Source organism: Schistocerca piceifrons, chromosome 7, assembly GCF_021461385.2.
Source record: "Schistocerca piceifrons isolate TAMUIC-IGC-003096 chromosome 7, iqSchPice1.1, whole genome shotgun sequence".
Classification (NCBI taxonomy): domain Eukaryota; kingdom Metazoa; phylum Arthropoda; class Insecta; order Orthoptera; family Acrididae; genus Schistocerca; species Schistocerca piceifrons.
The window spans coordinates 35,122,596-35,194,684 of record NC_060144.1 but is presented as its reverse complement, the minus strand read 5'-3'; positions in this window follow the sequence as shown (position 1 = coordinate 35,194,684).

Sequence of the window (72,089 nt, the reverse complement as noted above, 5' to 3'; positions counted from 1 at the left end):
TACTTAAAAACGGCTGAAGGCCTTTGATTTAAAAAAACACAATTACAATCATACAAATTCCAACCATCGGTTATGAGCCATTAAAAACACACAATTAAACGCCAACGAGAAAGGCAGTATTGGCAACGGCGCTCAGAAGTTTCCAGGGGGCTCGGTCTGCCCTTGAAACCTTTACGTTCGCTTTGGTGAGACAAGAAGTCGGCCCAACTATACTCGATCCGCCGGCAACACAATCAAGGGACAGTCAGGGAACCACCGACAAGACGACTTGCTTACCACAGACCACTATACGAGAATTCCAAAGCCAAAACGTTACAGACATAGCCGCCCACAGCCAAAAATACATTAAGCTGTCACAAACTACACACCATGTGGGACAGCGACAACAGGTGAGGAAAGGACACTGCCTGAATTTACGTCAGCGACCAGGGCAGGTAACCGGAACACTAACGGCCACAAGGCAGAAAATTCCGCTGGTGCACTTGAATTTCAAATCGACAAATATAGTTAATTCCACCACACGGCGGCTAAATCTTCACCAACTCGAACACCCGCTATTGTTCCCAACAGCGAACCACCAACGAAGGGGACAACTTTAACAGACGTGGCTTCGGTAATTAAATCACCACTCAACTTTCATGTCCTGGATTGGTGAGACACGAACCTCGTAGCACTCTGAACAGCCCCCACACGCTCCGACACTGCATAGAGTCCGCCAGCGGCCCGGCCGACTGTGCCGCGCGGAGACCTGCTTGCTGATCCACTCCAACCGACCGACTGACTGCTAGTACGCCGACAACATTTAAAACAAGTTGTCAGTGGAAATGACACCAACTACACACACAGTTTGACAAACACTTGCATGAAGACTTGAACGACACTCAGCAGTGGCTGTGCAATCACAAAGACAAATCGGAAGTCGACACACACACACACACACACACACACACACACACAGAGTCAACCCATAAGCGATCGGCGAGCCAATCCACGTCGTCCAGTAGGACGAGCGACCGACGATCCACGAAGACCGTCCCCGGCTCAAGTGATATGTGGCGGCAACAGTCGGGCGAGCCATGGACATCCAGGCCTAACTGCTGCTCACTGAACAAGTGCGGCGTTCCAACTCCACGGCTGGCAGGTCCGAGCTGCCCCCCTGGCACGTTCCAACTGATTCCACGATAGACGACAACCGGGAAGTAATAGCAGTGCAGCAAAGACAACACGCGAGGGCTATATCGATAGGCGCTGCTGCTGCCGCTGACGGGCAGACAAAGCGGCAACTCAGTGACAACAGAAACTGAAACTAACATAACGAGGTGGCAACACGAAAAAAACAGGATGTAAAGTAAGAGATGGCACGAGCGCCAGCCACTCACGACTTACCTTGCTCCGACACTACGCTGATTGTTAATGACACTAATGCCTATTTTACAGAATTATTTATATTATGTGGTAGTAACTCATTTTCCGCAGGATGTTCGTCGGATAATAAACATAGTTATTTTCCCAACACGACTATTATTTTGCGTTTTTTATACTTGTATCCTTTCTTTCAATGTTAAGTTAGTTATCTGGAGCTATTGTTCATTTAGTTCCATTAAAAATGAATAAAAAAGAAAATAAATAATATAAGAAATATATCCTTATATATTTTTGGACAATGAACATATAGGATTAATGTCTGCATTGCAATAACACTATTGTTTTTATGAGTTATTTCTCATAGGGGACTTGTGTCTTGCACTATGTGAGCAAACTGTTATATACTGTTATCTGTTATATACTCTAGTGAATGTATTACACTAGAATGTATATATTACTGTATAGGATAGGAAGACGACACTACTGAGGAGTAGATACTGGTAGCCTAGATAAAAAACTAAAAACTATGAAATTAACGGCTGTTGGAATACTATTTTCACAAACTATACTCTCAAGTGAATTCTCCTTGGCTGTTAACGATTCCTAAAAGCAGATGAATCCACTAAGGTCATCGGCAGATGATTCGGAAGACGGGTGGAAAGTACCGCATTGGTATCTGTTATTCTAATGGACGAATCTCGAAAGCATGGGAAGAATTCCGCAATAATATAGCAACACTCGAACCTTCAGGTGCGTTCTTTTTTAGGATAGCAGTGTTGTGTGTTAGAGAATAAAAAGTAGAGAAAAAGGAAAGTATCTGGATTGAGCATTCGAATGTGGAACATAAGGATAAAGAACAGATGAGGTAAACTTGTAAACGTGTTGAGAGACATGAAGGGTACATCATTAATATCGTAGGATGAAGTGAAATACTGTTGGAAGAAGGAGGAGAATTTGAGCATGGAGACTATAAAGTAATTTTCAAAGGAAGAGAGTTAAAAGCAAATGTGGTTGGATCAATATACAAGAAATACCTGTATAAGTACCTTACGAAAGCTGTGCCATTATATGAAAGAATTATAGTATTGAAAAAAGAGAAGGACTCTGTGGAAATTTTGATCACTCAAGTTTACGCGCCTCCATCTGATGCAAAGGAAGAGGCCATAAAAAATATTGGAACAAATAGCGCAAATATATAAAGAAAATGTGATTGACAAGTAAAAAGTATAATTCTTGGAGACTAGGACAGTAGAGTAGGGAAAAATAAGAAGGATGTAGTTTGGGAATTTGGACTTTGCAAGAGAAACAGGGGTGAAAAACTAACAACCTCCGGTGGTCACTTTCAACTCTGAATTAAAACAGTTGATTTAAGAATCTTAATCGGGGGTTTTACAGCTGGAAAGCTTCTGGTGATAGTAGAAGATACCAGATAGATTTTGTTGTAACCAACCAAAGACTCAAAAACAGTATCAAAATGGGGAAAACACTCTGCAGGACAGATGCTGTTCAGGTGATAGCTTGCTAGTGGCAGAAATACGAAGAAGGCTGATGCGTATTAAAAGAAGACGATGAGAAAATGGACTGTGGTGCGTTGAAGCTTGGAGAATTTGAGTCCCACACTCAAACCATCGAAGAAAAACAGTAGAAAGTATTAGTGTACCAGAAGAACATAAAAGTATTAAAGATACGATTCTGGAAGCCTTAACAAGAGGTGGGAGAAGTAGAGAAAGAGAAGAATAGGGAAGAATGGATAATGTCAAGTATGTTAGTTAAAACGGATGAATGTAGGAAAATGGGGAAATGATCACACTATGGAAGGAAAAAAAAAAACAGTATTTAATTTGTATACAGAAAACCGAATAACGAACTAAGAAAATTAACTAAGCACCCTTGTGTCCTCGTCGCCGATGGTATGTTAAATCTCAGTCGTCCTTCTTTATATTAAACACCAGAGTACTGAGCCACAGTGTACTTATCCAGCTACCCATAACACACGAAAGGCGAGAGCGGACGAGCTGTTTATACGTGTCCGCTAATTAATGTTTGTATTAACACAGGCAGTAGTACCAATAGGTTAGTTGCAGACCGTGAGTTCTATTGCTTGACTGGATATACCATTATCGTAAGCGATCGTTATGGTAATAGTGAATGATGAGTACGTTGCAAGCCAGTCCGCTAGATGTTACAGATGGCTGACAGTTACGGATTGCGGCGGTTACCGCCCTCACATAAAGCCGAGGCGAAATTATAGAGCCGCTTGGCTCGAGAATTTCAAGTGGGTGGCGATGCGTGAGGGACGGAAACGCAGTGGCAATCAGTATGCGGCAAGAATAAATACTTACCAAATGAAGTCTGCTTGTTCACTTCCGACAGTTACAGTGCACACTCCCGTACAACTGCGTGCCACTACTGTGCAAGTGAAAACTTTAAACAAACGAAAGTACAGGGTGGTGCACGAAATGTGTTACCATTTTGTTTTTGAATATAAACCTTATTGTCAATACAATCTGAAAGGAACATATACTGCAATGAAGAGCCGTCCATGGAGATTTGTTCTAACTCAGCACATGTTCAATATGTCCACCATTTCGTATCCTAACTTCCTTCAAACGAACACTGAAGTTAGTGATTACCCTTCGGCACATGTCTTCTGTAATTTCACTGCAAGCTTGAAGAATGTCTTCCGAGCTCCATTAAATCACGTGGACGTATCGGGCAAATTTTTTCCTTTAGGTACCCCCAAAGAAAAAAGTCACATGGATTGAGGTCTGGACTATTGGGGGGCCAATCATGTCCGTCATTGAAGCGAGCTGGAAACCTGAGTGAAATGATCTGCATGTCGAAATGCTCGTGTAAAAACCCCAACACAGTGTTTTTGCAGTATGTGGACTTGCTCCATCTTGCATGAACCACTGCGTGTTGAAGGGCAAGGCACTAGCAAGAAGCTGTGGAATGAAGCTATTACAAAGCATGCTCAAATAACGCTCGCTATTCACAGTTTCTTCAAAGAAAAATGGTCCAATAAGTCCGTGACTGGAAATTGCTGCCCACGCAACCTCGGAGCATAATGTTGTCGTTCATGAAGCACTTGTGGGTTTTCAGTGGCCCAAAAGCTTACATTTTGTTTGTTAACCACACCGTCTAAATGAAAATACGCCTCGTCTGAAAAACGAAACATTGTTGAGAATTTCTTCCCTATCCTCCACCCACTGAGCAAAAAGTAGTCTCTGCTGCTTGTGTTCTTCAGTGAGCTTCTGTGCACATGTCATCCTGTATGGGTACACATGGAGATCACTTTTAAGAATGCGTTGAACGGAGCGTCTGGATATTCCCAGTTACACTGCTGCCTTTCTACACGATTTCCCGGGACTGTACAGCAGCTCGTACCGCTTCAATATTCTCCGGCGAACAAACAGGCTTAGGCCGAGCTCGCTTCGCTTCCAATACTGTTCCTTCCTGTACAAATTTATCGTACAACCTATGGATGGTCTTCTTGCAAGGGACCCATCGTGTCGAAAACGCCTCTGAGTCGCAACAAGGCTTTTCGTTTCACGAAAAAGTAACACAATTGCCGATCGTTGCTGTGTCGTCAGTCTTACTAGTCTCCAAGCGGCAGTATCGTGAATTAAAAGTCATTTCGTAACTCATTTGTTTTTCCAAGCTCTGCTGGTACTGTTGTAGAGATCCCAGCGGGATATCTAATGTTCGTCGTAAATTGTGAAAGGAACAATTGGTAACACATTTCGTGCGCCACTCTGTATGAGCCCCACCTGCCACCCGGGTCTCCTGCTTATTGCGAGCACCAGCACTAACGTTTACGGCTTTCTAAGTACGCCGCCATAATTGAGCCAAACATTCAGTGTCACTTATGCTTGCTTCTTATTCCCTGGCGCATACAATATCATCAACTAGATTGTTACCAATTTCGAGCTACATTTAATTGCTTGTATTACACTCTAAGACCTCAGTAAGGCTTTCGACACTATTTCCCATGAGATCTTATTTTCTAAGTTAAAACTATACGGAATAAAGGGCTCACAGTTATCGCTAATAGGATCGTATCTTGATAACAGACAACAAATGGTCATAATTGAGAACCAACTACCAGTCATACTCAAAATTGAAACCGGAGTTATTCAAGGATCAGTAATTGGCCCATTTCTCTTTCTAGTGTATATCAATGACCTCCCACATAACTTGCCAGACAAATCAATTCTATATGCTGACGACATCACCTTAATAACATCAGACGGAAATCTGGAAACATTACAGGACAAAAATGCAGACATGGTAGATAACTCCACCAAATGGTTGCAAAGCAATAAATTGGTCTTAAATGGCAATAAAACAGAGACAATATATTTTCATTTGAGGAAGTTGAAACCAGAAGGGACGGTAAACACATCTGTCAAAATGCTAGGAATTTATTTAGACCCGAACTGGGGCGAACAACGCAACAACTATGCAAGAAACTGTCCAGAGTAATTTCTTTATTGCGCAAACTTGGGACTTGTGTTAGTAAGAGCCAAATGTTAGAGGCATACTATGCCTCATCAAAGAAAACCAGAGTAACTTCACAGTAAGGGGGGAGGTACATTCACACGACACAAGAAATAAACATTACATTGACACGCCCCAGGTAAGGCTAAAGAAAAGTAGTCAATCAGAGGACAGAAATGGCAACTGCCATAACTACGTGAGGATTAAGCTATTCAACATAACTTGCCAGACAAGTCAATTCTATATGCTGACGACATCACCTTAATAACATCAGACGCAAATCTGGAAACATTACAGGACAAAAATGCAGACATGGTAGATAACTCCACCAAATGGTTGCAAAGCAATAAACTGTTCTTAAATGGGAATAAAACAGAGACAATATATTTTCATTTGAGGAAGTTGAAACCAGAGGAGGCGGTAAACACATCTGTCAAAATGCTAGGAATTTATTTAGACCCGAACTGGGGCGAACAGCGCAACAACTATGCTAGAAACTGTCCAGAGTAATTTCTTTATTGCGCAAACTTAGGACTTGTGTTAGTAAGAGCCAAATGTTAGAGGCATACTATGCCTCATCAAAGAAAACCAGAGTAACTTCACAGTAAGGGGGGAGGTACAGTCACACGACACAAGAAATAAACATTACGTTGACATGCCCCAGGTAAGGCTAAAGAAAATTAGTCAATCAGAGGACAGAAATGGCAACTGCCATAACTACATGGGGATTAAGCTATTCAACAAACTGCCTATAACACTGAGGGAAATGCCAGTACAGCAACTAGGGAAGAAACTAAAAAATCGGTTGATTCTGAATACAACGTACAACATTCTGCAATTCGAAGAAAACGACAATAAAATTTGATTTGATTTGATTTGATTTGTTAAGGTTGAACGGATTTGATGGGGGGGGGGGCATCTATCAACTGAAACTCACTGAAATGAAATGAGTGGAATAACACGGATGAAAAGGATCTCCGATGTTCTGACTAATGCACTGAAATAGGTAAGACAATGAATGAATGATGATTGTAGCATGTAGTGAAAATATAGGCGGTATCATATTCTGTGACAAATTTGACCCAAGGAGATGTATAACTGTAAATACTTTTCTTTTGTGTATATTTTTTAAAAACTAATTGGTATCTTTAAAATAAACCTGTATGTATGTATTGTATTGTGTTTTGGTACCTTTCCTTGTATTTTTGCCACTGTCTATTACAACACTAAGTTGTTTAACGACAATAAAATTTGATTTGATTTGTTGAGGTTGAACGGATTTGATGGGGGGGGGGGGGGGCATCTATCAACTGAAACTCACTGAAATGAAATGAATGGAATAACACGGATGAAAAGGATCTCCGATGTTCTGACTAATGCACTGAAATAGGTAAGACAATTGAAGTATAATTTTGTCTGCCAACTCTTGCGACACCTCCACACGACATTATTGCTGAGAACACGTGGGCAGGTCGTAACCACGAGACATCTCATGCTGGCGTTGCAGGTGGGGATGCACACAGCAGAAGCGTTGTGTCCACTCACCTTGGGCCTTCTTCACTGCGTCTCCTACGCAGACCATATCGCATGGTTCAAGTCCTTTGGTGACATTCATCTCGACAGGAATGAGGATCACTACGGTACTGGAAATGAATAAACGGGTAATTTTTAAGAATGCGGTAATTTGTTTTATTAATTGCCATTGTGTAATATGTACCACACTTTACCAAAAGCTCTATAAACTAATGACACACAATTAAAAACGAATAAAACACATTTTTGCATTCTGATGTCTTTGCTTGTTCGTTATCACCATCGTGTCTGATTACCGATTGACTTATGTTATTACTACTCTGATGTCGTGCTATGCACGTCTTTCACCGCACATCGCCGCCATGAGACTGACTCCAACCGTAAGTGTCAGGCCGTTTAGGAATCTCTGTGCTCAGAGGACAGAAATGGCAACGCTGCCTTACAGGGGCGTGGTATGGACACAAACAAATACAAGCGAAATTGTTAACAAGGTAGGCAATGCTTTTATGAAACGTCCCCTTAGAAAAATTATACATGACTGTCCTTAAACTGACACACAATAGTTTTAGCGCAACGCAATCTGACTTTCAATAATCCCTACAAAAGAATGGCCCTGACTAACATTAACCTATAGCTTTCACAAATCACTTACCTCACAAAAATCTTCATTACTCGAACTACTGCAATACAGCGAGCGCCATATATTTCTTACCTCATTATTTATTTTCCATTATCTTACCTCATCATCTATTTCCAAGAAAATCCTACCTAAACCTGTTGTCCCTAAACCCTACTTTTTTGTTTCATATCCTCTTTCAAAATTCTTTTTTGGCTAAACCATTTTCTTATAGCTTCTCAATGCATTTCTTCCAAGTCATCACAACTCGTTCTCTTATATGGCCTACCCCATCTTAAGCTAACTTAAATCTACTGAGCTCAGATGCTAAACTAAGGGATGAGGCACTGCAGCAGCACAGAACAATTAATACAAACAGCAATAAAAAAAATGCAAATTGGCAAAGCTAGTAGCAGTAAATGTAATAACTTATATCTAAACATTAAACAGCTCAAGCAGAAAAAATATTACAGTAAAAATGGCCACATTTAATACCTATGTCACATCTTAACACTAGAGTGATGCATCACAAAAACTTACTCTGCAAGAAAGTTACCAAGTCATTAAAAAAATTATTTATGCAATTCCTGTGAAGGGAAATGTCTATTTGTGCTCTCTTTTCTAAGAAAGTACATCACAAACGTATTCTTTACTGGGTCTGTAGACAGAAAATAGTGATATTAGTACATCTATTAAATTTTATAATAACCAATGCTGCAGTGCAGCTAGAAACTAGATATTAAAGAAAATGAGCAAATATGTACAAAGGAAGGCATGAAACATCATTCATTAGCCATATGGCATTTCATAAGGTAGTAAAAAAATCTCTCAACTAGAAACACAGTAGTCATAATCAGGTGCATAGACATAAAATTATTTCTCGTCATTTCATTAGACATTTCAGTAAATATCATAAATTAAGAGCTCCACAGTGTTATCATATGTTTTCAAGTTTGAGCGTGTCGTATTTGCGATGCTTTCTACAAAGGAATGTCAATAGCGAGGATAATGGTCCCTTTTTTTTTCACCTGTGCCTCTGAAAGGCACACACTGATAGCTTTTTTCCAGGCGACTGTCATGCAGCTGGGTGCCCACAACTCATTATGTGAAGGTGGTCACTTAACTTTCTTACTGAAATATTTATGACACCAGTTTGCATTACAGTGACAGTCTCATATAAAAAATTTCACAGGTCGAGAATTTGCGTTGCAAATGTGTAGAAACAAAATCCTATGAATATAACAGTGTTCAAAAAGTTTTCGTCAGCATTGTGATACATTCACGCATTTACACACATTTCATAACTCTTAAAGTACGATTCTTGGTTTCCAACATCCTTTTCCACAATCAGAGTCCCTAACCACTACTTATTATTCATATACGTATTCGTCGACACTTCTTCAATATTTCATCGTAATAAATATGTAGCATAATCAAGTTCCTCATATATGGTAGCATCATCTTATTGATCATAAACATACCTCAACAGCATAATACACATCGTCGTCATAAAAATAACATCATAACACCTCAATCAAATCTCAAAAACGTTGTAGCTTTCTGCAATAATGTCAAAACCTAAAAAAATTCTCTGCTCATTTCAATAGTGTCATCAACCTCAAACGTACTTTAAAATCATGCTCCCTTACCAAATACATCATTCAAAGCTCTCATAGTATCACAACGGTTCCGAAAAAATATGAACAGTTCACAAAGTACAGACAAAATACAATTTCATAAATGTGAAGTTACCCAACTGTGTAATTGCGTAAACATGTGTCACTGATGTAGTAAAAAAAAATGTTTATCTCTCAGTTAAATGATCAGATAGCTGTGTAATTTGTGTGTTAGAGAAATATGGTCCCGATGTGTAAAGTTGTATAAGCAAATACCATATTAGCTAGGGCTCCTTGTGCTTGCCAAACACATGGTACACAAAGTAGGCGTGTATCCCCTGAGGATTAATGTAATTATACCCTCAGGTGTTACAGATTACAGTAATGGAAAGAAATGTATCACGGAAAACTTTCTTTGTAATTCAAAAATCTTTAAAAATAAATGTTTTAAGTACAAAATTAATCACTCAAATAAGTGTACTGTAACGCTAAACTGTGCGTCTTGTTGTAAGATAATCTCTGTGGAAGTGTCGTAGTTATTGTCCTTCGAAAGCTAAGTTCTGCAGAAGCCAATGTACTTACCTCATGATAAACAAAAGTGAAATGCTTTGCGTATGGATATCCTAGTTATTACACTTATTGCCATGATGAAGAAAGTACTGTGCTGTAACGTATTGTTGTGCCATGGAAAAAGCAGTCTCATTGTAGCTATACCACAAATGTTACTACGAAAACATGTTTTACTTTCCAGAGTAATTCAGAAAAGCTGTTCAGATATAAAACAGAAACACTGCAAAAGCAACATTGTAAATTGTCACTCATTAGTAGCGTCGTGATAAAATCGTGCAGCTGTCACATAAACTAACCACTGTGTGATCTGGTATCTCACTGAAAGTATTTTAAGTCCACAATGTATTTTCAAGTAAACCAAAATGTTGCATTAAAATCTCATTAGCAGTACCAGTATATGTTCTAAGTATGTAAGCCTTATAGTCGTTACGTAATCGTGCAACTAACAAGCAAGAATGTAGACACAATAACACTGTGACGTCTGTTCACTATAACAATGCATTCGTAATTTCTGTTCAAATAAGTTCTCTTGATTCTTGATTGAATATTTAACTTCAAAGATTGTTGCATGGTAACAGTTTCTAAGTCTGACAATGCATACTAGAAATGTGAAGTGAAAAGTTTTACGGCAAAGACAAAGTTAAAAAGCAAATTATTTTTAAGTAAACAGTTTTACATGTGTAATGTGGTGTAAACCTTTACTCTTCCTAGTACACAGTGTTTTCAACTTCGACGCAATTATCATGTGGTATACGTCGGTAAAGAATACTGGAATTTTTCACAAGGTTAGCGTCTATGTAATTTTTCCCTGACCCAGCCGGCGCACGTGGGGGCCTGCGGTGCGAGTCATTGTCTGTCTCATTGTTGGCGTGCATCGTTATTGGGATTAGGAGACCTAACTTCCACAAATTCACCTTGTCGAGAGTGCCCTGCTCTGTTTGAATCCCGCCAGTTCTGATGGAATTCAGGTCTGTCGTTTTGTCGATAGTTTACATAGTTTCTTGTTTGTTGGTCATGTGGTGGAGAGTTTCTCCCAGAATCGTAACTGCATGCTGGACCATTGCGTCTAAAGTTATTCTGTCTCCCGTGATAATAATAGTTCTGGTTGCTATATTGTCTGTTTCTATGATTGTCTCTGTCATATTCATTAGTATGGAAAAGCGATCTTTCTCTGTAACTTTTATTCTGCCAACGGTTGTCATACGGGTGGTGTCTGTTTTGGTCACGATTTGTGTTGTGAGAATAGCCTTGTCATGTCAAGTTATTATTTCTTTAGTCGCAGAATTGTGACGGATGTGACCTGTAATTGTTGTGTTCCTGTTTTCGCGCACCGCGATTGTCAGTGTTAATTTCTAACTCTTGTAAGAGTCCCTGAAAAACTTCAGTGTCGTCCTTGCAATGTCCTGCCAAAATAATATGTCGTAAATATTCAGGTAGTTTGATTAAGCAAATGCGGATGAGTTCTGAGGGGCTGTATGGGTTTGACAGGTACTGATTCTTGTGCAACATGTCTTCAAAATATTTCACAAGACTGGAAAATTCATATTGTTCAAAATGTTTCATCATTATGATGCTATGTTTTACTCGGTCTTGTGTAGCTTGAGACCAATATGCTGAGAGGAAGGCATGGTAAAATTCTCCTTCACTATGGCAATCGTGAATGACCGATCGCATTCTTACACCTGGTTCATTCTCTAAATAGCCACACATAAATTCTAATCTGTGCTCTGATGACCAGTTGGGAGGAAAACAATGAGAGAATTGATGGAGCCACGCTTGTAGATGAATGTCGTTGCCAGAATTCTTAAATGTTTTAAATTAACGTGTAGTAATGAACAGCTTATAGTCAAAATCATCATGTCGGCGAGTCGCATATCGGTCATTGTTACGTCGTTTCGGCGGTTCCATTTCAAAATTCGGTGCACCTTGCCAATTTCTTTCATAATTTCCGAAATGCGCTGTGTTATTATTTTGTGGCTGTTCCGTATTTCTATGTCCCTCTTCCCGTATTGGGGCGCGAGTGTCCTCTGAAATACATAATTGTTGTATTACCTGATCTTGTACTTCCCGGATTTCTCTTTGGTGTTGCGTATTAATTTGATTCTGATTTTGTTTGAATTTCCTAATTTGTTTGCACTCTTCTGTGTCATTAAAGACTACCGGTTTTGTGTCATTCAGATTATCATCTACCTTTGTAGATAAATTATTTAGCTGATCCGAAAGTTCAACTACTTTCTCTGATAATGAACTAATTTCCTCCATGTGTCTTTCTGAACCAATTTTCAGAGTATCTACTGTGTCCTTTAAGTTTTCCTGAGTTTTTGCAAGTTGCGTAACCGAATCGGTAGATGCAACTGAGTCAATTTTAGCTTGCAAGGTCTCATGATTTTCATGAACAATAGTTTGCAGTTCTTTTATGGCTGCTTCGTGATTCTGTAATGCATTTTCATGCCGCGAAAAAATATGTTGAAAATGCTCACAAATTTGTGTTTTTACATCATTACAGACTTTTTGACATTTCGATTCAATGTTATGTAACTCAGTAGTTAAATCTTCACGTGTTTGTTCAAGCGTGGTGTCTAACTTTCGAAGATCTTTTTCCATTGTGTCTAACTTTTGAAGCTTTTGCTGTGTTTGTCTCTGATTTTGTTCCACTGTGTCTAACTTTCGAAGATTTTGTTCCATTGTGTCTAACTTTTGAAGCTTTTGCTGTGTTTGTCCCATTTGTTGTATTAATTGTAATAACAATGCACTGGTGTCTGGAACATGTTCCTCAGTGCTTTTCGGCAGTGAATATGCACCGGCAACATTCACATTTTGCAAGCAGAAAATGTGTCTTGACTTATTTGAGAAAACGGTGAGGACCCAAAACCTGAATCTACAGTATTTGCGAGATTGTGTCCTGTCATTTCCGATTCCTGAGGCGAGCTATTGCCGACCGATCGATCAATAATGCTTCCCTGTTCACTAATTGGTTCACTGTCTACGCCATTATTTGCCGCCCGCTCCATTTCCCTATGCACAATTATCAAATCACTAGTTTGAACATTAGTTAATTCATTACACGGTGGCGCTAACACACTGCTTTCGTCTTCACTGTCGTTTCTCAGTTTACTTTGGAGCCTAGTATTACGTTTTTCACACGCCATTATTGTCATAATATTTCACACGACAACACAGAAAAGCACAATTTGAAGAGCAAAATAAGAAAACACGTTAACATAGCACGGAAAATAATATCTAGTTAATTGCAAGCGCAGCTGCGAAATACTTGGTGCAAATCCACATGCACGCCACAACAATAATGAAAGACTGCAACTACAAAGGAGATTCTCTCTACAATTATGCGCTAGCAATAAACAATAGCTACACTAATTACACAAACTACAAGAAAAAAATCAGAAGATTCCAGTGAGATATCCTCAGCTAAGGGTCGACATATGAAACGTCCCCTTAGAAAAATTATACATGACTGTCCTTAAACTGACATACAATATTTTTAGCGCAACGCAATCTTTCAATAATCCCTACAAAAGAATGGCCCTGACGAACATTAACCTGTACATTTCACAAATCACTTACCTCACAAAAATCTTCGTTACTCGAACTACTGCAATACAGCGAGCGCCACTACTGCCAGCTAAATAAAAGATTCAAACTACGGAAGGCATTAACTACTGATAGGCATAGTTAGCAAATGAAAGATTTTAATAGAGAACAAACAATGTATTTACATTAATAGTGTTGAAAAATCATAATATACATAGCAGTTCATGACATCCAGTCTTACAAATTTCAAAACTCCGCCATTTTTCTCCCCACATCCACCACTGCTAGCGGCTCACCTCCAACTGCGCAACGCTACGCGCTGTTCACATCCAGCTGACCAACACTACAATGGCAGACAACAATGCAAACTAGCCACAGACTGCGCACAGCACAGCCAGTGATTTTCATACAGAGCGCTACGTAACGTTGCCAATAAGAAAACATAAACAGCCTACTTACAGTACCACACTTTACCAAAAGCTCTATAAACTAATGACACACAATTAAAAACGAATAAAACACATTTTTGCATTCTGATGTCTTTGCTTGTTCGTCATCACCATCGTGTCTGATTACCGATTGAGTTATGTAATTACTACTCTGATGTAGTGCTATGCACGTCTTTCACCGCACGCCGCCGCCATGAGACTGACTCCAACCGTGTCAGGCCGTTTAGGAATGTGTGTGCTCAGAAGTAGTCAATCAGAGGACAGAAATGGCAACGCTGCCTTCCAGGGGCGTGGTATGGACACATACAAATACAAGCGAAATTGTTAACAAGGTAGGCAACGATTGTAGCTTCACATGGGATTTTGCTTAAAATCGCTGTAGGTGTATGGCAAATGTCGCCGGCATCCCTTTGCTATTAGGCAGTTCGTAACACCATGACTGCAAGAAATTCCAAGGGGTTCAATGAACTAGAAAATTTCTAAATTCAGTGTCCTTTGACATTATTCAGAACAACGCTGTAGCCATAGATAGAACCAGTTTTAATAGAAAAAAAATATCACGCACTGACCATACAGTAAGAACATTTTGTTGTTTTTGTTTTTAGGGCTGTCTCCCGGATTCGCAGTATTGCAATATCGGATACACTCTTTCTTCTGAGACTGTGACAAAAGTCTTATTTAGAAAAAGACTTTTAGAACTAAATAAGATTTTTATTACAGTCGTAAAATATGTAAATACCCTATATTAATTGAAAAGAACATTACTTATCACCGTCGTTAAGAGCAAAACATGTGAAGCTGCAACATTAAGTACGGGAAAGTGAATATGGGAGATGACTTTAAACTAGACTGTACTACTTGGAAGTACTATATTGCCCGAAAAAATGTAAACCAGCACAGTGGAATCGCATGAATTGGCTTGGATTTGAAACGTAATTTTCAATCCTCTTTGCCACAAATGAAGTCACTATAACTCAAATGCAGAATGAGTTAAATGCTCAAAATTTTATATTGGACGAACAGGAAGTAAAGTTAGCAGACGATTTAAAGAACCACAACACAATAAGCGACAATAAGCACTCCACCTTTTCTGCACACTTAAAAGACATCAACCACACAAAACGTAATATAGATGATGCACCTCAAATGTTATGTAAGTTACATCAAGGAAAAATCATAGATGTAACTGAAGAAATTGCAATACACATCCATCTAAAAGACACGTGAGACAGTGTTTTAAATGGGTAAAAAGCTTAGCAAAATGGAAAATTCCTACACGACCTTTTACCAGTTCACCACGAACACTGCAGAACCGTAGAATGTGTAATTATCGTTACACTCATTAATAAATATGACTGTAATGCTAACGAGCACGTAATCATAAAGCGGTTTTTACACGATTCATAAGACCTTTGTAACAGTTATTCGAAGATCAGGTGCTCCCAGAGTAACAGAACGAATATATACAAGTTATTTTAAAAAAAATTACATACAGTCATGTTGATACCAACGATGAACGATAAATGTAATTGAGAACAAAGAGATATGTAGGCTAATTAACAAATTCTGATAAGTAATTATTGTCTTCCTTGTGTAAGTACGCTAAAAACTCCGACCTTATATATAAGAGCTTTGCAACAACAGCTAGGAAATAACGTGCTCCTAAAGTAGCGGAAAACTTTTTGTAGTTTACTTTATGACAATTGCGTGCAATCATACGAGCAAGGACATACATGGCGTAATATACCACTAAAGAATACTTCATAGAGTAAGTTACAGTGAACGTTGTATATCTAGAATACGAATTATTCCTGCTTTATTAAAATCACGAGTGGCATAACGTCTCCAATGTGTAATACCTTCGTTTTAGATACTTGAAAATGGCTAAGGCCGAAATTGTACAGTCGTACCTGAAATAAAGAGAATTACAGTTGAAGGCATTACAAAATTATTTAAAAAAGTTGTCGCAGCTATAGACCCAATCGCAATGAAAATTACAGAGTTGAAATCAGTTTAAATAATTATGTAACTGAATGTGATTAGTGAAGACTCCAAGTTTTGTAACAACTTGTTGCATGGGTAGAAATCATCTGAAGTCACGTCATGTGACTCACGACAGAGCAGCGAAATTCTACCGAAGTATTTCGTGTTACCAGTGTTCCTTCTGTTCCGTTCAAGAACGTCTCAAGCTTCGCAAGGATACGATTAAAGAGAGCTGGGGGCATACAAACAGAGATATGCCTACATCTGCGACGGCATCCTCTATTGCAGGGAAATGCTACGTAAGCACGTGAACATCGCAGTCTTCTCCGCTTCTAGATTTTATATTTTAGTGTGAACCATTTGGTTAGCGTCTACTGTGTGCATTCCTCTCCCCCTTTCCTTTCCCTCTCTTTTCCCCACTGTAATTCCCTTCCACCCTGCTAGATCACCAGCACGTGCAGCCAGTCTGTGTGGTGGGACTATTATGTACCCATCTGGCGGAGCCCCCTGACAACACTACTGATACATGAGCTGTTCCCTCCCTATATATGCCAAGGAGTGGTTCCTTGTCTTCTTGGTGCATCGGAACTCCCAGCAATGGCCACCATGCGAGGTGGCCCTTGTTGTGGCTGGGTGACGCCTAAGGGGAGAACCCCTGATAGGAGTGGGTGGTATCAGGGCGGATGCATGGCGCATGAAGCGTTAAGCTGCAAAAATCTGGCCGTTCTCAAACGGCTGTCTCTTCAAATGGTAAAGGATCACCGAATGCTGCTTTGTACGACCTGGCAGCCTCCCCTTCCCTGGCTACACCATGGGAGGAGAGCCAGGCTCACCGTCTTGCGATGAAACACTTTCTCCGCTGCCGCAGAATACCGATGACAAGTCTCGCGAAGTTGAGTCTCTTAGTAAGATGCGGTCTGGCTCTTCGTGCCTGTGATCGTCTTGGCAATATCCCAGGTCCTGACCAATCTCTGAATATGGTCCAGAGAGTTCATGGGGATCTCATCCTGCAAACTGATAAGGAACTCTGGGCTAACCTGGAGCGATGAGGCGCTCATTTTGTTCAACGTGTGCAGAAGAGTCGCAAAGAGCACTGCACCGATACTGGCACCTTCATTCTGACTTTCGAGGGGGATACTCTTCCAGAGAAGGTCAAGGTTATGTGCTACAGATGTGACATGAAGCAGTATGTCCCACCATCCATGAGTGCTTCCAGTGCATGCATTTTCGCCATATGTCTTCCCACTGTATGGTGGACACCCACTCCATGAAGGAAAATCCTATGTTCCGCCACCTGTGTGCGTCAATTGTCATGACCGCCACTCCCCTATCTCACTCAACTCAAATGGTTCAAATGGCTCTGAGCACTGTGGGACTTAACATCTGACGTCATCAATCCCCTAGAACTTAGAACTACTTAAACCTAACCTAAGGACATCACACACATCCATGCCCGAGGCAGGATTCGAACCTGCGACCGTAGCGGTCACGCGGTTCCAGACTGAAGCGCCTAGAAGCGCTCGGCCACAACAGCCGGCCTCACTGAACTGCGCAGCTTACAAGAGAGGAAAGGAAATCCAAGAGCACAAGTCTGGATCGTCTGTCTTATGCTGAGGCTCGCAAAAAGTATGAGAGACTCCATCCGACGTCGCTATCTTCCACTTTTGCCTCTGTTACATCCTCCTCTTCCCTCTCCCTCCCCTGCAGTGCCCCTGACCTCCTGTACGGGAGCCGCTCCCCCTCCCCAACCAAAGAAGTGAGCCCCTTCTTCAGCACCTGCTGGTGATCGGGTTCCCTCCTGGGGCCCTCACCCTGGCGTCTCGCACGCCAGAAGATTCCTACCACCACTTGGCCACGAGATGCACGATCTGTGCGCCCCAAGATCACCTGTTCTCTTTCGATTCCAGATCTTGCCTGTACTCCCTCTGTGCCCTGCCCTCCTCCACCTCTGAAAGAGAAGAAGAAGAAACATAAGTCTCAAGACAAGGCCCCCCGGTGCCCTAGAGACGTCATCTTCCCCCTCACAACCTGAGTCTGACATTTTATTTATGGATCTTATCCCATTCTTGTCGGTGACGACAACTGACCAAGTTATATGACCTCTTCTCGGCTTCTTTACGCCTAACCTGGACTCTCGCCACACGATCATCCAGTGGAATTGCAATGGATACTATTGTCACCTACCAGAAATACGCCGTCTTGTCTCCTCCTATTCTGCGTTCTGTCTTATTCTTCAAGAAACGCATTTCCGTGATGACCACTCTCCCACATTTAGTGGTTATAGGAGTTCTGTCGGAACTGTGCCAGCCTCGGGATAGCGTCTTGCGGCGTTTGCACTTTGGTGTGCTCCGATGTCATTAATGTCTGGATCCCCCTATGTGCCAACCTGGAAGCAATAGTGGTTAGAGTGCAAAAGATTCCGGCGATTACCACTTGCAATGTCTACCTCCCTCCAGGTAGGCCACTTCCTTATATTGAACAGTCTACCTTAATCTAGCAACTCCTGCTCCCATTTCTCCTCCTTGGGGACTTCAGTGCCCACCAGTCACTGAGGGGAGTGCCACTTCAACTGGTGGGCGTCACCTAATTGACCAATTTATTACGGATCTCGATTTGTGTCTCCTCAATGATGGTGTTCCTCTACACACTTCAGTGCCTCTCATGGCACTGTCGTAGCGGCCCCTTATTGGTTAGAGGGCCCGCACAACCGACATGCAAGATGGGCTGTCGACCTCCTTGCAGGAGCACGGAGAGAAACATCGCCAGCGGATGTCAGCAATAACAGGCTTTCCAAATAAACACGGAACTACTTCGCCAGACATGTGACAGAGTTCGACCAATCGGAAGTCATATGACTCGTGTAGTACTCCGTCGACCCGGCTTTATAGGCGCACCTGGACAGCACGTTGTATTTTGTAACTGGTAGAGTAGATTTTGGTCAGTATTTTCTTCCATTGTCTTGTTTCTTTATCTGGTTTGCCACCACAAGAGTTGTGGGGGTTTCTCGTTGTTCTTGCGTTTAAACCTTAGTAAACGCCAAGAAGGAATACTTCTTTAGTTATAATAAATTTTTGCCCGCATCTCGTGGTCGTGCGGTAGCGTTCTCGCTTCCCACGCCCGGGTTCCCGCGTTCGATTCCCGGCGGGGTCAGGGATTTTCTCTGCCTCGTGATGGCTGGGTGTTGTGTGATGTCCTTAGGTTACTTAGGTTTAAGTAGTTCTAAGTTATAGGGGACTGATGACCATAGATGTTAAGTCCCATAGTGCTCAGAGCCATTTGAACCATTTATAATAAATTGTCTTCAAATTGACTGTTAGTTTTTTCCTGCCAACTGCAGGACACTACGGTTATTGGCGACGAGGGTGGGATTTTCATTTTAGAATGAAATGACCTCCTCCGAGGAACTTCTTCAGTTTTTGGTGGAAACTTTACTGCAGATTCAGACATCGCTCACGTGTTCAGAACTTCGCTCTCAGTCGCCAGCGTTGCAAGAGGTAGCTCATAGAGTTGATTCCATCACAGGTATATTGAAAACTTTGCACGTGGCTCCACCGACGTTTCCGGCTTTCAATAGGTCTGTCGAATCATGGTCAAATTATGTCGAACAGTTGGAAAAACATTTACTGGCACATGGAATCTACCACGAAAATCGAAGTCGGGCTTTTTTTTAGCAACAGTCGTTTACTTCAACAATTGTACCCTGCGCAGTCCCCTGGAGATCTCCCATTTACTCATATTGAGAGCTGTGTTTTTGAGTACTTTGACGCACAAATACACCTCACCTCCACCAGTCAGACTTTCTTTTCTTGGCGAAAGTCACCAACTCAGACTTACCGGGAGTGGGTAACGCTTCAGGGTCTCTCCCGCGATTGTAAATTCCGGTACGCCAACGTTGCCTGCAAGTTGCCTTATGCCTCTTCACTGATTTGCGATATGATGTTTCACGCATCAGACGAGTGTCTTCAGGCTGATATTTTCAAGTTACAGGAGGCGTCCCTCGACACCTGTCTGCCGATCATTCGTGCGTTTGAACAGTCTCACCGCTCTGCGTCTTGATCCAGCTCCTTTCGCGGCTCGCCAGTGGCCTAGCGCAGAGCGGGAGTCTCTTCGATCCGTTTGTCCATCCCGTGACAGCAAGCCTTTCACCTGGCTTCCAACCTGTCCGGACTGTTTCTGGACTCACCAACAATTGGAGTGCCCCCACTGGCGAGCGAGATTCACGGCTAGCAGTCGATCGGGCCGTATCGCCGTGGTGTGTCAGGCTTCGCAGAAACGCTGCGTAGATGCCATGCTTCCTGCGGATGCGCAGGCTCGTCACGAATTGTCTCCTCAGGACCTGGAAGCCCCGCATTCCATTGACGGCCGAGTATTCTCCACCATTTCCCAGTCGGGTGCTCGTTTTCTCCTTACCTTGGAGGTCGCGCATATTCTGGTGGTCTTCCAAATTGACACGGCATCATTCGTTTCTATTGTGGATGGTGCTACATACCAATGCTTGGGCTAGCCGGCTTTATCCCCGTACACTCGCACCTTGCGCAGTTCAGTAATCACTCTATATCAGTCGACGGCGTTTTTTCCACAAAATCTCTTACAATGGCCGTTCCTTCACCGCTCAGTTTTTGGTGGTCGGATCCCCTAGCGCTACTAGGTTTGTGGGTGTGGACATTTTTGGTCGTCTGGATTCATCAGTGCAGGATGCTGTACAGGCGGTGTCGATTCCCTCATCAGATACCCTCCTTGCTCCATTGCTCAGCAAATACGAAACTTTGTTCTCATCCTCCACACCAGGGGTGAAGGGTTTCACTGCGCATGTTCAGCTTCTTCCCTCTGCTGTTCTTCGTTTTTTTAAGGCCCACCCGGTCTCCTTTGCTCTTCAAGACAGGCTCCAGGTGGAACTTCGTCGCTTACAAGACAAAGGCAACCTTGCTCCCGTCGTGCACAGTCGCTGGGTGACACCTATCGTGATACTCGAGAAGCCGAAAGATGTTTTATTAATCTGTGGCGATTTTAAGGTCACAATCAATTCTCAGTCCATCATCGATGCATATCCTGACCCATCGGTTGATGACATGCTCACAATTCTTGCGGGCTTGACCGTTTTTGCCAAAATTGATTTGTGTGATGCTTATTTGCAGCTGCCATTGGACGAGGAATCGCAGCAGATCCTGGTTACCAATAACCAGTGTGGTCTTTTCTGGTACAACTGCCCCCCGTTTGGCATTGCCAGCGTCCCCACCATTTTCCAACGTTATTTGGAACACTTCACAAGCCAGTTTCCCTGTGTGACCAATTATCTGGACGATGTCATCGTGGGTGGCTCGTCCGCTGTGGACGTCGCGGACAAGCTGGATCGGATGTTTCATGTTTTTTCCGAGGCTAACCTGCATTGCCGGAAGGAAAACTGTGACATTTTTGCGCCAGAGGTCAGTTACCTCGGGTTCACGATTGATGCCCACGGCCTACACGCCTATAAATAGTACGTCGAGGTGATTCAAAACCTGCCTCCTCCAACGTGAAGCAACTGCAATCTGTCCTTGGTCAAATCAACTGTTATCGACGTTTTGTACCCCACGTTGTCGAGATGTCGGCGCCCCTGACTGGATTATTGCGCAGGGGTGCACGTTGGATTTGGGACACGGTGTGTGAGCAGGATTTCACAGACTCAGCTCTCTCCCGCCCTCCTTGTCTGGCCGCTTACGATCCTTCCCTGCCCCTCATCGTCGCCTGGGTGCGGTCCTCTCGCAAGTGGTCGACGACGTTGAGAAGCCGGTGGCTTTCACATACAAACCAACAATAGTCAAATTGAAAAGGAAGCTTTGGTGCTGGTTTTCGCCCTGACGAAATTCTTCGATTTCGTATATGGTCGTCATTTCATACTGCAGGCCGACCACAAACCTTTGGTTTCTTCGTTTCACCTGGGTGGTGCAGTTACCAACCGGATGGCGCTTTTCCTTGCGACTTTCGACTTGGGTATTGGATAAAACGACATTTTGTCCATGGAGTGAGTGATTATTTTGTAAAATTTTTTTGTTTATTTATAGACGCGGTTACTTCTTATGACACAGTCATAACCAGTTTCGGCCATACAATGACCATCTTCAGATTCTAAAGGCGGCATACAATGAACACGGGTTCATGCATTGTCAAACGCAGCGCATGAACCTGTGTTCAGTGTATGGCGCCTTTAGAGTCTGAAGATGGTCATTGTATGGCCGAAACCGGTTATGACTGTATCATAAGAATGTGATTGTGTCTATAAGCTCTCTACCAGAAAATCGCTGTGGTTTGGCCGACCAGCCATTACCAAGACTTTGATATTGTCTATTCCACCTCTTAACGGCACGCAAAAGCCCATTTTCTGTCCCTGTTGCCTGCCGGGGTGGACGGTGAGTTCGACACCTCTCCATTGGTTTGTTTCAATGTGGAATGGGACGCGCTTCTGTTGGATGCTGATGCGGACCGGTGGGCCACCGCTCAGGATCAGATACTGCAAGCTCTCTACCAGCAAATCGCTGCGGGTTGGCCAACCAGCTATTGTATCGTCCGCAGTGCAGAGGTCTGGCATCTTTGGGATCATCGGCACAGTCTCTTTTTCCGCAGTGGCGTCATCCTTTTGCACAGTGATTCCGACGTTCTTGGGTGGTCATACCGCATGCATTGCACTGCAGTGTCCTCGATCTCCAACACGCTGGCCATTGGAGCTTCGTCCTCACCAAAGAGCAGGCCCACTGACACTTCTATTGGCGCAGTTTGGATAAAGACCTAGGCTTTGTCGTGTCAGCCTGCCCCAAGTGCTAGTCACATCAGGCAGCTGCTCCATGGGAACATCTCCATTTTGATCACGTCAGGCAGTACCCGTGTACTGATATTTTTCATGGCCAGATGCAGCTGCTCTGTGGGAACGTCTCCATTTGGATTTAGCAGGGCCTTTCATGGTTCCCAGTGGCTCATACTGATCGACTCCGGGTCGGGATACCATATGTCGCTCAGAGCCATTTGGACCTTCGACTCTCGTATATTATAACCACAAATGGGCAAGCAATAGCATGTTTCTCCGCTGACCGTGCATCACAAGGCACAGATTGATTGATTAAGAGGTTTATTGGACCAAACAGCGACGTCATCAGCCCCACGATTCAGAAGTTAGTCACAGAAGAAAGAGGGTCCGCTAAAAGTGGACGGTTGCAATGAACTTAAAACACACATAATAAAAGGCATAAAAGGTGAGACCAAATCTAAAAACTGGAAAAAAGGAGCGGTCTTTCCATGGTAGAGGGATCATGGGATCCCAGACCGAGAAGACATGAAGAGAGGTCCCAACCACAACCACTTTGCCTCTGCTCCAAGAATAAAGTAAAACCTTACACCTGTAAATAAAAACCAGTTTCAGGGAGGAGACTTAGGGCCTGTTAAACCATCCGTGAATCGTCTGCTAATATTAAATTTAAGGAATCAGGAAGACTATACTTCGCACGAAGGGCCAAGAGAAGGAGACATTCCACCAGTATGTGGGATATAGTCAGTCTGGTTCCATAACCACATTTTGGAGGTGGTTCGTTACGTAGGAGGAAATAATGGGTGAGCCTGGTGTGACCAATGTGTAGACGGCATAAAACAGTGGACTTCTTTCGAGAGGAGCAGATGGAAGAGCGCCAAACTGCAGTAGACTCCTTGATTGTGAGTTCATTACTATGAAGCTGTAGCACACCAGATGTCATTCCACTTTTAGGCAAAGAGAGATTTGGCGTAGATCCGCATATCCGCAGCTGAAATCTGAAAGGAAATGGGGGTAAGTATCTGCTTATCTAGCCAAATGGTCAGCCAGCTCATTCTCTCGGATGCCCACATGACTTGGAACAGAGAAAGACAAATGAGCAGGCTGCACAACCAAGGGGACAGAGAAGGTCGTGGATAGCAGAGACCAGAGGGTGACGAGAGTGGCATCGGTCGATAGCCTGTAGGCTGCTCATTGTCTGAAAAAATTTAAACACTATGGAGGGAGGCCTGAGAAACAAAATGGAAACCTCTGTGAATGACTAGATGCTCTGCTGTGAACATACTATATGATCCCTGCAATAAATGGTGTTCTAAGCCAGTAGGAGACTTGAAAGGGTATCTCACCTTATGATTGTCTTAGAACCATCAGTTTAGAAGATGATGGCACCCTGGAACTGAGCAAGGATGGCACGTACAAGACGCCAGAAAGCCTTAGGGGTGGCAGAGATCCTAGGATCCTGGAATAGATCGGTCCTAATGCATGGTTTAGGCACCATCGAAGGTGAAGAAGCGTATGGGGGCAAAGACATGGGGTGCATACCAGTGAGTGGAGATGGAGATCCCAACAGAGGGTAGTGAGATACATGCCAGCTGACAATCCCACCCATGGGTCTGCAGGGAGACATCCCTCGTTGGCAAAGAGCACAGGGTACATGGATGGTCAGGGAATTGGCGAATGGTGATTGCGTAAGGAGCCAGGAGTTGGCTCCATCGTATTTGTAGAGGGGGAATTCCCACTTCTGTGAGGAGACTGTCAATGGGACTAGTGCGAAAGGCACCAATAGCCAGACACATCTCACAATGGTGAACACGAACAAGCAGTTTTAAAAGTGGATGGAGCTGCAGATCCATAAACTTGACATACCATAATCTAGTCTAGACAAGACCAGAGCACGGTAAAGGTGGAGAAGCTCGGTACGGTTTGCACCCCAAGAGCCACGAGATGGAGAGTGTTAACCTACTGCTGCATGCAGTCTGAATGTGCCGAATTTGGGGCAGCCATGTCAGCTTTATATGAAAAATAATGCCCAAGAAATTGAACTGTGATGCAACATTGAGGAGGTGGTTGCATAAATAAAGTTAGTGATCGTGGTGTAGTGTGGGTTGACGACAAAAATGAATAACCCGCGTTTTATGGGAGGTGGCCCACGCAGTGGCCTGTAGGATATTGCCTTGGAGCCAGCGCTCTGCAGATGTTACCAAGTGGGAGCTGCAGCAGATGCAAAAATCGTCGACGTACAATGCCAGGGTAACCAGAGGCCCAACAGAAGTTACAAGCCCATTGTTGACTACGAGGAAGAGTGTGACACTTAACACAGAACCATGTGGGATACAGTTCTCCTGAATCTGAGGGACGCTGAGTGAAGTGCCATCTCGAACCCGAAAGAGCCGGTGAGATAAAAACTCGCGGATAAAAATCGGAAGGGGACCACAGAAGCACAAGCCATGGAGGGTACCTAAAATATGATGGCGCCAATCCATGTCTTATACCTTATACAGGGTGTTACAAAAAGGTACAGCCAAACTTTCAGGAAACATTCCTCACACACAAATAAAGAAAAGATGTTATGTGGACATGTGTCCGCAAACGCTTAATTTCCATGTTAGAGCTCCTTTTAGTTTTGTACGAGGTGCATTCAAGTTCTAAGGCCTCCGACTTTTTTCTTCGGACTGGAAAGAGATAGAAACATGCACATTGTTTTAAAATGAGGCCGCGTTCATTGTCAATACGTCCCAGATATGGCAGCACCGTACGGCAGATGGAATTTTACCGCCAGCGCCGAGAATGAGAACTGTTTTAAATACTTAAAATGGCGACGTTTTCTTTACTTGAACAGTGTGCGTGGTGTGAAACCAATTGAAATTCATCGACAGTTGAAGGAGACATGTGGTGATGGAGTTATGGATGTGTCGAAAGTGCGTTCGTGGGTGCGACAGTTTAATGAAGGCAGAACATCGTGTGACAACAAACCGAAACAACCTCAGGCTCGCAAAACCGGACTGATGACATGATCGAGAAAGTGGAGAGAATTGTTTTGGGGGATCGCTGAATGACCGTTGAATAGATCGCCTCCAGAGTTGGCATTTCTGTGGGTTCTGTGCGCACAATCCTGCATGACGACCTGAAAATGCGAAAAGTGTCATCCAGGTGGGTGCCACAAATGCTGACGGACGACCACATGGCTGCCTGTGTGGCATGTTGCCAAGCAATGTTGACGCGCAACGACAGCATGAATGGGACTTTCTTTTCGTCGGTTGTGACAATGGATGAGACGTGGATGCCATTTTTCAATCCAGAAACAAAGCGCCAGTCAGCTTAATGGAAGCACACAGATTCACCGCCACCAAAAAAATTTCGGGTAACCACCAGTGCTGAAAAAATGATGGTGTCCATGTTCTGGGACAGCGAGGGCGTAATCCTTACCAATTGCGTTCCAAAGGGCACTACGGTAACAGGTGCATCCTACGAAAATGTTTTGAAGAACAAATTCCTTCCTGCACTGCAACAAAAACGTCTGGGAAGGGCTGCACGTGTGCTATTTCACCAAGACAACGCACCCGCACATCGAGCTAACGTTACGCAACAGTTTCTTCGTGATAACTTTGAAGTGATTCCTCATGCTCCCTGCTCACCTGACCTGGCTTCTAGTGACTTTTGGCTTTTTCCAACAATGAAAGACACTCTTCGTGGCCGCACATTCACCAGCCGTGCTGCTATTGCCTCAGCGATTTTCCAGTGGACAAAACAGACTCCTAAAGAAACCTTCGCCGCTGCCATGGAATCATGGAGTCAGCGTTGTGAAAAATGTGTACGTCTGCAGGGCGATTACGTCGAGAAGTAACGCCAGTTTCATCGATTTCGGGTGAGTAGTTAATTAGAAAAAAAAATCGGAGGCCTTAGAACTTGAATTCACCTCGTACTTCCTCGATTCACTGCCAGTTGGCCCAATTGAAGGAAGGCAATGTTGACTTCGGTGCTTGTGTTGACATGTGACTCATTGCTCTACAGTACTAGCACCAAACACATCAGTACGTAGCATCAACAGGTTAGTGCTCGTCACGAACGTGGTTTTGCAGTCAGTGCAATGTTTACAAATGCGGAGTTGGCAGATGCCCATTTGATGTATGGATTAGCACGGGGCAATAGCCGTGGCGCGGTACTTTTGTATCGAGACAGATTTCCAGAACGAAGGTGTCCCGACAGGAAGACGTTCGAAGCAATTGATCGGCGTCTTAGGGAGCACGGAACATTGCAGCGTATGACTCGCGACTGAGGAAGACCTAGAACGACGAGGACACCTGCAATGGACGAGGCAATTCTTCGTGCAGTTGACGATAATCCTAATGTCAGCGTCACAGAAGTAACGTTGACCACGTCACTGTATGGAGAGTGCTACGGGAGAACCAGTTGTTTCCGTGCCATGTACAGCGTGTGCAGGCACTATCAGCAGCTGATTGGCCTCCACGGGTACACTTCTGCGAGTGGTTCATCCAACAATGTGTCAATCCTCATTTCAGTGCAAATGTTCTCTTTACGGATGAGGCCTCATTCCAACGTGATCAAATTGTAAATTTTCACAATCAACATGTGTGGGCTGACGAGAATCCGCACGCAACTGTGTAATCACGTCATCAACACAGATTTTCTGTGAACGTTTGGGCAGGCATTTTTGGTGATGTCTTCAGTGGGCCCCATGTTCTTCCACCTACGCACAATGGAGCACGTTATCATGATTTCATACGGGATACTCTACTTGTGCTGCTAGAACATGTGCCTTTACAAGTACGACACAACATGTGGTTCATGCACGATGGAGCTCTTGCACATTTCAGTCGAAGTGTTCGTAGGTTTCTCAATAACAGATTCGGTGACCGATGGATTAGTAGAGGCGGTCCAATTCCATGGCATCCACGCTCTCCTGACCTCAACCCTCTTGACTTTCATTTATGGGGGCATTTGAAAGTTCTTGTCTACGCAACCCCGGTACCAAATGTAGAGACTCTTCGTGCTCGTATTGTGGACGGCTGTGATACAATACGCCATTCTCCAGGGCTGCATCAGCCCATCAGGGATTCCATGCGATGGAGGGTGGATGCATGTATCCTCGCTAACGGCGGACATTTTGAACATTTCCTGTAACAAAGTGTTTGAAGTCACGCTGGTACGTTCTGTTGCTGTGTGTTTCCATTCCATGATTAATGTGATTTGAAGGGAAGTAATAAAATGAGCTCTAACATGGAAAGCAAGGGTTCCCGGACACATGTCCACATAACATATTTTCTTTAGTTGTGTGTGAGGAATGTTTTCTGAAAGTTTGGCCGTACCTTTTTGTAACACCCTGTATAGGTCAAAGGTGCCAGAGGTTAGTATAAGCCTATCAGATGACTGTTTCCTGTCTGAGTAAATGGTTCGTTGGTGATCGCCCTGTCCAGAAGCCACACTGATATGGGTACGAAAGCCAACATAATCTGAAGCTGACCATCCTTTCAAGCAGTTTACAAAGTACATTCGTGAGGCTAGCTGTGGTGGTAGCTGTCGTGAGACGTTGGGTGAGACGTTCGGTTCTCCCAAGGCTTCAGGATGGGGACAATTATACCGTATCGCCATTGTGACAGAAAAGCACCCATAAGCCAATTGCAGTTGGAAAAAATGGTTCAAATGGCTTGAGCACTATGGGACTTCTGAGGTTATCAGTCCCCTAGAAAGAAGTACTTAAACCTAACTAACCTAAGGACATCACACACATCCATGCCCGAGGCAGGATTCGAACCGGCGACCGTAGTGGTCGCGCGGTTGCAGACTGTAGCGCCTAGAACCGCTCGGCCATCTCGGCGCAGTTGAAGACCCTGAGGCGATGTTGCCTCTGCGGAACGTCCAAGTGTTGGATCATTTTGATGTGGATGGAATCCAGCCTTGGGGCTGTGTTCTGTGAAGAACTAAGAGCTCGCAAGAATTCCAATTCAGTGAAGGGTTCACTACAGTGCTCAGCATGGTTCGGGACGAAACAGAGGTGGGTCTGTTCAGCTCTGCGTTTCTGCCAGAGAAAGGTAGTAGGATAGGACGAGGATGCCGATGCTATCACAAAGAGTGTCGCGAGGTGTTCTGCAAGGACCAATGAATCAGTGCACAGAGCACATTGGACGTTAAGACCCTGGATAGTTGACTGCTGGTGGCGGCCCAGAAGGCTACATAACTTTGACGAAACCTGCGATGAAGAGGCATATGTCCCCAGGGAGGAAACACAGCACTCCCAGCATTCTGCTTAATAAGGTAATGAGCCTTAGCATGGAGACGCTTAAAAGAGAGGACATAGGTCTGTGAAGGGGGTCGTTTAAATCGGTGCAGCGCCCGTTGGCGATCCTGGACAGTGATTGCGACATCATTGGTCTACCATGGTACCGGTCGAAGGCGAGGGGAACCTGTGGACAGTGCCAGCAGCATGAAGGATAGTGTCAGTGGCTCATTGCACGACTGTATCAAAGGAATTAGAGAGGGAGGTGTTGAAGTATACAGCAGACGTATATAAAGGCCAATTGGCCCTGTGGAATCCCCAACGTGGGGATCTGTCTGTCTGGCGGCACTTCAGTCAGGATCCATGCGGCTGCTATGGTCGCAGGTTCGAATCTTGCCTCTGGCATGGATGTGTGTGATGTCCTTAGGTTAGTTAGGACTACGTAGTTCTAAGTCTAGGGGACTGGTGACCACAGATGTTAAGTCCCATAGTGCTTAGAGCCATTTGAACCATTTGTCTGGTGGCAACAGGAGAACGACAGAATCACCAGAAAGTGGTCATTGACACAAAAGTCATCATGGGATGACCGATGTAGGGAAGCCATGAGAGCAGTGGAGGAGATTATGAGATCGATAACAGCAGATAATAATAGACTAATGATAATTTCTCTTAAATGCCAAATACGACATACAATTTAATTAATGCCCATATGACAGTGAATGAGGACAACCGTAAAAAACCTGAAGAAGTTAATGAAGCTTTGGAAACATTAGAAAGCATCGTCTCGAAAATTCCCTCAAACCATGTTAAAATCTTAATGGGTGATTTTAACGCTCAATTAGGTAAGGAGAAAGTTTGGAAATTTGTGGTAAGTTCCTATGTGGCCAAACTGTTGAGGTCATCGGTCCCTAGGCTTAGACGCTACTTAATCTAACTTAAACTAACTTACGCTAAGGACAACACACGGACCCGTGCTGGAGGGAGAACTCGAACCTCCGACAGGGGGATCCGCGTGAACCGTGGCAATGCCCGCCACACCACGCGGCCACTCTGAACGGCTGGGAGAGAAAATATAAGAACACGGTAGGCAGATTTCCTGCGCATATATGGAAAAACGAAACTGGCTAAAGACTTGTTGAAACGTGCAAACATTTTAACCTTAAAATCATATCAACGCATTTTAAAAAGAATCATTCTAGACAAAAAAACTTGATACATTTATTGGGGAATTTCAAATCGATCATCTAGCAATTTCATACCCAAACTCCAAAGAAATTTTAAACGCCCACATTAGGAAAGGGATTAATGTACATTCTGACCATTATTTAATGCGAATAAAAGTAAAACTTCAGCCTCAAAAACTCTTCAAAACAAATAATGTTATCCCAAAATTTGACACTGCTAAAATAATCCCAACTCTGAAAAGCGTGCTTGACAAAAAACAATCCAACAAAAGAAAATTCATCACAACAGCACAAAACCTAATTTTGCTTCAAAAGAAACAAAAGCACCCTTCGTGGAAAGCGAATTGTGAAACAGCAGTTAAGTAGAGGCATGAGGCATTCAAAAATTGGAATAGTAATAACACTGAAAATTCGTACAACACCTTTCTCACTGTAAGAAAAGAAACATCTAAATTAATCCAGCAGACTAAAAGAAACTACGAAAATGCCCAACTTTTAGAAATCGAAAAAGACTTCAAAAGAACAATACAAGAAACTTTTATAAAACATTCAAAACAAAACTAACTGGCTACCAGTCTCAAAGTCCTTGATTCAAAAATGAAAATGGCTGTTAGGCTCTTAACAACCAGGAAAATTGTAAGGTACTTGCTAATTATTTTGAAAAACTATTAAACTGTCCAGAACTAGCGAATAAATTCCAACCACAACAAACTAATAGCACCAACCCTGATTCTAAAGGACCTGACAAAATAGAAATAATTAAACAAATTAAGAGACTTAAAATCAATAAAGCATCAGGAGAAGACGGTATAATTGCAGAACTCGTAAAATCATCTAGCCCTATCTCTATATAAAAGATCTGGAAAACTGAGAAAATACCCGAGGACTGGAAAACTGCCCTAATTCATCCATTGTGTAAAAAAGGGGATAGAACCGGTGATAATAATTACCGAGGAATCTCTCTTCTCCCGGTCACATACAAAATTCTCTCGCATTCTTTACTTGATCGAACCAAAGAGCAATTAGGACCTAAAATTGGTGAATACCAAGCAAGCTTTAGACCAAACAGATCTTGCCCAGAACAAATTCTTAATTTAAAACTAATCCTCAGGCACCAAAGGATGGTGACAATATTGTATGTACATTTGTGGATTTTTAAAAAGCCTACGACTCAGTTGATCGTGAATCTCTTTCCCAAATTTTAAAGGAACAATGGCTTGATAATAAAACTCTAATACTGATTAAGAAAACGTTAACTGACCCGAGCTCTAAAGTTAAATTCATGGGACAAATTTCTGAACCATTTGATATAAAGCCTAGTGTTAGACAGTGAAATGGACTCTCCTTTTTACTCTTTAACTGTGTTTTGGGAAAGGTGATTACAGAATGTTAAAATATAGATCAATCAGTCAAGTTACACAGAAGTAATATTAGAGTAGATTGCCTCACCTTTACAGATGATACGGCAATTTTAACTACAACAGCTCAGAAGCAAATTGAAATTCTTAAAGAAGTTGCGGGAAAAGTAGGACTAAAAATATCATTCGAAAAAACGGAATATATGTCATGCAACAAACAAACACCAAAGCTTTTGAACACAAAATATAGAAAAATAAAAAGGGGAAGTCATACAAGAAAAAGGTCTTGAAAAAGCTGCAAACGAAGATCACTGTCAAAAAATGGTAACTGTATTCAGATTAACACAAAATATTTATAATAAAAAGTCACTTTCTAAATTCAGTAAACTTAGGCATTACAGCACTGTAATCAAACCTGAATGTCTTTATGGAGCGGGAATTGTTATTTTAAATTGAAAGAGGGATATTGAAGAATTTAAAAAGAAAGAAAGAAAGATTATTAGGAAAATATTAGGCCCCAAAATTACTAATGGAGAAAGAATACATAGACATACATGGTGAAATGAGAAAACGAAGACTTAAATTTTATGAGCACATTAAAAGAATGACACCCACTAGGCTGACAAAACAAATAGCAGAATTCTACGAAAACGGAAGTAAGGCCAAAACTGAGCCAATTAAATGGATCTCTGCGATTAAGAAGGATCTTAAAGTAGCCGGTGCAACTCAGGCAGACGTTACAGACAGAAAAACATTAAGCTAAAAGATATTTACTTGGAAAATTGGTCAGAGGGAAATTAGAAAACGGGCTGGAACACAGTGGTCTGATGAAAGAAAGAGACTTTATTCTGAAAGGATGAAACAAATTTGGACACGAAGGAAGGCCAACCGTCGAAAATGACATCGGTGTCTTGTACCTCGCGTGATCCTATTGGGCCCATACGTGAATAATAATAAATAATATTAATAGCAAATTTTATAACGTACATGTAACCTATTATGTGTAAATAGCAATGACTTTTTGTTCCTTATTTTTGAGTCATCAGTCTTCTGACTGGTCTGGTGCAGCCCACCACGAATTCCTCTCCCGTGCTAACCTCTTCATCTCAGAGTAGCACTTGCAATCTACGTCCCCAATTATTTGCTGGATGAATTCTAATCTCTGTTTACCTCTACAGATTTTGCCCTCTACAGCGTCTTCTAGTACCACGGAAGTTGTTTCCTGATGTGTTAAAAGGTGTCCTACCATCCTGTCTTTTCTTCTTGTCAGCGATTTCCCTATATTCCTTTCCTCGCAGATTCTCTGGAGACCCTCTTCATCCCTCACCTTATCAGTCCAGCTAATTTTCAACATTCTTCCGTAGCACCACATCTCCGCTATGCTCACAGTCCATGTTTCACTAACTTTTTTTTTTTTTTTTTTTTTGGCCATCAGTCTACTGACTGGTTTGATGCGGCCCGCCACGAATTCCTTTCCTGTGCTAATCTCTTCATCTCAGAGTAGCGTAGCACTTCCAACCTACGTCCTCAATTATTTGCTTGACGTATTCCAATCTCTGTCCTCCTCTACAGCTCCCTCTAGTTCCATGGAAGTCATTCCTTCATGTCTTAGCAGATGTCCTATCATCCTGTCCCTTCTCCTTATCAGTGTTTTCCACATATTCCTTTCCTCTCCGATTCTGCGTAGAACCTCCTCATTCCTTACCTTATCAGTCGACCTAATTTTCAACATTCGTCTATAGCACCACATCTCAAATACTTCGATTCTCTTCTGTTCCGGTTTTCCCACAGTCCATGTTTCACTACCATACAATGCTGTACTCCAGGCGTACATCCTCAGAAATTTCTTCCTCAAATTAAGGCCGGTATTTGATATTAGTAGACTTTTCTTGGCCAGAAATGCCTTTTTTGCCATAGCGAGTCTGCTTTTGATGTCCTCCTTGCACCGTCCGTCAATGGTTATTTTACTGCCTACGTAGCAAAATTCCTTAACTTCATTGACTTCGTGACCATCAATCCTGATGTTAAGTTTCTCGCTGTTCTCATTTCTACTACTTCTCATTACCTTCGTCTTTCTCCGATTTACTCTCAAACCATACTGTGTACTCATTAGACCATTCTGTTCAGCAGATCATTTAATTCTTCTTCACTTTCACTCAGGATAGCAATGTCATCAGCGAATCGTATCATTGATATCCGTTCACCTTGTATTTTAATTCCACTCCTGAACCTTGCTTTTATTTCCATCATTGCTTCCTCGATGTACAGATTGAAGAGTAGGGGCGAAAGGCTACAGCCTTGTCTTACACGCTTCTTAATACGAGCACTTCGTTCTTGATCGTCCACTCTTATTATTCCCTCTTGGTTGTTGTACATATTGTATATGACCCGTCTCTCCCTATAGCTTACCCCTACTTTTTTCAGAACCTCGAACAGCTTGCACCATTTTATATTGTCGAACTCTTTTTCCAGGTGGACAAATCCTATGAGAGTGTCTTGATTTTTCTTTAGCCTTGCTTCTATTATTAGCCGTAACGTCAGAATTGCCTCTCTCGTCCCTTTACTTCTCCTAAAGCCAAACTGATCGTCACTTAGCGCATACCATACAACGTACATTCTCAAAATTTTATTCCTCAAAGTAAGAGCAATGTTTGATAGTAGTAACTTCTCTTTGCCCGGAATGCCCTTTTTGGCAGTGTTAGTCTGCTTTTGTGTCCTCTTTGCCCCGTCCGTCATGGGTTATTTTGCTGCCTAGGTAGAGTAATTCTTTAACTGCATCTGTTTTTTTATTGTCAATGCGGTGTTGCTTCTCGCAGCTCTGTACTTCTCATTACTTTCTCCTTTCTTCGATATACTCCCAGTCCACACTGTGTACTCATTAGACTGTTCATTCCATTCAACAGGTCCTGAAATTCTTCTTCACTTTGACCGAGGGTAGCAATGTCATCAGCGAATCTTTTTTATTCATCTTGAATTTTAATTCCACTCTTGAACCTTTCTTTTACTCGCGTCACTGCTTCTTCGATGTATAGATGAACGTGGAGGCGAGAGACTGCATCCCTGTCTTACTCACTTTTCAATCCGAGCACTTTGCTCTTGGTCTTCCAGTCTTGTTGTTCCCTCTTGGCTCTTCTGCACGTCCTATATTACCAGTCTGTTCCTATACCTTGCCCCTATTTTTCTCAGAATTTCGATTATTTGACACTATTTGACATTGTCGAACGCTTTTCCAGGTCTACAAACCTAATGAATGTGTACTGATTTTTTTTTAGTCTTGCTTCCACTGTCAACCGCGACGTCAAAGCTGCCTCTGTGATGCCATTAGCTTTCCTACAGCAAAACTGATGTCATTAAACACATCATCAATTTTCTTTTCGATTCTTACGCACACTATTCTTGTCAGAAACTTGGGCCGGCCGCTGTCGAAGAGCGGTTCTAGGTTCTTCAGTCAGGAACCGGGTTGCTGCTGCGGTCGCAGGTTTGAATCCTGTCTCGGGAATGGATGTGTGTGATGTCCTTAGGTTTAGTTAGGTTTAGGTAGTTCTAAGTCTAGGGAACTGATGACCTCAGATGTTAAGTCCCATAGTGCTTAGAGCCATTTGAAACATTTGAATCAGCAACCTGGATGGTTGAGCTGTTAATCTGATCATGCGATAATTCTCGCACTTTTCGGCTCTTGCAGTCTTCGGAATTGTGTGGATGATATTTTTCCGAAAGTCAGATGGTATTTCGCCAGACTCATACACTCTACACACGAACGTGAACAAAAATTTTGTTGCCACTTCTCCCCAATGATTTTAGAAATTTAGATGGAATGTTATCTATCCCTTTTGCCATCTTAAGACTTCCAAAACTCTCTTAATTTCTGATTCTAATACTGGATGCACTGTCTCTTCTATATCGACTCCCGTTTCTTCTTCTGTCACGTCGCCAGACTAGACTCCCCTTTCACAGAGGCCTTCAATGTACTCTTTCTACCTATCCGATCTCTCCTCTGCATTTAACAATCGAATTCCCATTGTACTCATAATTTCACCGAAGGTTGTTCCATTATGAGACTGTAATTCACTGAGGCGTCCGCAACCACAAAATATATAGCGTGTTGTGTTTTGTCCTTAGGTTAGTTAGGTTTAAGTAGTTCTAAGTTCTAGGGGACTGATGACCATAGCTGTTAAGTCCCACAGTGCTCAGAGCCTTTTATATAGCGTGTTAAATAAATAGAAAAAAAGAGTCAAATATTCCTACAATAGGTAGACCTGTTCAAAACAAAATGAGAAATTTCTCTACTTATATGTTCAGAATCGAATACATCTTGTGATATTGGCCGATTTACTCGAGTAATGTGTCGTATTCGGCGATGTGGGTCGTATTAGTGTTGCACTCAATGCGGTTATCTGCACAGTTCATTATTTCTCACAATTTCAAATCTTTTAAGGAGGTAATCACAATTGAAAAAGGGATAATTTGCCCCAACGAATTAGAACAATTGTAAAACAGTTCATAACATTACAAGGTCAAACGTTATGCTTCACAACCCATTTTTTCTTCTTTATTGAGAAAGGGGAGCACCAAAAAATTAATTTAAAATCATCAGTTAGTGCTGAATTACAACTACAACAACCACAGAATTGACATATAAGCTGCTGGACAGATATTCAATACTAAATAATTCGAAAATTTAACAAAACCTAGCAGGGAAAAAAACTTACAATTGTATTTAAAGTAATATCAAGTTAGCAGCGGGGCCCGATACAATTTCAGAACAACAATCTTTAAGAAAGGTCTCTTCTAAGAGAATGAATTAATTAGCAAAACTTCAACTGAATATCAGGTGTTCCAGTCAAGGGCAGTAAGTTCTTAATATCACAGGATTGTACTGGCAGTAACGATCAAGGGGCTAGACAGAACCTCAGTATGTGAGGCACCGAGGAAGAAGTGGCTAATGGCCACAGAAAGAAAGGCAGACCCCACTGCGCGAGCCGACTTAGCGCATAAAGGGGCCCGCAGAGGTAAGTGGTGGTGTCAGGCGTCACGCTGCCGGCATGCCGGATTCACGCCACGCCGAGCAGACGTACGCCGCAATACACAGCCAGTCCAGTACCGGATACCGATTCGCCCCAGGCGTCGCAACCATGACGAGAAGCGCTGCCGTGCTAGGAGACAGTGCAGCGCAGGAATCGCCTAAGTAAGACAGCTCCAAACCGAACAGTAATACAGGCACAATACACCAAAGGAAGCGCAAGATAAATAGACACCTAAGCCTCTTCACTTGTGTGAAGTTAAATGCAACATTTTAGAAAACAATCTGACTCGACTTACTGTCCATTAAAATAGAAATCAATTAAATTATGTGTTAAACAAACTCATTCAGTAAAAGCTCCAAAACAGACAAACCAAATTTAATACAATTTGCAACACCAGTTACTTAGATTGAAAATAGTTACAATTATTGCCCCGAGGGATAGCGCGAAAGGTCAGATAGCACCCCAAAAATTTTATGGTGTTAGGGCATGAATGTAAGGCCGAAGACGGATGCAGTCATATAAAAAAAGCCAAACAAGAGCTTACCTTAGAATCAGACAGGGAAATGGCGGCAAATAACCAATTTCTCCTCATTAATGGCTTCAATAAACACCTTGAGGACCTGGTCAGGCCACGCAACTTAAACATAACTAAAACGAACACATATTAAAACTTGAACGTACATTCGATGAATAACCAGTATCAAACACAAATGAGAAGAAACTCATATGATACTAGCGCCCTGGGAGTGGAGAATATTAAAGAGCAGTGACGTGGACCGAAGCCCTTAGCTCAGTAAGGTAACCTTAAACACACGATAAGGTCACCAGGAAGGGCACTGATCACCACTTGCAGAGGAATTTTTACAAATTATTTGGTTAGAATGACAAACACCTAAATAGGGGAACAGTTACAAATGGATAACCTTAAGGCTATATTGAAACAAATGTACTCACAGTAACATTAATAAAATGCCGGAGAGCAATACGACGCAAGAGGAAGGTAGATGCTGCCATCCCAAAACAACTCGCGGCATCAGCAACCATGCGACTGAGCGTCTCGCTAAATGCACCAGGAAACTGTAGACTCTCGCAGGAGGCTCACGGCGTCCAAGTTAGTGCAGCATAAACCGCCAGGAATGCGGAGGGCTGATACACTTAGCCCATTAATGGAATGCAACAGACAAACACCTTTCCAAACACCAAGCTTTCTAGGTTCTCCGTAGATCAACCTTCCACTGTAACAAGTTTTTGTATACCCATCCTGGTGACTGGACGTCTTGGAGAACAAGGCCGTTCACTATAGTAAGAAAATGAAACGCCTACAGCCGTCCTTACAATCTTATTTGTGGTGCAGCTACCAGTTTCGGCGCTTCAGTGCGCCATCTTCATACCGTTGAAGGGGTTATCACGATCCATATATACGCTGCATCAGTGGCCAACATAGCTGATTTACGCAGACTGTCTGTAGCTCCAACTCAAAGCAGTTGCCAGATGATGGTTGTGCTGGCATCACAGCTACAGATAGTCAGCTTAAACCAGTTATGATGACCACTGATGCAGCATACATATGGATCGTAATAACCCATTCAGCATCAACTAAGGTCTGAAGATGGCACACTGAAGTGCCGAAACTGGTAGCTGCATAATAAACGAGATCATAAGCACTGCTGTAGGCGATTCATTTTCTTCCACCGTAACAGTGCATCTCTCTCTAGCGTCAGGATAGCTTGGTCTTCATACGTTTTCTCACGCTGACAAGATATATGGAAGACCACCGGTTTCCGAAGTCCTAGGTCATCCTTGAGTGATCCCAATAAGGCTTTCATCTTGGCTGGAGGGCTGAACACGCACTTGACATCGTGTTGACGGAGTATTCTTCAGACCTTTGCTGCTGTGTTATCAAGGCTGTCGCAACCGTTTTATTTTCGTCTTCAGCAGGCTGTGGTCTCGGCTTCTTCGGACTTCAGGCACGTTGTATCCGGCGGTTGCTGTAACGGCTTGCTTGGAGCGTAGCCTGCAGTGTCTCAGTCTGAGATTTAGCGTGCTCTTTCCACTGGTGTGCTTAGGACACCTCGTTGTGAAGGGGCATGTCAGTTGGCAGTATGTAAGTAGAAATCTTTATGTTGTTGGTTATTTTCAGCCTTTTCAAATCTAAATCTAGTTGACAAGCGTAACAGAGGATTTCACTCTCCGGGAAAACCTAAACTCACCCATCAGGTACATCTACGGCGAGGAGATGCACAGGAATATATAATCGGCGTTTTCCTACGAGTTTATACATCGAGCAACATCTTCTTCCATCTTCTTTTGTCACATCTTGACATTAAGAAAATTACTTATTTAAATACTTGTTGAGAGAGCTAAAGATGAGATTAAAGACTCCGCCCGACGGTTTTGGCTAATGACGTCATACATATGACAAAGACGCTACATATCTGAAGGCAACAAGGCTTATTTGTAAAAAAAGAAAAAAAAAACGATTGTATCCCAGAAAAAAAGGTAATACCCACACATACAAGAGATTAATTACAAAGCCACGAATTGCACGACAAATAAATTAAGGTAACGGAAAACAGGTAACAACACAAGAAAGGTATCATGGATAGTAAGGGGAAATTAATTGTGGGATTTATTTATTGATTTATTTATTTTTTATTTACTTATTTTAATATATTCGTAATTTGTATTCTCTTTATACCACAACGAAAATAAATGTACCTAGCACCGCAGCCGGCCGGTGTGGCCGTGCGGTTCCAGGCGCTTCAGTCTGGAGCCGCGTGACCGCTACGGTCGCAGGTTCGAATCCTGCATCGGGCATGGATGTGTGTGATGTCCCTAGGTTAGTTAGGTTTAAGTAGTTCTAAGTTCTAGGGGACTGATGACCACAGATGTTAAGTCCCATAGTGCTCAGAACCATTTGAACCTAGCACCGCATCGTGCTCTGAGTAAACAAAACAGTATCTCGGTACTTTCCTGCACCGAGGTAATATATATGGGTAAAAAAAAAAAGTGCTTCGTACACGATGCAGAAGAGTGTGTCGCTACTCTCCTTACGCTTCATCATCCAGGTACATCTTCACGTATGTCGTATGTTGTTCCACCGGTAGTCAGACGTAGTCTTGTCACCTCAGTCAATGGATATCTTCTCCTACCTGTTGATAATCCAGCTGCGTGGAGGGTCGCGTAGGGCACTCCCTAAGTAATTAGAAAAATACTGTCCGTATTTTGGGTCCTGTACCATCTTGCAATGCCGTTCTTGTAGGAAGTTCCAAAAGTCTAATACATCTTTAGGTCCATCGTAAAATAAGTATTGTACCGCATGCCCGCGGATCCAAGTGACTGCGTCGATTTTGGTGCGCGGGAAATACTGTACATCCGGAAATAGTAGAAGTCGAGGTGTGATGTTTACCGGAGTCAGTCGTAGAAAATATGACAAAATTTGTCGCACCAAGCGCCATACGTCTTCTACCGCGCCACATGTGAGACGGTGCTCGTCCGTGTCTGGTATTCCGCAGTCTACACATAGAGGCGATTCCGCCATATTTATCTTGAGAAGGCATGATCGGATGATCTGTTTACCGTTGACTGTGATGTAACATGTGGATCGGACGTATGTATCCAGTGTAACCGCATTTATTGTCTGCCACGCCATCTTCCAATTAACCTGAGGGTTTCTGGCCTCCACGATGTTTGCTGGCGCCTCTGCTGTAGGACACGATATATATCCCGCGCCGACGCCTCTTTCGTCGGTGGTACTGCGATGCGGACATAACTGTGTTCAATGTAAAAGTGCCCGAAGTAGTAGAAGGTTGAGGGGTATGTCTTGCGTGGTCAGTGGGGGCATAAGGGAGGACGGAGCTAAGGAATCCAGCAGCAAGCCTGTCAAACGTTCAGGGTGGTGGCGCCACAGCTTGATGTGCGAGCTGACAAACAGGGCCACAGTTCTTTCGTTGACATGGACTAGGCCAAGACCTCCCCTTTCTGGGGGAAGTGTCAGCGACTCATAACTGTCTTTGAAGAGCGTGTCTGTACTGACGTAGGCTCCGAATGCCGCTATGACACGTCGAGCAATCAGTAACGGTATTGGAAGGACACGCGATATGTGAGGAAGGCGCGATGCGAGGTAAACATTGACGAAGTGTGTCCTTTGAAGAATGTCGAGCGTCCGCAGACGAAGCTTGAAGATTTGGGCCCGAAGTTGTTGTAATAAGCGGCGGTAGTTAAGGGCCGCAGTGAGCCGTATGTCGTCGTGAAACTCTGTTCCGAGACATTTGACAGTGCGGCTAAGCTGTAGGGGGTCGACGCACGCTGGGGTCAACCCGTCTCCTATGGCCATGGCGACCGATTTGGTGACGTTGAGACAGCTGCCGGAAGCCACACCGTATGTGGTAATCCATTCTAGTGCGCTGGTTACATCGTAGTGATTGCGGACCACGAGAACCAGGTCGTCTGCATATGCTGTGCAGCGAAATGTGACGTCACGTCACGTGATTCCGCTGAGGAGTTAACGGAGGCCACAGAGGAGCGGTTCCAGTGGTAGAGCATAGAGTAAGGTCGACAAGGGGCAGCCTATACGCACCTATCGGAAAATCGGGAGGGACTGCGTGAGACGCCCGTTAACGAGCACCTTGGAAGTCGCCCCTCGGGGGAGGCGCATCACGACGTCTGTGAATTGCTGTGGGTGCTGCATGTGTTGGAGAACGGACGTTAGGTACGCGTGATCCAATCAAAAGCTAGGCTAAAATCTAGTGACGCGAGCGCTCCCAGTATGAGGCGTGCTCTCGCTACTGCTGGTATGTCACGGTATAGACCATGGAGGTAAGAATAAGGGGAGGTGGCTGGCTCAAATGGCTCTGAGCACTATGGGACTCAACTGCTGTGGTCATAAGTCCCCTAGAACTTAGAACTACTTAAACCTAACTAACCTAAGGACATCACACACAGCCATGCCCGAGGCAGGATTCGAACCTGCGACCGTAGCAGTCGTGCGGTTCCAGACTGTAGCGCCTTTAACCGCTCGGCCACTCCGGCCGGCAGGGGAGGTGGCGCTACGTATCCCAGCCGTACTACGTTTTGAAGCCATGGGGGCGTGGCTCGCTGCCATGACACTCTGCCCAAAACATTGCCAGTGTGCTATAGCGCTGCGTGTATTACAGTCGCTAATTGCACCATATACACATGTAACGTCATCAGATTGGTTGTTTCAAAGTTTTTGTTTAAAGTAAAATCTCGTTAAGGCGAAATTCCGCGTTTCTTCTGATTAAAAATAGTTTTTAATGTAATATTACGAATAGCTAGCCTTCAATGCAAACGATACAGTTTTGTTAATTCAGTAATAAACGTGTATCACAAACTAAATAATAAAAACTGAAAACTAAGTTAGCTATACCCTCCCTCCAAAGCCCCATAAATACATCTTGTTTGTCATACGTACTGGGACATTTCAGTTACGTTACACTACTGGGAAACACTGTTCATTACCACCAATATTTACTGAAATACGGTACATAGAATGGCAAATCTACACAGTGTCCTGTTTAGGCCTATACTTTACGCCAGTTATATGTAGTGTTAGCTTTTAATTTGGTACATGATGAAGACAAAGTGAGTTACTCAACACTTCGATTATCGACAATACGTACGTATTATACTGAAACGTGAACTTGAAAACTAAGAATTTAATTATTTGAATTAACATACCTTTTGCAAATGTTTTGGGTGTGTACGGAAAACTGATGGTACAGCATTTTCTCGGAGCCTTACTGTTTTAAGGGAAGTTCGGTCTATGTCCTCTTCTCGGAAATGCAGAGAACATATAGTGCTCCATTTAGATGCACGCCAATTTTTCCTCCTCACGGCATTCTCCCACAGAGCTTTCCGACTTTCATTTTTAGGAAATCTAAAATCATTCAGGAGAAAAAACACGCTATAGTACAAGTACCGATGCAGCACACGTTCATTCACAATGAAGTTGTAAAATCACACTTAACGAGACAACTTACACATGAAATGCTATTCCCTTCGATTTCGCATCACAATCAGAACGATTCGTACATCCGAACAGCACACAAGTCACCATAATAGCGCAAAATCCTTCCAAAAGCGAGTGACAAGCCTAAACACACAAGCTTACAGCAGCAATGTTTTGGTCGGATTGAGATGGCTACCCTCGGCTTCACATAGCTTCACAGCTGTGACGTCACGGCGTCTCCCTCTATTCTTACCTCCATGGTATAGACACAGTGCAGTGTTATTGATACCCCATAGGGAAGCCTGATCTGGTGAGATGGCGTGAGGAAGGATCGGTCGTATATGGTTTGCTAATAGTCTGGTGAATATCTTCATGTCGCAGTTGACGAGTGTTAACGGGTGGTAATCACGTATTCGAGCCCCACCTTTAGGTTTTGAGAACCGGTATAATTATTCCTTCTACGAAGATCGCGGGGAGCGGCGCTGCGGGGGACATAAGCTCCCGACAGATGTCTGTCAACTTGGGAGCCATGAACTACTGGAAAGTTCTATATAACTCCACAGGGAGCCCGTCGAGGCCAGGAGACTTATTCGCCGCTCCTTTACCTATGGCGTCGATAACTTCGTCTTACGTAATGTCGTTCAATAATTCAGTTTGTAAATCCTGTGGGACAATGCCATAAACCAGTTGTGAGGCTCCTCTCACCGTCATCGGGTCGGAACATTGAGCAGAATAAAGTCGTGCGTAATGGTCGAAGAAGGTCCGCAGCTCGTGGTCGTGCGGTATCGTTCTCGCTTCCCACGCCCGGGTTCCCGGGGTCTGTTCCCGGCGGGGTCAGGGATTTTCTCTGCCTCGTGATGACTGGGTGTTGTGTGATGTCCTTAGGTTAGTTAGGTTTAAGTAGTTCTAAGTTCTAGGGGACTGATGACCATAGATGTTAAGTCCCATAGTGCTCAGAGCCATTTGGTCGAAGAAGGCTGCACCAATATCGCACTGTGTGGTGACGGTCGTTCTCAGTGGTGATGGCCTGTATCAGCGCCGTCCTCGCAGTTTACGTTCTCGAATGACGTGGTACATTGCGAGTCTGTCTTGTGTTCGCGCTCGGACAATCATCCCTTCGAGGTGTTGGCGGATATGGGCTACGATCTGTGCCTTCGCACGCTGTACTGTCATCTGTCGTTCCGGTGTGGGTGGCAAGGAGGCACATTCGCGAAGGATGGTGAAATAAAAATCCAGGGTCTGCCGCCTCCAAGCAGCGGTCTCACGACCATAAGTAATAAAGCTTCTCCGTAGGGTCGGCTTGGCGCAGCTTAACCATCAACTGATAGATGTAGGATACGTCGGGAGGCGGCGTACGCACGAACTGCACGTGTCTTTGATGGTACGTCGGCACTCAGGAGAAGCGAGGTGAGCAGGGTTTAATTTCCAGGGGTGTCGGCTGCGCCACAACCGTTGGCCACGAAGGGTGACGGCACATATACAGGCCTCGTGATCAGAAAAGGCTACTGGCCACAACTCCGCGTCACTCACCGTTGCCGCGAGAGAACGGGAGACGTAAATCCTATCGATGCGACTAGACGAGTGACTCGTGAACTGGGTGTATCCCGGTCGATTTTCTCGGACATGTTCGCATGTATCTACCAGCTGAAGATCGCTGATGAGTGTCACAAGTTTGGGGCACAGTGAATGGCGTGGCAGCTGATCTTTAGGTGCTTGGGTGCTATTGAAATCGGCCCCTAATACCAAATCATCGTGCCTGCTATGAAAAACCGGTGCTATTCCATCGGCGAAGAAGAGCTACCGGTCGCGACAGCGATTTGTTCCGAAAGGGGCCTACACATTCATAAATTGGACGCCTAGCACCGTTACGGCCATTCCTCTAGCGTCGAGGAGATAGCGGACTTCGTCCGCCGCGAGGCCCTCTCTGAGGAGAACTGCGACTCCACTGTTAGTTGGCGAGGCGTGGGACACATGAGCCGTATAACCATACATACCCGGGAAATCGGCGACAAAGACTTCTCGGAGAAAGACAATGTCAACGTCTGCTGCGCTGAGCATGTCTTGGAACAGCGACAACTTCGTACGAGTCCGAATGGTGTTAATGTTGATGGTCGCTAAGCGATAGGTCTGTAGATCGTCTCCTGCAGTGGGCGTCGCCGTAAAAGGTGGGGCCTGTAATCTGTAGGCCGCGTCCGCGCCGTCATCTGTTGCTACTCGGGAGGGGCCGAGGTGTGGCAGGAGGGACCCCTCTCCTCATCCACCACAGCGGGCGTAGAATCGTCTTCAATGTCGTCCGCCCATGGTCCGTAAGTTAACAATGGCTGCAATAGAACACTTGTGAGTTGAGTGACTAAGGATAAATCTGCCGCGCGACTGCTATGGTCGCAGGTTCGAATCCTGCCTCGGGCATGGACATGTGTGATGTCCTTAGGTTAGTTAGGTTTACGTAGTTCTAAGTTCTAAGAGACTGATGACCTCAGTTGTTAAGTCCCACAGTGCTCAGAGCCGTTTGAACCAGTTTTGATAAATCTGCAGTTGTTTCCGGTTGTGTACCAATGGCGGGCGCTGTGCTTGTGATCTGTTTGTCCGAGAGAGAGGAAACTGGTTTTAGAAATCAAACTGACAGGTGATGTCGATACCGTGTCATCCATTTTTCTCGTCTCTTTGGCAGCTGGAAAAGACGTCCACTGGAGGCAATCGTGTGAGGGTGTGCGACGTCGCTTTTTATGTTTTCTCGGTGACCTTTGTTTGCGGACGAGGGGCTTCTGTGTCCGAAAGAGTTTGTGGTTCCCGCATCGCATCCCCCTCAGGCAGAAAAGCAGAGGTCGGTACAACCCTATTGTCGAGTTCCATTCTCTCGTCCGAATTTTCTTGCGCAGTCGATAGGCGGCTTTCTGCAATCTCTGTGGACTCTGTAACGTTGTTGGTCAATCCAGGACTGGCGACTGGTATGCATTCTAACGCTTCCTGTCTTCCGAGTGCTCTTTCGTCAGCCATGACGGTCGATGTGTCACCCCTGCGTAATTGAGGGGGGGGGGGGGGGGATGGGTGAGTGTAGGATATGGTGCCGTGTCATCTAATGGAGTTTGTGTAACCCGACGTTGAATACACGCCGAGTGTACATGACCCTCCTGGCCGCAACCAGAAGTACGAGGCTGTCCATCGTACATTACGATTGCTCAACGTCCACCTATGACTAAGTAGGATGGCACGTGTTTCTTTAACTCAATTTTGACTTGTCGGACGCCTTTGAGGACCAGATACGTGGCTAATTAGCGTCCGATATGGGCGGAAAGCTGAGGTAACGTCGACCGGTGGCACTTCGAACGGGAGTTCGAACACTCTTAATGTGCATAATGCTAGTCCTGCATGGTCAACGGTAACCTCCCCGATGTGACCATCGGCGTGTTTCAACTTGAGAGTGACCGCACATCTGTTCACAACTTCGTGACCATACTGACGTAAACGACGCTACTTATGATGTGTGGGTGGATACCGACGACGTGCTGTGGTGGTATTTGAACTTCGTCACGGATGAATCTTTCGATTTCAAAGGCTCGTGGTCTTGCTGATCTTTATGGTAGCTTTTCTGTACGAATGAGCCATAGCGACTCAATGTCAACGGACGCGAGTACTAGCTGCGACGAGGAAGTAAACAAACTCTGCGGACTGGACGTAAACAAGACGTCCTCGCCGCCCACCGGCCGAAAGCAGACCGACCACCGAGGACACAGACGATAGCGCGATTGCAGGGACGTATCTCTGTCACGCTCCCCGTGAAAACCACACTTTCCAACTTTCTATCCAATTTCATTCTTCGAGGGCTATAAGATTACCAATGATATCTGTACAGATAACAGCTTCATAGAAAAGAAAAGTCACTACACAAGTAACGAAAATTCGTGAAAAAATGACTAATCTTCGAGTCGGTAACTAGAATTGAGATGTAAAGGTCAATTCTAGTTACAGATTCCAGGAATGGTTATTTTCAGCGTTTTAAAATCTAAATCTGGTTGGAAAGCTTAACAGAGCAATTCGTTTGGTCGACAGCTATTTTCAGTTGAGATTACACACAGAAGTGCCATTAACTCTCAGTGCATTCACCTATTAATCAGTATTACGATCATTCGAATTCCAGTTAGAAATGAAATCGTCGGATACCCTAGTACACACAATAATGGCCACTTCTTTATTACGACTGGTCTGAAGTTTTACCACTTAAATCTGCCAACACACGTCATCAAATTTACTCATTTCACTTGTCCTCTGTATGAGAACTCCAGAAAACGTGTATGAGAAACTCTCCCACACACCTCTTTTTGCATCTTCCTGTTAACTGACAGTAATTATCGCTAAGCCGCGCCGGGTGATCGCGCAGTTTGGTCCCTTAGGAATTCACAAACATTTGACCATTGAATTATCTCTGCAGTAACAGTTATAATTCTTTGTGTATTTTATCTGTTGTGCGATTTATTATATTTTTGTTGTAAATATGTGTGCGTGTTTAGCTGTGTATCATGTGGATCATATGAGCCAGGTGTAAGGAGATTGACTACCTGCCAGATATTTGAATGAATACATCTGCTCAGTACGGAAGCTTGACGATGTGTCATGGAATATGCGTTCTGTGCTGACCTATTACCAGTTAGTGGCAGTATACTGTGTTCAGAGAAACTAAGTTTATATCCAGTGTGGGAAGAGTAGATGCTACATACACATTTCTTGATTACAGTAGGAGCATATTGCAAAGCACGCCAATTGTATACAGGCTCTAATGAATTTCACGAAACTGTCCTAATCCGAGTCCTAGTAGAAAACAAACAAGATAGAAACCAGTTATGGGACAGTTTTAGTACCTGATGTAACATCTGCCACACACCGTAATGAGGTTTTAGTTCCTCGCAAGCGTCTTATAATGAAATTGAATGCCTATGGGGAACGTCTCAGTCGTGTGACTGGATTTGTGAGCTCCTGCTAGAAAAGTTACAATTCGTAGTAGTTGAGGGAAAGACATCCAATAAATAGGAGTGATATTTGGCGTTCTCCAAGGAATTGTTATAAGCCCGCTGCTGTTCCTAATATATATAAATGATTTAGGAGACAATCCTGACAGCTGTATTAGATTGTTTGCAGAGGACGCTGTCATTTACCGTCTAGTAAATCATTAGAAGTTAAAAGCCAATTGTAAAATGATTTGGACAAGATATCTATATGGTGTGAGAAATGGCAAATGAACCTAAATAGCCAGTCGTTGTGGCCGAGCGGTTCTAGGAGCATCAGTCTGGAACCGCGCGACTGCTACGTTCGCAGGTTCGAAACCGGCCTCGGGCATGGACGGGTGTGATGTCCTTAGGTTAGTTAGATTTAAGTAGTTCTACGTTCTATGGGACTGATGACCTCAGATGTTAAGTCCCATAGTGCTCAGAGCCATTTGAACCATTTTGAGCCTCTCACGTGAATAAAAAAAGTAATCTATTACATTTCGGTCACACGATAAATCACAGTAATCTAAAGGCTGTCAATTCAAATAAAATGCTTCAAATGGCTCTGAGCACTGTGGGACTTAACATCTGAGGTCATCAGTTCCCTAGAACTTAGAACTACTTAAACCTAACTAACCTAAGGACATCACACACATTCAGGCCCGAGGCAGGATTCGGACCTGCGACCGTAGCAGTTCGCGCGGTTCCAGACTGAAGCGCCTAGAACCGCTCGGCCACAAAGGCCGGCAATTCAAATAAATACCTGTGGCTAACAATTACGAGCAACTTAAATTGGAACGAGGAAGCCGAAACAAAGACTGTGTTTTACGGCAGACCGTTTAGGAGATGCAACAAATCCACTAAAGAGAATGCTTACACTAAGTTTGTCCGTCCTCTGCTAGAGTATTGCCATTCGGTATGGGATCCTTACGGGTTTGGACTGACGGATGACATCGAAAAAGTTCAAAGAAGGACAGCTCGTTTTGTATTCTCAAGAGATATGGGAGAGAGTGCCACGTATATGATACACAAACTGAGCTAGCACTAATTAAAACAAGGGCGTATTCCGTTGCGGCGAGACCTTTTTTAATCTCCAACTTTCTCATCCGGAAACAATAAAATTTTGCTGATGCCGGCCTACAAAGGGAGAAATAAGCTTCGTAATAAAATAAGAATGTCATAATTCGCACGGAAATAAGTAATTGCTCGTTCTTCCCACGCACTGTTCGAGAGCAGAAAAGAAGAAAAATAGTGTGAAAATGGTTCGATGAATCATCTGCCGGGTATAAATTGTTAAATGCAGAGTAGACTTGCAGATGTAGATGCAGTTGTAGATGTAGAGTGAAGACGTAGATGTACTCTCATTCCCAACACTTTCGAGCAGTCTACGCGATGCAACAGTAGGATTTTAAATTCCATACTGAAGAGTCCCAGCCTACAAGAAGTTGTGAACTTCTACTACAAACTGTTACTAATTGCAGGAATCGCAGCCGTTTCACATGCCATGTTTCCTTCCCCTTCTCCTGCCTCCACCGCTTCCCCCCTTGCCCACTCAGCGTTAAATCCTTATAAACAGCGACGGTTCGATGGCTGGTGAAAGTCCTATTCGTATTCCCAAAACAACGACCTGAAGCGGTGTGGATGTGAGTCGCAGTCGGAAAGACAACTCGTCAAATACTTATTTACTTTTCCCATGGCTTTCAAAGACTTCTTGAAGTTAATGCCGGGATGATTCTTCCGAAAAGGATACAACCGATTTTCTTCCTCACCTTTCTCTAACTGAAGGTTTTGCTCCAGCTCTAAAGGCCTCGCTGTAGACGTAACGGTAAGCCCAAATATTTTTTACTTTATACTACTCCATAAATGACGAAAACCTCTGGACACGGCCGAAAGTACAAGAGCCGTTTCATCTCAACGTGGAAAATTGTCTACCCAATTCATTTCCGGGGAAGAACGTAAGTTCGAAGCTGACGACCACGAACTGACAGTCACTGCTTCGGCAAGTCGGCGTATTAAACGCTGAAACAGGCAGATGTGAAAATGGCAATGGAACACGCAAAGTACCCAAGAGCTGCTAAAATGTCCGTGATAACTGCGACAGATATTGCGGCTAGTAGCCGTAAAAAGGTGTACTAAAATTGCTGCTGAGCTCTTCTCACACCGAAACGACTCGACGAAAACATTTTCGGCTGCGCTGATGGAACACGGGGTCATTTCACGCCGATAACAAGAACGTAAGACTTTTACTGCAAAAAGTAACAAACCTGATACATAAAATTACGTTACTCGTTCCATGAAACCTGCGAGGGAGAAGAGGATGAGGGGGAAGGTTAAAAATCTCTGAAACGTGGAAGTAACTCAGGAATGTACATTTTATTTAAGTGCAAATTATACCTAATATTATTATGTTACAATCCTAACATTAATTATAAAATCGTTGTAGATACTCCTTAATGACACTGAGGGAGTTACCCAACATAAAGATTTTTAATCAAACGTTAAGCTCCATTATATCATCCACAAGACATTGAATATAGTCTAGCAGGCAGCTGAATTCGTGTGTACTCATGATTTCCACTCCTTGGTGTGCTAGTGGTAAACGTTTGAAGGGATTCAAAAATCAGTCAGCCAGTTGCAAAACAAAGATCCTTTAGCCCTTGACCTAGGCTTCGATAGCCGGCCGGTGTGGCCGTGCGGTTCTAGGTGCTTCAGTCTGGAACCGCGTGACCGCTACGCTCGCAGGTTCGAATCCTGCCTCGGGCATGGATGTGTGTGATGCCCTTAGGTTAGTTAGGTTTAATTAGTTCTAGGTTCTAGGCGACTGATGACCTTAGAAGTTGAGTCGCATAGTGCTCAGAGCCATTTGAACCATTAGGCTTCGATATTTTTAAAAATATCTATTTCAGAAGGAGTGGGCCCTGTTACATCACATGATGGTACAATGGATTAAGTGAAGTGGAGCGGCACTTGTCCAATATAAAATTGACAAAACAAGAATTATCACAAGCCATGGCTTCAGATAGCAGCCAGATTACATACATTGTACTTCAGAATGAATGCTCACTGGTAAATGCCCTCAGGTAAAGGCTCTCGTCAACATAAAATTGTTACAGGAGTCATAGGATGAAATAAGGATTTTAAGTTACCTGTACACCATGATAGAGACTAAGACCAACTGTTATCGAAACCTTACAGTTGGCGAGTTGCTGTTTTTCAGCCATATTTAAGATTTTTTAAATGTTTGAGGTCTTTGTTCAGATTACATTTGTTTCTGGTATTATATTCATGCTTCGCACTATTTTTTAAGACGATGAAGCGTTAGTAACGACAAAGGACATAAAAGAATAAATTACTGTGAATCAGTTGTTAAAATATCGACTCTTTTGGTCTCTGCGAGATGATCCAGAAGTGATACGTATACTCTTACAATACGCTTTCATATTGCGAAGCCGGCCGGGGTGGCCGAGCGGTTCTAGGCGCTACAGTCTGGAACCGCGCGACCGCTACGGTCGCGGGTTGGAATCCTGCCTCGGACATGGATGTGTGTGATGTCCGTAGGTTAGTTAGGTTTAAGTAGTTCTAAGTTCTAGGGGACTGATGACCTCTGAAGTCCCATAGTGCTCAGAGCCATTTTTCTCATACTGCGAATATAAATTACCTCACGAAAAACTGAAGGGCCTAGAAGAGGAGGAGGAGGAGGAAGAAGCGAAACTTTACAGGTTGAGAGGGTGTGAGATGTTATTTCAGTGATTACATTATCTACTCAAATTTACAAAGAACTTGGCAGCATGAGGCCACTTATCAGTTTGATGTTGCGCCCCTCCGACCTGGATGTATGCACTGATTTGGTTGGAAATGAAGTCATAGAGCCGTTTTGTATCCTCTCCTAAGGCCAGCTGGTTCACAACTGTCGTAACTGATCCCTGATATCTCAGATACTGGCACTGTGGTGGTACTAATTTCCGAGATAATCCCATATGTGTTCAGTTGGGTACAGGTGTGAGGAACTTGCTGGGAACGAGAAAACCTCAACATCACACAGACAGTTAACAGAGACATGTGCCATCTGTGGACGAACACTGTCCTGTTGAAAAATGGCACCACTGTACTGTCGCGTAAGAGGACACAGCACACAAGATGTGTGTGGCATACCGTCGTGCGGTCAGCGTTCCCTCAGTCACCGCCAGCCATGACAGGAACCCATATGTGATGTCTCTCAGCACCACGATGCAAACAGAGACACTGCTGCGGTTGAAGTTAAAATCTCGTGAGTTATTAGGCCGCGTCATGTTTCTTCTAAAATGTTCGACGTTTCGATCTCTCTTCTGGGATCTTCCTCAGGATCTAGAACACTGTGTTCTAGCAGTAGTGAACACCAAAATATCCTGAGGAAGATCCCAGCAGAGGGGTCGAGACGTCGAACATTTTAGAAGAAACATGACACGGCCTAATAACCCAGAAGATTTTAACTTCAGTGACAACGGCCACGAAAGCCTGCAGACTTACACTGCTGCGGTTTTCCGGAACAATGGAAGAATGGAACCTATCCCCAGGTGGCCGCCTCACACTCTAGCGATCGTCATCTGGGGTAGTGCCGAACCGCGATTCATCATTCAACACAATGCGATACCATTCATCAACAGCCCATGCTTCTAGGTCGCGGCACAACTCCAAATGCTGTCGTTGGTGTTAACGAAAGCCTGAGTGTGGGACGGTAAATTTCGAGTCCACCTGCTGCTGCGCTCAGACCAATGGCGAGGGATACCACTGAGTGTTGCAGGGAGTGCATTACTTGTTCTCGGATGGAAGGTTCAGATGAGATGGGACTATGACCTGACTTGTGTACAATACGGTGATCCTCACTTGTGGTGATCAGACTTGATCGACTGGAACCTTGATGACGAGTATGTCTGCCCCTTCGTTCCCATACGGACTAACATCGGGCCACTGTCACATCCGAATGCCCAACACATCTGGAAACTGAACGATTGGAGCAGCCGGTTAAACGGAGACTCAAAACGAGGTCCCTTTCAAGCTCTTTCACCTGCTATTAACGCTTTCTCCCACGAGTAAAGTGCATCTCAGAGCCCTTCAAAGTGATCACTCTAGATCTGATGCTGTTTTCGCGCCTCATAATACTCGTCAGGCCTGGTAACAACACTAAACTCGAAAAACACAAATACACCGTGGCGGCTGTTCTAACCGTCACAGCCAGCTTTAATCATTTACATACTCATCTATAGCGTATACGAGTACGAAGATACATTAACATCCGACCATGTCCTCTGGGCACTTCACTATGGAGAAGGCAATTGAGGATGTGCTGGATAACGATCAGTTTGACTTTAGGAAAGTTAAAGGCACCGGAGAGGCAGATCTGACGTTGCGGTTGATAACGGAAGCAAGAATAAAGTAAAATAAAGACACGCTCATAAGATTTGTCGGCTTGGACAAAGTGTTCGACAATGTCAAATGGCGCAAGGTGTTCGAAATTCTGATAAAAGTACTGGTCTGCTGTAGGTAAAGACGAATAATATACCATACGTACAAGAACCAAAAGGGAACAATAAGAATGGTAGACGAAGAACGAAGTGCTAGGATTAAAAAAGAGTATGAGACAGGGATGTAGCCTTTGCTCTTTCAATCTATACATGATGAACCAATGATAGAAAGGAAGGAAAGGTTCGAGAGCAGAATAAAGATTCAAGGCGCAGAATATCAAGATTCGCTGATGACATTGCTATCCTCACTGAAAGTGAAGAAGACTTACATGATTTCCTAAAGGGAATGAGCGGTCTAATGAGTACAGAATATGGCTTGAGAGTAAATAGAAGAAAGACGAAAGTAATGAGAAGTAGCAGAAATGAGAACAACGAGAAACTTAAACACCAGGATTGGTGATCAAAAACTAGACGTAGTTAAGGAATTCTGCTACCTGGTCATCAAAACAACCCAGCAAAAGCAGACTAGGAATGGCAAAAAGGGCATCCCTGGCCAAGAGAAGTCTTAATTTGAGGAATAAATTTCTGCGAATGTACGTTTGGAGCACGGCATTGTATTGTAGAGAAACTTGGACGGTGGGAAAACCGGAACAGAAGAGAGTCGAAGCATTTGCGATATGGTGCTACAGAAGAATGTTGAAAATTAGGTGGACAGATAAGGTAAGGAATGAGGACGTTCTCTGTAGAATCGGCGAGGAAAGGAATGTATGAAAACACTGACAAGAAGGGGCAGGATGGTAGGACATCTGTTAAGACATCAAGGAATAACTTCCATGGTACTAGAGGGAGCTGTAGAGGATAAAAACTATAGAGGGAAACAGAGATTGGAATACATCCAGCAAATGATTGAGGACGTAGGCTACAATTGCTACCATGAGATGAAGAGGCTGGCACAGGAGAGGACTGATGACACAAAAGAAAAAAGCGTTTCTGGAAGAAAAGATATTGTGGACACATGGTTTAGCCACAGCCTGGCGGATGGTTTCCAGAATGAATTTTTCGCTCTGTAGCTCAGCGTGCAATGATATGAAACTTTGTGGGAGACTAAACCTGTGTGCGAAAGGTAGGAGATAAGGTACAAGCGGCAGTAAAGATTAGAGAAAGAGTTTGTGCTTGAGTAGCTTAGTAGGGTCTGCCTTTGGCAGTAGAGCAGCTCAGACATACCGCATACATCCTGGCTGCGTGCGGCCTCGTGCTCGAGGTTGTCTTTACTGCAGCCGGCTTTGCATATCTCAGTTCCTATAGACGAGCACTATGGCACACTCTTTCAGGAAGACCACGTTCCAGTTAACGTTTTCTAACGAGTATACGAGGCTTAAGGCTATTAAAATCGAATGCTTTTTGAGGAACGGAGTGCACTTTAGTTACAACAATCTTATTAGCATCCATTTGTGAATCGTAAGCAGTGTCGTCTTCGTCAAGCTGGTTACGGATGTGGCATGTGGCAAGATATGATCGATGTGAAATGGGGATTAAGTTTCGACACTCATACAGCCATATAGGAGATGTGTCAGTGGATCATGCGGGTTCGGGTATCCACATCATACATATCTCTGAACTGCTTTTAGAAGTGCGGGAAATGGTACTGAAGTGACGACAGTGAAAATGTATACCCGACCGGGACTCGAACCCCCTTTTCACGCTTATCGCGAGCACTCACCTTGCCATTAGGCTATGCAAGCATCATGGTTCACAGTGTTGGCATAGGGTCTGAGTGGGGCACAATCAACTGGGGGGTGCCCCACGGATCAGTGTTGGGGTCACTCCTGTTCCTTATTTATATAAATGATATGCGCTCTAGTATCAGCACTCCGTCTTCAGCCCACGAGTGGCCTACCGGGACCATCCGACCGCCGTGTCATCCTCATGGAGGATGTGGATAGGTGGGGCGTGGGGTCTGCTCTCACGGCCGTTATGATGCTATTCTTGACCTAAGCCGCTACTACTCGGTCGAGTAGCTCCTCAATTGGCATCACGAGGCTGAGTGCACGCCGAAAACTGGCAACAGCGCATGGCGGCTGGATTGTCACCCATCCAAGTGCCGGCCACGCCCAATAGCGCTTAACTTCGGTGATCTCACGGGAACCGGTGTATCCATTGCGGCAAGGCCGTTGCCCCGCTCTAGTATTATGGGTAATTCTAAAATATTTCTGTTTGTTGATGACACAAGCTTGATAGTAAAGGATGTTGTGTGCAACATTGGCTCGGTTTCAAATAGTGCAGTTCTTACGTTGATGGCTTGTAGAAAATAAACTAATGTTAAATCACAGTAAGACACAGTTTTTACAGTTTCTGACACACAATTCAACAAAACCCGACTTTTTAATTTCACAGAATGGGTATATGATTAGGGAAACTGAACAGTTCAAATTTCTAGGTGTTCAGATAGATAGTAAACTGTCGTGGAAAGCCCATGCTCGGGATCTTGTTCAAAGACTTAATGTTACCAGTTTTACTTTCGAACAATATCTGAAGTAAGTGATCTTTCGACACGAAAATTAGTCTACTTTGCTTATTTTCATTCACTTATGTCGCATGGTATTAAATTTTCGGATTTTCCATTCTAAAAGGATATTTTTGGTTCAGAAACGGGCGGTTCGGGCAATAAGTGGTGCAAGTTCGCTAACTTCTTGTGGATCCCTGTTCAATAATCTAGGTATTTTGATATTGTCCTCTGTCGTTTCTTGTTAATGACATCACCTTATTCCCACGAATTAGCAGCTTTCACTCACTTAATACTCGAGAGAAATCCAATCTGCATTTGGATCGCACTTCCTTAACTTTTGTGCGGAAAGGTGAGCAGTACACCACTGCATCCATTTTCAATAAGCTACTACGAGAAATCAAAAATCTTAGCACTAATCTACACGCTTTCAAATCGAAACTGAATAGTTTCCTCATAGATCACTCCTTCTATTCTGTTAAGGAGTTCCTTGAAAAATCAAGCTGATTCGCTTGTTATATTGTTGATTGCATTTAATTAAATTTATGGCTTGACTTTTTTTGGGTTCATAAAGATTTTATTTTTTATCTGTTATTACTTTTATGTTGTGATTTCACGTACTGACGCCTTCCATGACCATGAAGATTTGCTCCTTAATTTGGTCCTAAACTAGACGTGTAAATAAATAAATAAATAAATAAATAAACCCTCCACGGTCCGATCTAATATTCTACTCGTGGTCAACCATGTCTCTACAACATGTACGCTCATTATGTATTTTACCACACAGGGAAGATGTTTCAATTGAAAGTCTCTTCCTCGGTGTCAGCGAATAAATACGATATTGCAGTGCCTGCGTTGTGCAGATTACGATGCAATAACAGGATGTTTGCCCCCCCCCCCCCCCAAATGCGTTTTTATTTTTAGTCTTATCAGTGTATCACCAAAATAAGTCTTTTACTGAATGAAGCATTGAAGTGTTCAATGTCTCAAACGCCTATAATACGTGACAGGTATATCTTAGATTTGACCTTATGTGCTCTACAACACTTCTTTACTAGTTACGAAATATGATTTTTTATTTTTAGTTAGAAATACATTGAGGTATTAAGGAGTAAAGAACAAATTAGTAACTTCGGTCACATCATAGTTTACAGACAATTAAATTTAAGAGTGCCTTAATCATTACAAATATTTCACTGAGTTCTAAGAGCTTAAACACAGATGACCATGGTAGCCTGTAAATAAGCGGAATACTGTCTATTTCAATAGTTTCCTGCTAAATTCTGGAGATTAGTATCGCTGGTTTTACTTCTTTTACTTAATGGCGGGTCTTTCTCTTTTTGTCTTCCGTTAGGCAACAGTGTCGCTTCTACTTGCGAACGCACGAACTTTGTCGGGTTTATTGTCGAGGTCAGCTAAGGTCAGCCTGTGAATTTGCGCTTTCACCCGACTGGAATGTTACCGGTCAGACCGCAAGCCAAGCCGCGTGGGCCAGAGCTCACACGAGCTGCCGAAAAGTATCCCGTCTTAAGCGTACCGTGCGTGTAACTTCTAGATTCCCTGCCATTTTCAGAACCCTTCGTTTTCACGCTACTGTAGTCTTCTAAAGTTACCTGTGAAGTGGGGAAATCAATACGTAAAAATTTAAATGGTTCTAATTTTATTTTGGGCTGAAAGGGGAGGAAGGGAGGGAGGGAGGGAGGGAGGGAGGGAGGAAGGAGGGTGTCGTAACCCTCATAACAAACATTACTCAGACAAAGGTTGTACTTAGACTAGAATAAAACAGATTCATTGTGGTCTCCAAAAGCGCATGCTAATAAAGCACAGAGTTTGAACAATATTAATGACACTGCAATACGTGGCAAAGAGGAAGAACCTCCATATAGAAATGTAATCAAAAAACGTTACTCGAATAAATGGATAACTAGAATAAAAAATAATAATAAGACTTTACCATATTGACACGAGTATCAGCTGCATCTTTTCCCCACAATTCGTTCACAAAAAATTGGAATGTTTCATATCTACGCGTTCCTGCAGACAACGTCATATGTTTTCATCATAGAAATTACAATTACGAAGCTCTTTCATTAGTTCGATGTGAAGCAATGATATGGCTAGTGTTTGGAAAATAATAGTTGATCGTGTGGTGAAAATGTAGCCGTCTTCAACTGGTGATGTTTCATTTTGGTAGTGACCATTGGTGTGCTCACAGTTCCGCCCTTTTCCTCGGTAGGACAGCTTCGAAAGAAAATCACAATAAACTTCGAAATGTGATGCAAATTTAAAACTAGCAATTATCCTCTATAATGTATGCCATTAGATCCTATTGGGGAACAGGTTGCAAACTTCACTTTCATGAGAGAAATCCTACCGAGGTCGAAAGCTGAGAAGTATGCTGAAGCTAGGATTCTTTAATTTGTACAAGACAAAAGAAAAGATCACATATCCCACGACAAATAATCCAGTTCAAGTAGTACAAGCATCGATTGGTGCTGCAGGTTGCGCCTAGAAGTGGTCTATCTATTCACTGAAGTACTTCATTTGCACAGAAACTGCCAGAAGATTTTACCGAGAAACGTATTAACTCCCAGTGACATGTAACCCAAATGCGACAGTGGCACCCTTACCCTCTACACCAGCTTGGCAACGCTGACGAGATGACCTTCCTTCGGGACATGCCGATCAAGTGGACTGTAAAAGGGCGAAACGTTTCTCATCAAGAACAGCTGGGAACAAAATGAAATAATTACCACGATGTTAGCAGTTACTGCAGAGGGAGGGAAGCTGTTCCCTGCCGTATTCTGAAGCGTAAAATGTTGACTGCGGAAAGTACGCTGCCAAGAAAAAGGCTGGGTGGCAACAGAATTAATCAAGGTTTGACTGGTACCGTTTGGAATCGCATACCGAGTGCTAATAGGCGTCCGCAGAAGTTTATACACGGCAGCTAGACTCTAAAATTGCCCCGTTTTATACACATTGACGGAAGAAAAATCGCAACACAAAGAGGAGTTGCGCGACCTAAACGACAGTTGGTAGGCGTGTTTCTACATCTGACAGACGTTGTCTACGAGGTGCGGCTAGAAAAAAACCGGACTGATGTTGGAAAAAACATTTATTTACAATTATTTACAATTTCATGTTATCTCCTTCAATGTACTCTCCTCCTCGGTCTCTACACCGCTCCATACGAATTTTCCACTGTTCATAGCAATGCTGCAGATCATTTTCGGTAAGTCCATACATTACTTCCGTCGCTTTTTCTTTTACTGCTTCAACAGTCTCAAATCTAGTTCCTTTCAAAGCTGACTTGACTTTAGGGAAAAGAAAAAAGTCACAGGGGGCCAAATCAGGTGAGTAGGGTGGATGATCTAAGATGGGAATGTTGTGTTTTGCCAAAAACGTCTTCACTGACAACGCACTCTGAGCTGGGGCATTGTCTTGGTGAAGGATCCATGACTTTTTTCTCCACAAATCGTTCCGTTTTCTCCGTACTCGCTCACGTAGGGTAGCCAGGACGCTAATGTAGTAATGCTGATTCTCTGTTTGTCCCTCTGGTACCCAATCAATGTGCACAATCCCTTTGATGTCAAAAAAAAAAACAATCGTCATTGCCTTGAATTTCGATTTTGACATTCGTGCATTTTTTTGTCGTGGAGAACCAGGAGTTTTGCAATGCATCGATTGGCGTTTAGTTTCGGGATCGTAAGTAAAAAACCACGATTCATCGCAAGTAATAACATTTTGTAAGAAGGTGGGATCACTTTCAATGTTTTCCAGGATGTCAGAACAAATCATTCTTCGGCGTTCCTTCTGTTCAATTGTGAGACACTTTGGAACCATTTTTAAACACACTTTGTTCATGTTGAAACTTTCATGAAGAATCTGCCTAACACTTTCCTTGTCAACTCCTGTTAACTCAGACACTGCTCTGATTGTTAAAGGGCGATCTTGTCGAACAAGTTTACCGATTTTTTCAATGTTTGCATCAGTTTTTGCTGACAATGGTCTGCCAGTGCGAGTGTCATCACTGGTGTCTTCGCGGCCATCTTTAAATCGTTTAAACCACTCAAACACTTGTGTTCGCGATAAACAATCATCGCCGTACACTTGTTGTAACATTACAAACGTTTCACTTGCAGATTTTCCTAGTTTGAAACAAAATTTGATGTTAACACGCTGTTCTTTCTGTACACTCAACATTTTCCGACGCACAGACAAAACGTCAACTACTTAAAACAGACGCCACGGGCAGACTGAGTGCAGGAGGCAGATGAAACTCGAGCAGTAGGCGGAGCGAGAGTCACGTGACAGGCCACGCGACTTTCAGCCTTATTGCATTCGTTTTATTGTTTCACCAGTACTAGTCCGGTTTTTTTTCTAGCCACACCTCGTATTCAAATTTCGCTCCAGTCGTATAAGAGTGGCGTTACTAGCACCACAATGAGAACGTAAATCACGTTTGCTTTAAATAGACGTTGTAACTGTCGCTAGCGTTAGTCACTTTCCAGTTTGGAGTTGACGTTATTGGAAATTTGTGGTAAGGAGTATGGGACCAAACTGCTGAGGCCATCGGTCCCTAGGATTACGCACTACTTAATCTAACTTAAACCAACTTACTCGGACAACACACACCCATGACTCGAACCTCCCACGGGGGAAGCCGCACGAATCGTGACAAGACGCCTCACACCCCACGGCTATCCCGCACGGCAGGAGTTGACGTTAGTCAAGAATGACTTTAAGGCGACAAGGACGCCATTATCAACACCTCACAGAGTTTCGACGAGGTCGTGCAATAGGGCTATGAGGAGCTGGATGATCCTTCGGCGATATTGTAGAAATACTTGGCGGGAATGTTGCCGTTGTTCATGACTGCTGGCAGCGGTGGTCACTGGAATGTACGGTCGCAAGAAGACCAGGCTCCGGAGGGCCACATGGCATTACTTTGAGGGAAGACCATCGTGTTCGGCTATGGCTCTGACCCGTTGTGCTGCACGTGGACAGCAATTTGAGCAACAGTTGGCACCGTGGTGACACAACGAACTGTTACAAACCGGTTACAAGGACAGCTCGATGCCAGACGCCCTGTAGCGTGCATTCGTCTGACCCCAAATCACCACCATAAGCGACTTCAGTGGTGTCAAGCTAGAGCTCATTGGACGGCAGCGTGGAGGTTTGTTGCGTTTCCTGATGCAAACTGTTTCCAGCTTGGTGCTAGTGATGAGTAAATGTTGGTTAGAAAGAGGCCAGTTGAAGGCCTGTAAAGCAGCTAAGCTAGAAACACTGTACTTACACCTGAAGTTATAGTCTGGGGTGCGATTTTGTATGGCAGCAGAAGCACACGAGTTTGCTGATTCCACTTGTTGTGCTGCCATTCATGAACAGCACTTCTAAAGGTGTTTTCCAACAGGATAACTCACGCTCACATATCGCTGTTGTAACCCAACAAGCTCTACAGAGTGTCGACCTGTTGCCTTGGCCTGCCGGATCACTAGATCTGTTTGCAGTCGAGCCCCTATGGGACATCACCGGACGGCAACTCCAGCATCACCCACAAACAGCGTTAACTGTCCCTGTATTGTCCGACCAACTGCAACGGGCATTGAACTCCAGCCCAAAAACTGACATCCGGCATCTTTACAATAAAATGCACGCACGTTTGCATGCTTGCCTTCAACATTTTGGCGGCTATACCGGTTATTAATGCACCAGATTTTTTGTGTTGCGGTTTTTTTCTGTCAGTGTTCATGAGTTGGTCAGTTTTGTTAGAACTATCTGGGACGACGTTACGAGGAACACGTCTGCCGGCCATGCAACGGTGACATACCCAATGTCAGCACTCGGGAGTGCCGAAAACAAGGAGCTTAGTGCTTCATAGTGCGCGAGAGGGGGCCCTGGAAACATCCAGTACAGCACTTAGACGACAGCGCTGAGCAGATACAACACTCCTCTGTAACGAGAATACATGTGGTAACTTCAGGTGGAGATGGCACATGAACGTCTTTCTGAAGCTCTGAACTTAAACATTAGGCCCGCCAATAGCACTGACATGATCAGAAAACTGAAGCACATTCGTTCAGCCGTGCAGGGAGAATAACGTCACTGACCGCTACAAAACCCCTGACTTCCACTCACTGATTTGCCCATCCGGCAGCTGTTCACCTTGGGAGCAGGGGGCCCGTGCCGCCGCTCCTGGGCAGTACAGTACCGCCATAATGGCTGTATACCGGGACCGCCTGCGGGCTGTCGTTCGTGTCACATCTGGCTCTTCTGTCTACACGCCATCTCGACAACCAACAGCAGGAGCATGCAGATATACGACGCTGAACTTGAGTGCAACTTCACTCATTGAGAGCACTGAAGCTCCGACAGACGTTCTCGGCCATCTGGGCTGTAGTGGCGAACTGGCCTCTGGGTCTTCCTATGACGGCGCCGCAGCACTGACCTCAGGCAACACCTGAGCCTGCAGATTCCTCGCAGGACGCTAACGCCCCGCCATTTGCCTTTGTGGTACGCGAGCTCAGGACTGTCGACGCTAGTCCGCGCAGGAAAGAAGGCCGAGTGATTATACAACTCTCGTTAATGTCTGGTTGTTAACTGGGTGATGGCTCATTAGCGTCCCGGTGCTCCGCAGCGACAGTGGGCCTACACACCTGCTCATTCCGTGATATCACTTCGCAGACTGCCTACTAGCGCGCCTTCTTTCCGGCTGCCAAAAGCTCACCACACTCCCCAGGTGCCGGGCCATCCCCGCGCCACCTGTGAGCCTCGGCCCAGGAAGATAGGTAACCCAAGATTCGATACGTAGTAGCGGTGGCGATATCTGTAACTTCGCAGTGTTCAGTGACGTAAATGTTGGCGAAGACAACGTACTTTTGGGACGAGTGACGAAAATACAAACACCAGTAAGGAAATTCGCAGTGACATTAATGGAGACTGTGAACACAAGGCTGGTAATTCTGTCTCATTTACCTGCATTACTACACAAAAAAGTGTTTAAGAATAGCCATGTTGTGAACAGTTTTTTTTATAAATGGGTAATGTGACAAATTTTCTCCGCTGAATTTCTTCCTTTCCTCTCCTCTACTGTTCGCATTTTTTTTTTAATTCATCAGTGCTCTGATTGATTCGATGCAGCGTGACATGAATTTTTCTATTCTGCTAACCTCTTCATCTGAGAGTACCATTTGCGTCCTACGCCCTCAGTTGCTTGTTGGATGTATTCCAGTCCCTCTTCTCCTTCAGTTTTTGACCATTCGAGCTGCATCTAGTAGCATGGACGTTATTCCCTGATATCTTAACTATTTTCCTATCAACCTTACCAATGTTTTCCAAACGTTCATTTCTTCACCGATTCTGCGGATATCTTCCTCATTCTTTACAAGTCTACAATTTTTTCATTATATTATATAATAAAGCGAGAGAGATAGACTTAGTCACTTAATGACATTTCGGCAATAGAACATTTGGTGTGGGTAACTCCGTATCAGGGTAGGACTTAAGGAAATGTACACTTTGAATTGCCAAAAAAACTGTGGTATAGCATTTCCATTGTTCAGAGTCCTGTACGGGTATGCACCGAAATACAATAAATGAAAAAGAAAAACATTTGGCTTTCCCTCACTGACAGCATGGAGGTTCACGTGATTCGGTGACCATCTTACATTCGTGTTACCTTCGTGAAATTAGCCAATAAGCTATCAAACTAGTGAGCACTAATAACATCGAAACGATTGCTCGTCGAAGAGGCAGCCTTCACTGAGCTTCTGTAGCTTCAGCACTCAGGAAAATCTCTACACAGGTGGCGCCCAGCTAATGGTACATGAGGTCTGAGGTCCGACTATAGCCCCTGTTGTCCCTTCCAGAGACCAGCTCAAAGTTACAGCAGCTTTTCTGCCTAAGTCTTATTTTAAAGACAAGCAGGAGCTAAACAATCGGCTGACGAAGGTGTCATAACAGTTTCTGACAGACGTAACGAGTCTTTTTGCAGCCAATTCAAAAAGAGCCATTCAAACTTTGGAAGACTGTGCATGAAGACAGGCTCTATGATAATGGAATGTAGTCGAATTAAATCAGGTGATGCTGAGAGAATTAATTAGCAAATGAGACACTTAGAGTAGTAAATGAGTTTTGTTATTTGGGAAGCGAAATAAATGGTGATGGTCGAAGTAGGGAGGATATAAAATGCAGAGTGGCAACGGCAAGAAAAGTGTTTCTGAAGAAGAGAAATTTGTTAACGTCGAGTATAGAGTTAAGTGTCAGGAAGTCCTTTCTGAAAGTATTTTTATGGTGTGTATCCATGTATGGAAGTGAATCATGTACGATAAATAGTTGGGCAAGAAGAAAACAGAAGCTTTTGAAATGTGGTGCTACAGGAGAATGCTGAAGATTAGATTGATATAGCACTTAACTAATGAGGAGCTACTGAATAGAATTGGGGAGAAGAGAAATTTGTGGTACAACCTGACCAAAAGAAGTGCTTGGTTGGTAGGTCACATTCTGAGACATCAAGAGATCACCAATTTAGTACTGGAGGAAAGCGTGTGAGGTAAAATCGTAGAGGGAGACCAAGAGATGAATACAGTAAGCAGATTCAGAGGGATATAGGCTGCAGTAGTTACTTGGAGATGAAGAGGCCTTCAGAGAATAGTGTAGCATGGAGAGCTGCATCAAACCAGTCTTCAGACTGAAGACCATAACTGCAGAGCCTATCTTCATGCACAGCCCTGAAAATTTTGGACTGGCTGCAAGAAGACTCAGGAATGTCACAAATTGAACTGAATTGAATTGAATGAAATTTTATTGTCGTTTAGCTATTACAGCAATTGACAAAGTCAAGTTAAATGGTTCAAATGGCTCTGAGCACTATGGGACTTAACATCTATGGTCATCAGTCCCCTAGAACTTAGAACTATTTAAACCTAACTAACCTAAGGACATCACAAAACACCTAGTCATCACGAGGCAGAGAAAATCCCTGACCCCGCCGGGAATCGAACCCGGGAACCCGGGCGTGGGAAGCGAGAACGCTACCGCACGACCACGAGCTGGACAAAGTCAAGTTACATAAATACAAGTTATACAGCATATATACATGGGTTGAAGATCAATTTGTCACTATTGGTGTTCCATATAATACAATATTTAAAATCAAATAATATGAAAAACATTGCATCATAAAGTACTCAGTTAAAGAAATTATGCTGAACTCTCCAAACTGATACCACTATGACATTTTACAGTCATAAAATTCCTGAAGTCAGTAGCAAGGATTTGCAGCTAACCAACAGAATAATTTACCTTTAAATAAATCAAATGAAGTTTTTACCCATTATAGTGGCAGTTTGTTAAACACCTTCATACCCACCACTTCGTAGTTGTTCAGTGACATGGATAATCTGTAGTAAGGTATGTCAAGATGGCTACGATTTCTGGTTCCATGAGAGTGTACGTCTCTTCTACGTTTGTGTTCTGATAAGTTGCTCTTTATATGCAGTAGGGCAGTGTAACAATACATGTTTGTAACAGTTAATATTTTTAAGTTGATAAACAGTGGTTTGCAGAGGGCCAGTTTATCACTATTTGTGATAATTCGAATTACTTTCTTCTGAAGTACCAAAATGTCCTGAAGGTGTGAGCTATTGCCCCATATTAAAAGCCCATAAGATATAATGCTCTGAAAAAAAGCAAAGTAGGCCGATCTTACATAGCCCACAGGTACATGGTTTTTTAAATTCCTTAACGAATACACCACTCTAGACAGCCTTGCACTTATGTATTTAATATGTGGCTCCCAAGTCAATTTACTATCTGTAACAATACCTAAGAACTTAACACTATCCATGAAGTCTGCTACTGGCAGATCTCTTAAACTAAATACAATCTTTTGAGTTTTACTCTCATTAAGCAGGAACCCACTAGCTCGAAACCAAACTGATGCTTGTGATATTGTGTCATCTTCCACAGTTCGGAACATATCCATGCCTGAGCTCACATTGAAAAATGTGGTATCATCTGCATAGAGAATGGAGTGAGTATTTGTGTAAGATGGTAGTTCGTTTGTCATTAGGATAAATATCAGAGGTCCTAATAATGAGCCTTATGGCACACTGCATTTAACTTCAGCTAGCTGTGATCTCTGTTTACCAATACAAACAATTTGTTTACAGTTGCTGAGGAAAGATTCGAAAATATTGTCAATTTCACTGTTTGTGATTCTGTAATAAATTAGTTTGTTGAGGAGTGAAATATGCTCCACACAATCGAAGGCTTTGCTAAGATCACAAAAGGTAGCCTGAGCAAAATTTTTTCCTTCATAAGCATTAAACACTTTTTTAATCAGGGAGTAGATGGCATGGACTGTGGATTTGCCCTTCCAAGGCCAAATTGTACCGCAGTAATAATGTTATTACATGTCAGATAATCACATATCTGGGAGTTGATGATGGATTCCAAAACTTTAGATAAATAGGTGTCAGAGGTATTGGGCGATAGCTAGATGGGCAATTTTTGTCTCCTTTCTTGTAAAGGGGCACTACCCTGGATAATTTTAATACATCTGGGAATACTCCTTCAATTAGACATCTGTTTATACATTTAGTAAGAGGATATACATGTGCCCAATTGTCTTTTTTAACATATTGCAAGAAATACCATATATATCTTCACTATCAGAGGGTCTAAAATTATTTACAATAATGAAAACAACATCTGGTGTGACCTCTGTTAAAAGGAATTTATCTTTCAGGGTGTAGTCTACATTATGCTATTTAATGAGATCAGCTACAGTTTCTTGCGGCTTCCATATGCTTTCCCTAATTTGGTTAACAGATTTTATACAGTAGTTATTAACTTCATCTGCTGAAATTTCTACCTCAGCTTTCTGCTTGCTTTTGGCCACTGAATTATTATAGTCCATGCTTTCTTGCATTTATTTTTTTGATGACTCAATTCTGACTAGGTTTTTTGGCCACATTTAAAGCATACTTATATTCTTTTGTGCTCTTGAGTACCTTTGTTTAGGCATATCAGTTTCCTGAAGTCTGTAAGAATCTCTATACGAAAAAAACCTCCTTTTTCATATTGGCTAGTTGAGCGGTATACCATGAATTCTTATCCCTATGTCTATTACTGTTAGTTTTAGGGTTAACTTTACATTTGTATTGAGGGCATTTGGTCTCGAATATATTTAAGAAAGAATGAAAAAATCTATCGAACAATGTATTGGCAGAACCCTGGGCGTTATTGTCAAACATATGTGACCAGTCATAATTACTGAGTGAGAGTGTGAAATTAGACAATTTTTCTTGCGTTATTGGTCTTGTGATGACTATTTTAGGCTCTTTAAACTCCTTGTAGTCGATATTAGGCCTATCTGTACCTATTTTTACCCAAACTGAGTCATTGTCCGAGAAATCGAAGGCAGCTACATCTGAAGGCAGTAAGTCTCTATTGACATTTGTAAGTATGTTGTCGAGGCAAGCGGACTGTCTTATGGGTATGCAGTTCGTAAAAATGAAGTTGAATTATCGTAACAGGTTTTTAAATTAATTTATAGTGTGCATGTCTTTGGTTACATCAAATGCAGCATTGGTGTCACCACCAATCACTATACTATATTTCTTCCACTGAGGACTAGGAAAGAAATTTAGTAAAGTCTTGAGTTTTTCTAAAAATATTAGTGGACTTCTGTCTGGTGATGTATACAGAGATACAATAGCAATTTTTAGATGATCCAGATATACATCTGTGGCTTCAAAATGTATCACACTGCACAGACATCCTAGATCTAGTTCATTACTACGATTTATTAATTCTTTTTTAATATAAATTGATACACCCCCATGCATATGCTGCTCTCTTCTAAAGCTGTTTGCTAAGTGGAAATCATCTAGTACATGAAAAGATATTTCATTTCCTTTACACCAGTGCTCACTTAAGCATAATGCATCAACTAAGTTCTCATTTGCAAATTCGTTTAAAATTACGTGTTTTCCACTTATACTTTCAATATTAAGGTAACCTATCTTGGCCTGCCGGGGTGGCCGAGCGGTTCTAGGCTCTACAGCCTGGAGCCGCGCGACCACTACGGTCGCAGGTTCGAATCCTGCCTCGGGCATGGACGTGTGTGATGTCCTTAGGTTAGTTAGGTTTAAGTAGTTCTAAGTTCTAGGGGACTGATGACCTCAGAAGTTAAGTCCCATAGTGCTCAGAGCCATTTGAACCATTTTTAACCTATCTTGAGAGACAAAGTTGGTGGTAATTTTTTTTATGGGGGCAATCGTCATTACTGCTATATTTCTCTCTGGTGTTACCGACATTTATTACATTATTCTTATCTTTAATCTGGTCGTCCAGTGTGAATCTGGGCAAACCTGATAGTCTCGGGCCTTCTTTGCTACCTCTAAAAAAGAGTTTCCTTAGATCTAAGTGGTACTGACTCAGAGCTACCGATTTTTGCTATGCCTAACCCGCTACATCTTTAAGTTTTGCACTAGGTTTTATTGTGGCTGAGGTATAGTGGCTTGAATTGTTCTTAACTATATCCCTTAATTTCCTTCCTTGACTGTCTGCATATAAATGTATTTTCACAGGCCTAGGTCTGCAATTACGCTAGCTTTCTTGGGATTTTCGGTTTCGTTACTTCCATAGACAGTTGTAACATTTTTACTGCAACCATTATTCACTTCACTTCTATTGACAGTTGATGTAATATTGTTGTTACACAAATTACTCACTTCACTTTCATTAACCTTTCTTGTGTTAAGCACCCTGACTTGTGAGTCTACTTTAATGTTTTTTCCTGTAGCATCAACATGCTCAAGGACACAAAATCTGTTTTTCAAGGGTGGAAACAGTTATGCCACCTTGGCCAGCAGATTATTTTACTCCTGGTAGCTTTTTAAATAGGGCATTTATACTCCGCAACTCATCTTTCATTGTGCGGAGGACTGTACCTGTGGTATCAGTACCTTCTACTCCCTTTTATGCTGTGTTCACAAATGGCGCGTGGGAAAAATGATAGTCGGAAAAGCTCTGTCAATCATTCTTCCCACGCACCATTCGTGTTTAGAGCACGAACGGGGGTGGAATGTAGTGGTACGAGAGGTAACCTCTTCCACACAATGTAACGTGAGTATATATAGGTCTGCAAAAATTAAGGACGAGTTAGATAAAGTAACATAACATATTAACCACTCGGTGAAAACGAATGGAAGTGCGGGAGCATGGTGACTGGGGGTGACGTCAACGATGGACTATAGCTCCAATTAGCGCCACCAGCGCAACACGAGACCGTTGAAGGAACGTGAAAGAACAGTGTGTGTCAATAAGCTAGCAGCTGACAGGGCGCTGTCGTGGTGTTCTTCATTACAACATGAATGGAGACAACATTATTATTGACATTATTATTATTATTGTTATTATTATTAGTATTATTGCTATTAGTAACAGCAGCTGATGTAGTGCAAGTAGTGCCCGTATTAGCTTTATTAGTTCATGGTCAGTATTGTTTAGTCACATTGCCACTTCAGACTCCCAGTTGATTTTAATATTATCTGTCATATTAAAATTATTGTTTCTTAGGAAACTACGAAGTAAGAAAGGTACTGTATGTGAGAAACCCTGGTCAGATGTAAGAGAGTTTCCGATGTCCCTAATCAGTTAAGGTTGAATAAATAAATAAATAAAAATAAAAATATTTGGATGACTTTGTACGGAGATAGAGTAAGCATCGGGAAAACGTAAAAAGGACGAAATATGACGAGTGTAGTACAGGAGCAGATTCAATGTGAGTAGTGATTCTGGACGTACCCTCATATGGCGAGACATGGGAACACGCAGTGCACCCAGAAACATTGTCGTCCATGATCCTATTGGTGGTCCAAGTATTGTGGCGTGCGGAGGGATAATATTGTTTGGGCTTACTGACCTCCAGAGCTTTGAACACGTTACTCCCTTCTGTTAACGTTATTGTGACACTGTGTTTACACAAGGGCAGGGTGAGTCAGGAGGAAAGGTACACGCTTTGAGAAATGACAAAATTCTGAACAAGAAACCTTCTATGTACATATACTGTTCCAATGGATTCCGAGGTAGAATACATTTAATGTTCATTATTATTTGTTTTCTGTATTATTCAACGTGCCACAGAAGTGTGGAGGAAGCCTAGACGAACAGTTTGATGCAGGAAATTTGTCTATCAAGCTTAGAATCTACCTCAAGCTAGTCTTCAAAAATTACCTAATCTACTGCGCATACGTCTCAAGGGACATTTTCAATATTCTTGCGCAGACTATTAGTGCTAGAGAAAAAATGAATAGGACCTTTCTTGTAGGATATTTAACGTAGTTTGATTTTGTACTGCGACACATTTTCTATAGAGGGTGCAGTTTTCGAGTTATTCAAGAAAAACATACAAAAGTGATATTATATGTGTTCTATCTCGGAAACCATTCGGAATAGGGCATATGTCCAAATAAGACTTTTTGTTCAGAATCACTAATACCGGGTGTTTATAACTGAACAGTAGCTACTCACGAAGCTCCAGTGCGTATTGTAATTATTGTATGACAACGAAACTTCACAGACAGCTAATGCGTGATACAGAACCGATTTTCTCTGGAGAAAAGTTAGTACCAATTTCGGTCACTGGGAGCACATCTGACGCTGTACGCTGTTCGTATGACGATATGACACTTACTCTGTCATTTGACAAGCCATAATGTGAGTGCACATTGTGGCTATGGAGAAGAGAGAGCGTGCGCTGTTAGTGAAACTGTTTTATGTGAGCGGAAACAATTACAACGCTGCATTGAGAGAGGATCGCCGACTGAAAGGTCTGAGGAGATGCGCGATGTCATTAAATGGTTTAAAGGAGATGATAATGAAATTCGAAAATGCGGGTGAGCTAGGTGAGGCACCTGGAAGGGAAAGTCATTCCATACCTGTGGAAGATAATGAAGAGGTTTCTGCTGCTGTAACTGACCATGCAACATGTGGCCCAGGCACGAGAACTGTCCGTCCCATGCCGACAGTACGGACTATTTTGCGCTCTCTTTTACACTGGTACCTATACACGATCCAGACAGTGCAGCAGCTAATGCCTCATGATACCCAGCAACGTGCTGAATTTGCACTTCGGTTTCTGACAGCACAGACTGAGCATGATGAAACGTGTCCGGAGAATATTCCATGGAGTGATGAGGCAACATTACAGGGGGCACTAAGTACACATAACTACCGAATTTGAGCTATTGTTAAACAAGGAGTTGCGCATCAAGAGCCATTGTACTAGCCGTATGTGACTGTGTGGTGTGGATTCACAAGCGCCTTTATTCTCGATCTGTTCTTCTTTGAAGAGAACACACACAACAGGACTGTTAGCTATACCATGACGTCTGCACATTATTGAGACCTTCTTGTACAGCATGTAACTTCTGCTCTGTGAGAGCGGAACAGTGTGAAAACTACGGTTTTCAAGCAAAGTGGGTCAACACCTCATGTCTCTCGCCCAGCGAAGGGTCTGCTTGTCTTATCTCCAGAGATTTCTCAGATGCATGGCCTTCGAGATCACCTGATCCGAATCCATGTGATGTTTGGCCAAGGGGATATCTAAAAGAACGCGTTTACCAGGGACACGTTCGGTCTATACCTGATTTGAAGATCCGTATACAGGAACGCATTTCTCTGATTCCGTGGGAACTGCTGCGAGTAGCTGTTGATCACGTTGTTTTACAGAAGCACCATCTTGTCGACGCCTCCAGTGCTCATATTCAACAAATTATATTAGCAGCGGCTAGCAGTAAGGTTAGTATTAAGCCTTTCATAGTTGTTTGACGGTTTCTGTCTACATCCCGTTCTTGATCCATTACATATGGAAACATTTCAGCATGTCTTTCTTGCATTCGCAGCAAGAGATTTTCACCTGCTGCGATGTCGTCGATCCCGGGGTGGAACCCCGCCACTGCTTAAATTTTGAATAAAAGTCATCAGCACTGACGGCTGACGGCTTTCAGAATAACAAATCACCCTCACTCTGCCAACGGCCCTGTCAAAGGGACACAAGGAGCAGAGTTTCGGGGCACTCTCTTGCCTTTGGGGTGGGAAACGCACCCAAACAGGAGGCAAAATCAGCTACGATCAACGGGATGAGGATGCAGAGCGCAATGGAAACTACTGCAATAAAGACACATAACATGTACCCACAGGACATGTGGCATGTAGCTGAAAGAGTATTTTGATCATCTCTCCATTGGCAAAAGACCCTCGACCAGTTGGTATCTGCGGAATGGGACTGCCAAGGGGGAAGTGACCATGAGAAAAAGATGCGATAATCAACGCAAGGATAACTTTCTGCAAGTCTGGGAGTGGTATGTCGGAAGTTTGAAAATCTGAAAAGGGGAATGCCAAGGCTCATTATAGATACACT